Source organism: Malaclemys terrapin, chromosome 1, assembly GCF_027887155.1.
Source record: "Malaclemys terrapin pileata isolate rMalTer1 chromosome 1, rMalTer1.hap1, whole genome shotgun sequence".
Lineage (NCBI taxonomy): Eukaryota > Metazoa > Chordata > Testudines > Emydidae > Malaclemys > Malaclemys terrapin.
Window position 1 is genome coordinate 229,355,448 of NC_071505.1, and position 72,089 is coordinate 229,427,536.

General features: G+C 42.5%; 1 protein-coding gene across 1 annotated transcript; it reads left to right on the forward strand.

Annotated features, from left to right (window-relative positions):
• The first annotated feature begins 7,467 nt into the window (after positions 1 to 7,467).
• Positions 7,468 to 38,613, forward strand: LOC128825830 (interleukin-5 receptor subunit alpha-like). The gene is made up of 12 exons (XM_054008651.1): positions 7,468 to 7,734; positions 8,934 to 9,095; positions 18,913 to 19,061; positions 19,220 to 19,367; positions 20,256 to 20,364; positions 20,445 to 20,638; positions 21,959 to 22,095; positions 27,283 to 27,427; positions 33,294 to 33,393; positions 34,166 to 34,256; positions 35,452 to 35,521; positions 36,142 to 38,613. The coding sequence occupies exons 2-12, from the start codon at positions 9,023 to 9,025 to the stop codon at positions 36,228 to 36,230; spliced, it is 1,305 nt and encodes a 434-aa protein (XP_053864626.1). The 5' UTR covers positions 7,468 to 7,734; positions 8,934 to 9,022; the 3' UTR covers positions 36,231 to 38,613.
• Positions 38,614 to 72,089: the final 33,476 nt, after the last annotated feature.

Below are 72,089 nucleotides of genomic sequence, written 5' to 3' on the forward strand. Positions count from 1 at the left end.
GAGTTCTGTATCCAGTTTTGGGCACCATGTTTTAAAGAAGATGTGAACAAACTGGAAAAAGGTCAAAAGAGAGCAAACACAAATATAAGAAATGTTTAGAAAACATGACCGATGACTAAAGTTGAAAGAACTGTTCAAGTTTAACCCAGAGAAGAGAAGGTAGACAGAGAACGTGGTAACAATTTTCAAATCAGTTAAAGGTTATAAACAAGATGGTGATAAATTGTTCTCCACATCCACTAAGGACAAGAATTAACAGGCTTAGTTCACAGCAAGGGAGATTTAGGTTGGATATTAGGAAAATGTTCTAACTATAATGGGAAGTCTAAAGGTCAAAAGCTGCACGTTGCAGCTGCGCCGCTGTAGCACTTTAGTGAATGAAGACGCTACTACGTCGATGATAGAGCTTCTCCTCTCCCGTTAACATAGTTAAGCCTCCTCTGGGAGTGGTGGTAGCTATGTTGATAGGAGAAACTCTCGCGCCGACATAGCACTGTCTAAACTAGGAGTTAGAGCCGTATTACTATGTCTTTCAGGGGTTGTGGATTTTTCATTACATTAGTTATACCAATGTAAGTTTGTAGTGTAGACTTGGCTTTAGAATAGTTAAGCACTAGAGCAGTTATGTAGGGGAGGATGTGGAACAGGTTAGACAAACACCAGAGATGTTCTAGGTATGGTTGGTCCTGCAGCAAGATGGACTAGATGATCTCTTGAGGTCCCTTCCAGCTCGACATTTCTGATTGTATAACTATTCGATAATGTATGATTCTATAATGAATAAGGAAGTCTGGCGTCCCTTCGCTGAGCAGTAACGTGCTGCAGCAGAACAACTCAAATAGCCACACCCATGGAGTTCCTTTATACAAAACAAACACATAGCCAAACTTCCCCTACCCGGGGCTTTCCATTCCTAGTGCTGAAGCTAGCATAACTTCTTCCCAGAAGGTTTTACTTCGAAATCCTTTTTCAAATGGAAAAACCCAGTTCATAAAAACCAAGAAATAAAAGAAACAATGGGAAACTTACCCCTTCTTCTGGAAGATTCTCCTCAGCCTGTCTAGGTTGCTCCAAGCCTCTCTTTCTGGTGGAAGAAGGCAGAATGTATATGGCCCCTTTTTAAGTGTACCTTACCTTAACCCAGGACTCCCATGGGCTGCTAGGAAACTATATTTCTCAGCAATCTCTCATCACTGAGGCAAGAGAGGTTCTAGCCCACTTTACTCTGGGTATTCTAGTCTTAGGACTTTAATAGAGTTGGGTTTCTCTCCAAAATGACATACAGTCACTCCAAGGTGTCATCTTCTCTGTCAGGAATTGTGTTCTACTCCACAAGAATTAGTGACATTGTTGCTATGTTGTAACCTGGACTATGTAACTTGTACTAGCATAGCTGACCTGCTGTAACCCGTACTAGGATAGCTGACCTGCCTGGAGAAAAAGGCTAGATACTGCGGTTGAAAATTTGGGGAAGGAGGGTGCTGCATAATTTCCAAGAAATAGCTTTGTGTAGTATCTTGCCCTTTTCTAGCACATATACTCTCCAGGAAGCAGTTCAACAGTAAACCACAGAAAGGGTAAACAAATATGTTTTGAATTCCCATTAGATTCTTTCTAGAGACCCAGTATGTAACTTGGGAAACATGCCCAGGTTCCCGAAATCTCTACTGAGTGGAATGGAGAAATCGAAGAAACGGATGCCTGTCAGTGCCCTCTGCTTCTGTCCCAGCTCTGTCTGAATGGACTCAACCTGGGTTTCACAGTCCAACCCAATTCTCATTAAATCAATGGCAAAACTCCCACTGATTCAATTTGGAGAAGAATTGGACTCTATGGACCTGATCAAACTCTGCTATAAGCCATTGGGAGTCTTTCCATTGGCTTTACCGGGAATTGGATTGGGCTGTAAAACCCCCCACTTATTCTTGCTCACTCCTCTCCCCCACACTCACTCCGTAACTGTTTAAAGAAATTAATTCTTGTAGGCCTCTGGGGTTAGTGAGGAGTAGTTGGAGCAAGGGAGAGCCCACATCTGAGTTGCTGCACAACTAGCGATGCGCAGGAGAAAAAAGATTCCTGATTTAGGTTTCTAAACTGCTACCTTGTGAAAAATCAAGTTGTTATTTTTGGAGTGGGAAATGTATTCATATGTGATTATTTATTACTTTAATTTATTATTTTTCTGTCCACGATCACAGCATCTGATTGCATTGTGTGTATTAAATTACATGGCACAGAGAAGACAGCATAAACAGCACCACTCCTTCTATTGCCTCAGTCAGGAGAAAAATGTCCCCAGAGATGAGCCATAGTCAGGTGACTGGCCAAAATGATCTGTCTGGCCCCCAACCTTTGATGCCACCTGGGGAAGCTAATTCCCCAGTCATGGATGCTCCATCCAAAGGGTTCTTCCCTCAGTCTCCAAGAGTTCAAGTCTAGGATAAGAGGCTGCCTCAGCCATCACAGTGATGCATGCAGGAAAAAACTCTCTCTTAGTGGAGGTCTATCCTGCAGCCTTGGAGTGTGATTGCATTTCATGCTGACACGCCAGAGAGGGATTAGTTTAGCTCATTTGGGTACCAAAACAGTGAAGCTGCAGCAGCAAGTGCTTCAGCATTGGTCTTACCATTACTGGGTAATAACTGAGGTGGCCAGTCTGCACTGAACTGCACACTGTTATGGCGTCATTCCTTCGGTACTCCAGCTAGCTACATCTGCATGAGCTGCAGATACACCCTCTGATTGCAGTATAGACCTACCCTTGGGTAGTCAGGTCTGAGACAACGTAGATCAAGTCCAACTAGATCACTACTGGGAATGGAGAAGCCATGAAGTGTGGAGATCACCAGTGAATAATACCTAGCTCTTAATTTTTCATCCATAGACCTTTAAGCACTTTATAAAAGAGGTCAGAATCATTATTTCCTTTTTATAGATGGAGAAACTGATGCACGGAGAGATGAAATGATTTACCTGAGGTCACCCAGGAGGCCGATACCCAGCTCTTCTGAGTCTCACCCCAATTCCCTATCGACTAGGTCACACTGTAATAGGAGCTCACCCACCCAATTCACCAGGAAGGTGGATTTCTGCATTCCTCACTAGCGGCAGCTTCTGAGTTGTTTTTAAGGATAGCCCCAACCTGAACAAGTTGCAGCAGTCCAACCTAGAAGTGCTAGTATGGTATCGACCTAGCTGAATTCACACTGGGGATTTACTAAATGCTATCAATCTAATGGCTTCCAGGAACTCCCTGTCTTTGGAAGGCTGTCAATGTATTCATTGCAGCTTAGTAGTAAATGTGTTTATTTTTTAAAAAGTCAGAATTAATATTTCCCCCAAAAGTTTTGAAAATTAAGTTGAGGATCCAAATTCAACATGTTGTTGAGATAGACACAGAGAGCATTGTCTCCTAAAATCAGATGCTGTGTCAGTTTCTGTAAACATTTCAAATATGGGGTGTAGTGGAAAGGTTAAGTTAGGCTTAATTTAGATTCTACATGTATAGCAGTACAGTGAGTAATCACTATCCACTTCCTCTCTTATCTTTCCTGCACTGCTCGCTTTAGAGCTCAACTAGCAGACCCACAGCAGTGAAACATTTCATTTTCAATTGTTTGGACCACTGTCATTTCATTTTCACGCCAATAAAACTTTAAGGATGTGATTTTCCCATCTTACTCTGCTGACGTAAATAGAAGCGAAACAAAGAAAGACACTCCTTCTTCCACAAATGTACCTTAGGACAAGAAACAGATCCAGGAGAAAATGGAATGTCAGAAAAGTCATACCCAGTTTCTCTTTCTCCTACCAGAAGTGATGCGAACTGGAACTTTGCAGTGCTTAGGGTATGTCTACACTACAAGCACTACAGTGGCAGAGCTGCAGCACTGCAGCTACGTTATTGTAGTGTAGATGACTTGCTACAGTGACAGAAAGGGGTTTTCCATCGCTGTAATACATTCATCCCCTTTGGAGGAGGTGTCTATACTGGACCTTCGGTTGCCTTAATTACATCTCTTAAAGTGTGACTTTTTCACACCCCTGAGCAACATAGCTCAGTCGACCTAAATTTAGTTCTAAATCATTAGTTATACAAGTTCTGAATCAGCAAGGTACTTATGTGTCCACTTGAAGCACACGAGTAGTTCTACTGAAGTACCTAGCTGAACTGGATACATATTTCTGTTCAAAATGATGGTATATTAAGGATGGAAGACAGATAGAACAATGCCAAATTACTATGGCTCTTGTGTTGCTGGAAACATTGTCAGTTTGTGAACTCCTGGTCAAATACATCTACTATCTCCAGTAAACATAAGTTTCATTTCCTTTTTCTCTTATCTGAAAATATTTGAAGAAAAAGAAACCCCCTGGGAGAAAATTGTTTGAAACAGCTGTCGGGTGATCAGCAATGATAACATTGAGTGGTTGCAGAGCAGAAGACAGAAAGGAAAGCAATACAAACATTAATACACAGCTTTTAATTCAATGTACAATTAATGTACATTTTTCTTGGTCCAGCTTCCAGACTAGGGGGGTGTATGGGGATGCATGTGATCTGGACCTAGAAGCAGTCAGTCTGCACCCAAATATCCTAGAGTAAAGTTGTGCCTTGCTATTTGAAGGAGCAGTCTGCTTTGTCTCTCTCTGTTTTTGCATTCTTGTGTGCTATCAGTCTAAGAAATAAAGTAGTGTTAAGTTGCAACCTTCCAGCAAGAGTATTTAATGTTTTTATCAACCTACTCCATCTATGTGCTGTGAACATAACATGTTTAAATCCTACAAAATGGTTCATTTTTCCAATAAATGAAAGAGACTTATAAGAATATTTTGCTGTGCGTCTAATAGATAAAGCACTGAACCTATGCTTAAATTTACATTATTAGTACTTGATCTATGATTATGGGCCATATTCTCAGTTAAACACATGCAGTTCCATTGATCTAAATGGGGCTGCACAGGTGAAATAGAATTTACCTTTATGAGTCTGTTCTACTGAATATAACTGTTAAAAGATGCATACTGGAAAGAAATTATTTTTGAGTGTCTGGATCCATGCATCCTGCCTAAGTCCTATACGTCCTGCCTAAGTCCTAATCATATACATTACAATACTGGGTGTTACTCAGCCATTGTAGCACCCATCAGCACAAAAAACTAAATACAGTATTGTTCTTTTAAAAGTAAATCTGAAATACAGACGAAGAAGCAGTAGGTGCATGGAGCAAAATTGCTTCTGATCCTACATTCTAGTTAAGGTTGCAAAGTCAAGCACCCGAAAGACAGGAAATGCCAGAATTAAGCTTAATTTTGACCTTTTGTGCATATGCATTGTGTCACTGTCTTTTATTATGTGATCACATCATGTGTTTTCAACAGGCCTCCCTGCTTCATTCAGTGCACCACACGGACAGCATTCACTGAGCAGGTAGGATACTTTTTATCCTCATCACTCAATGTATAGCCGCATGTACTATTTATTTGACAATACCCACACCTTACATTGAATACAAAATTACTGAATTCCTCACAAATTTTTCTATGGGTCTCTTATTGTCATAACTTACTTTTTACATACATTAAGGAATTTACTACACAACACCCCTGTCAGGGGAAGAGACACTATCCCCATTTTAGAGATGGGGAACTCAGGCACAGAGAGATTAAGATCAAAAGTATACACTCATTTTGGGTTCCCAATTTGAAACACAGAGCACCTGAATTTTCAGAGTACTTCGCATTACATAGCACTTTATATAGTCAAGCATGGCTCCTATTGACTTCAGTTACAGCTGCGAGTGCTCAGCACTTCTGCATATTAGAGCCCCACAATACTAAGTTGGGCCCTCAGAAAAAGGAGGAAGACACAATTAGTGTCTACCTGTGAAAAGTTGGTTTAAGTGATTTGCTCAGCATCACACAGGGAGTCTGTGGCAGAGGCAGGGCTAGAATCCAGCTCTCCAGGGCAGCATTCAACTGCCTTAACCATGAGACCGTCCTTTCTCTTCCTTCATACCTCTGCCTCCTGCACTGCACACCTTCCAATGTCTTCAGCAAATGAAGCAGGGCTACTACAGACAACAGCCTCCTTCTCTGCAAAATCCAGATTCATCCTCAGAGGAGATGCAGCATCTGTACTGAATGAGGTAGGGGTCCTGTGGAAAAATACAATGTGATCATGTAATTAAAGACTGTGTCATAAGGAATGTGCAGAAGAGGGTGAATCAAGAATACACAGGCAACCTTAATTCTGGCATTTCCTAACGTTTCAGTACTTGACGTTGCAACCTTAACATTCTGTAAGGTAAATTTTAAATATAATTTCCTACATTTTCAAAAACTAAAAAGAAAAAAAAACTCAAAAATTTCCTTATGTGGAACTGTATAGATCTCTGACATGTTTCCTCAGCAGGGTTGAGATCTTTAGCTCGATAGCACAGTTCTCTACCACTGCAGCTAATGAAGTAACTAGCAGCAAGAGAAGGTTGTATTTGTGTATGTGGCCCTGCCACTAGCGGGGGATGGAGACACATACTTTGCCAGTAGTTTTCACAGCTATTTAGTAGACAACACAGGAATGTTGAGACCAGGTGAAAATGCACTTTCCCTCCTTGTTCCTATCTTCCCCCAGTCCCTGGCTCCTATCATCTTAAGCTGCCCTTTCTTCATAGCCCCACTCCTGTATTTTCAGCACCCATTTACTCCTGCACCTATGCCCACTCCCAGCTCCTGCTCCTAACCCTCGCTCCCCCACATGCTTCTATTTCCCCTTCCCCATCCTGCATCTCTTCATGCCAACCCCCCCACCCCCATTACTTACCCCTCCACATTTGAGTTGGACACTTTCCTCCTTTGCCTGCATGCTGGGCTCTGGCAGGGGAGCATTGAAAACACAGGGCAGGTTCCCTGCTCTCACTTCTGGCACCTGGCACCACAGTTGCTCCCCACCAATCAAATTTTAAATCCCTACTCCAAAATATGGAGGTGTTAAAGATTTTGTCATGAAACAGATGGAAGCACTTTTTAAACATGGGAAAACAATGTATTTTTCCTTAATCTGATATTCAGACACGTCCGAACCATTTTAGCTGAACCTTTCCCCCAGTATACCAGACACCCGGGATGGAAAATATCAGCTTGAACAGTTAAAATTTGACAAAGTTATAATAACTATCTACCCAGCCTATAACCAGGCCCCCGGAGAGGAAGTCCTGAACAATCACCAATCAAAGGTCAGTATTCTCACACAATTTAATAACAATTTTAAAAATATTTTTAAAAATATAATTAACAGAATAAACAAAATGAAAGCTGGACAATTCCAGGAACTAAGTTAGGTAGATCTGATATAAAAAGTGAAATTGGTAGCAAAAGTCAAGTTCCTTTTATCAAGAGGAGGCTGGTCATTCTTTCCCTTCAGTTAGGGCTGGAGCTCTTTTGCTGATCTGTTTCCTTTTTATTTGTGGCGTACAGCAAGACGCATGAGGCTGTAGTAAGTTCTGTACAATCTTTCCTAGAATCAGAGGTTTGTTTTTTTGAAACTACAGTTGGTGTTGATTCATTTAAGTCCTGGAAGTTTCTTTAAAGACAAGAGCTGATCGCAAGATACAGAGTAGTCTGAAAACTTTCTCTTCCAATGAAGTCAAGGGAAGAGATGGTAACAACTGTGACTGTTGGCGTCTCAAAGAAGATGAAACTCAAAGCAGTCTGAAGACGTAAGATAAAGTTCTGGTATGTATCCACACCCCCAAGTCTTTAAGGATTGGTTTTGAATTTGATCCCATGCAAGTAGTGAGAGGCTGCAATCACTGACATCTGCAGTTTTGTCTTGAGAAGATGGGACTCTCATACATTAATTCCTCAGGCTGTCAATACATAGCCTCAAAACATGACCTCTCTAGCATTGGGGCATTTTATGGAGGTGCTTGGGCCAAAGTGATAGGCAGGCTCCCAGGCTGGAAAATGTTCTGCCACAATGTCAAGTATAACTTTGAAAATACATGTGACTAAGAGTTGCTATTTTAAATCGTATGAGCCCACATCTTAAAAATGTAACGTTATCTATGTTGGTTATTTAATTGTTTCTAAATATTTCAGAACATTACATAGCATAATATAATATCACTACAAGTAGTGTTAGAAAAACCTTTGTCCTCAACCTTAAATACAGTGCAAGTGCGAGTCATGTTCTAATTATGCAGATGTTGTAGTGACTCCACAATTTAGGTTGCTTTGAGATTTGCATTTAAGAAGTAATAAAATCTCCATGTTTCACCTTTTTAGGATTGAATTTAGTTTCCAAATCTGACACTTGAAATGTCCAGGTTATTTCTGTACTGAAATGCTCACTTTTTTAGAGAAAACATTTATAAATGCTGCTTTTTAAAATGTTATCCTCTTTTCCTAAAGTCTGTGTGTCCTCTAGCAAAATAATCAGAGTTCCCACACAGAATAAACTGTCTCTCTATTTCACCCTCACATACACATAGTTTAAGAGAATATCTTATATATATAGGTCTCTTGAATAACTGCTTTAAACCATACAAAGATTAGCTGTCAGAATCCTGAGATTTGTTACTTTCATATTCCGACACAGACTGCCTGCTTCCTTGATTCACCAGATGTGCTCTGCACAAACCCTGCAAACCTCAGAGCTGAGGCACTGGTTCAGCCCATGGCAGCCCTGAGGATCGGCAGGTGTTGACCATGGGTGGCATACAATGGCTTGCCCCTCCCCACTACCGCCACCACTTGCACTAAATAGAGCTCAATCAGACCTGAGAATTGGGACTGTTATTTCTTTTACAACAAAGTCCAGAATGACATTTTGTATTCATGGTTTATGTCTTTTTAAGAAACCACTTAAAATGTTACAAGTTTTTTTTTCCCACAGCTTGAAACTAACTGTAATGTCCTAACTCTCTTTTCAGCCTCAAACAGAACTGAAGTATTTTAGTTTCAAATTCAACTGAAGTGCAAAGTATTTGTAAGGGCACATGCGACAATTACTCCTTCGATCATGCTTCTGCTTAGCCTTACCTGGTATGAGATGATTTCTGTTAGCCTGGCAAATGGAGAACCAGCAATAACTGGTAAGTTTTGTGACATTTAAAATGATACATTTAAAATGATACAAAGAAGATGAAACTCAAAACAGCCTGATAAAGTTCTGGTATGTAGCCACACTCCCAAGTCTTTAGGGACTGGTTTTGAATTTGATCCTATGCAAGTAGTCAAGTATCAGGGGGTAGCCGTGTTAGTCTGTATCTACAAAAACAACAAGGAGTCTGGTGGCACCTTAAAGACTAACAGATTTATTTGGGCATAAGCTTTCGTGAGTAAAAACCTCACTTCTTCGGATGCATCCGAAGAAGTGAGGTTTTTACTCACGAAAGCTTATGCCCAAATAAATCTGTTAGTCTTTAAGGTGCCACCAGACTCCTTGTTGTTTATGCAAGTAGTGAGAGGTTGCAACCACTGACATCTGCAGTTTTGTCTTGAGAAGACGGGACTCTCACACATTAATTCCTCAGGCTGTCAATACATAGGCTCAAAACATGACCTCTCTAGGATTGGGGTATCTTATGGAAGTGCTTGGGCCAAATCCCAAGTGATAGGCAGGCTCCCAGGCTGGAAAATGTCCTGCCACAATGTTAAGTATAACTTTGAAAATACGCGTGACTAAGAATTGTTCATTTAAATCGTGTGAGCCCACATCTTAAAAATGTAATGTTATCTATGTTGGTTACTTAATTGTTCCTAAATATTTCAGAACATTGAATAGTATAATATAATATCACTACAAGAAGTGTTCGAAAAACCTTTGTCCTCAACCTTAAATACAGTGCAAGTACTAGTCATGTTCTAATTATGCAGACGTTAATAGTGACTCCACAATTTAGGTTGCTTTGAAATTTGCATTTAAAGAAGTAATAAAATCTCCATGTTTCACCCTTTAAGGATTGAATTTAGTTTCCAAATCTGGCACTAGAAATGTCCACGTTATATCTGTAGTGAAATGCTCACTTTTTCAGAGAAAACATTTAAAAATGCTGTGGTTGGATAGGAAAGGTACACTGAAAGTGGCAGGGGTCCTATGGGAAAAATAATTTGTGATCATATAATTAAAGGTTGTATCACAATGCATACACACAATGTGTCTTAATATAGGCAACCTCAATTCTGCCATTTCCTAATTTCCCTTATGGGTCCCAGGACAGAATAGGCCCCCTGTCCTCTTGCATGGGTTGCGGAGGATTGCAAGGGAGAATAGAAATCAAGAGGACTTGCAGCCAGAGGGAACAGGGGATAGACCGGAGAATCGCACCATCACTGGGAAAAGGCAGGTCTATATGATTGGGGACTCCTTACTGAGAAGAATAGACAGGCCTGTAACCAGAGCTGATCCAGAGAACAGAAGGATGTGCTGTCTGCCGGGTACTAAGATATGGGATGTGGACCTGAGGCTGAAGAGGATCCTAACGGGAGCGGGAAAGAATACACTAATTGTCCTTCATGTGGGAACAAATGATACGGCTAGATTCTCACTGGAATGTATCAAGGGAGACTATGCCAGGCTGGGGAAGACGCTTAAGGAAATCGAGGCTCAAGTGATCTTCAGTGGGATTCTGCCTGTTCCTAGAGAAGGGCAACAAAGGTGTGACAAGATGACTTTGGGATGTAAGGCCACTGGGAGGCATTCATGGACAGAGGACAGTTCTCTCAGGATGGACTTCACCTGAGTAGAGAGGGAAATAGACTTCTAGGATGGAGGCTGGCACAACTGATTAAGAGAGCTTTAAACTAGGAATTGGGGGGAGATGGTTGGGAGATGTCCAGGTAATCTCCACACCGGATTTTAACATTAAGAGGGAAGGAAACGACGTAAGAAACAGCCGTGGGTAGGAGAATGGACATAAAGAGGAAGGGTAGTATAGATACCAGTCTAATAGGTGATACTGGCAGTAGAATGTCTGGACCTAATTGGGTAAAGAATGTGAGCGAAGCCAAACAGCAAAAATTAAGATGTTTGTACACCAATGTGAGGAGCCTACGTAACAAAATGGAGGAACTAGAGTTACTAGTGCAGGAAGTGAAACCAGATATTATGGGGATTAACAGAAACATGATGGACTAGTAGTCATGACTGGAGTACAGGTATTGAAGGGTATGTGCTGTTTAGGAAAGACAGAAATAAAGGCATAGGTGGTGGAGTAGCATTGTATATCAATGATGAGGTAGACTGTAAAGAAATAAGAAGGGATGGAATGTATAAGACAGAGTCTGTCTGGGCAAAAATCACATTGGGGAAGAAAGCTACTAGAGCCTCCCCTGGGATAGTGCTTGGGGTGTGCTATAGACCACCAGGATCTGATCTGGATATGGATAGAGACATCTTTAATGTTTTTAATGAAGTAAATACTAATGGGAATTGTGTGATCATGGGAGAGTTTAACTTCCCAGATATAGACTGGAGGACAAGTGCTAGTAATAATAATAGGGCTCAGATTTTCCTGGATGTGATAGCTGATGGATTCCTTCACCAAGTAGTTGCTGAACCAACAAGAGGGGATGCCATTTTAGATTTGGTTTTGGTGAGTAGTGAGGACCTCATAGAAGAAATGGTTGTAGGGGACAACCTTGGTTCGAGCGATCATGAGCTAATTCAGTGTAAACTGAGTGGAAGGATAAACAAAAATAGATCTGTGACTTGGGTTTTTGATTTCAAAAGGGCTAACTTAAAAAAATTAAGGAAATTAGTTAGGGAAGTGGATTGGACTGAAGAACTTGTGGATCTAAAGGCGGAAGAAACCTATTGCAGAAAAGTTGCAGAAACTATCAGAAGCCTGCATTCCAAGAAAGGGGAAAAAATTGGCAGGAATTGTAGACCAAGCTGGATGAGCAAGCATCTGAGAGAGGTGATTAAGAAAAAGCAGAAAGCCTACAAGGAGTGGAAGATGGGAGCAATCAGCAAGGAAAGCTACCTTATTGAGGTCAGAACATGTAGGGATAAAGTGAGAAAGGCCAAAAGCCATGTAGAGTTGGACCTTGCAAAGGGAATTAAAACCAATAGTAAAAAGTTCTATAGCCATATAAATAAGAAGAAAACAAAAAAAGAAGAAGGGGGACCGCTAAACACTGAGGCTAGAGTGAAGGTTAAGGATAATCTAGGCAAATACTTTGCTGCAGTCTTTAATGAGGCTAATGAGGAGCTTAGGGATAATGGTAGCATGACAAATGAGAATGAGGATATGGAGGTAGATATTATCACATCCGAGGAAGAAGTCAAACTCGAATAGCTTAATGGGACTAAATCGGGGGGCCGAGATAATCTTCATCCAAGAATATTAAAGGAACTGGCACATGAAATTGCAAGCCCATTAGCAAGAATTTTTAATGAATAAAGTTTAATGTAAACTCAGGGGTTGTACCACATGACTGGAGAATTGCTAACATAGTTCCTATTTTTAAGAAAGAGAAAAAAAGGTGATCCAGGCCTGTTAGTTTGACATCTGTAGTATGCAAGGTCTTGGACAAATTTTTGAAGAAGAAAGTAGTTAAGGACATTGAGGTAATTGGGACAAAATACAACATCGTTTTACAAAAGGTAGATCGTGCCAAACCAACCTGATCTCCTTCTTTGAGAAGGTAACAGATTTTTTAGACAAAGGAAATGCAGTTGATCTAATTTACTTTGATTTCAGTAAGGCATTTGATACAGTTCCACATGGGGAATTATTAGCTAAATTGGAAAAGATGGGGATCAATATGAAAGTTGAAAGTTGGATAAGGAACTGGTTAAAGGGGAGACTACAACGGGTCGTACTGAAAGGTGAACTGTCAGGCTGGAGGGAGGTTACTAGTGGAGTTCCTCAGGGATTAGTTTTGGGACCAATCTTATTTAATCTTTTTATTACTGACCTTGGCACAAAAAGTGGGAATGTGCTAATAAAGTTTGCGGATGACACAAAGCTGGGAGGTATTGCAAATACAGAGAAGGACTGGGTTATCATATAGGAAGATCTGGATGACCTTGTAAACTGGCGTAATAGTAATAGGATGAAATTTAATACTGAGAAGTGCAAGGTCAGGCATTTAGGAATTAATAACAAGAATTTTTGTTATAAGCTGGGGACGCATCAGTTGGAAGTAACAGAGGAGGAGAAGGACCTCGGAGTATTGGTTGATCACAGGATGACTATGAGTCGCCAGTGTGATATGGCCGTGAAAAAAGCTAATGCGATCTTGGGATGTATCAGGTGAGGTATTTCCAGTAGAGATAAGGAGGTGTTAGTACCATTATACAGGGCACTGGTGAGACCTCATCTGGAATATTGTGTGCAGTTCTGGTCTCCCATGTTTAAGAAGGATGAATTCAAACTGGAACAGGTACAGAGAAGGACTACTAGGATGTTCCAAGGAATGGAAAACCTGTCATATGAAAGGAGACTCAAAGAGCTTGGCTTGTTTAGCCTAACCAAAAGAAGGCTGAGGGGAGATATGATTGCTATCTACAAATATGTCAGAGGAATAAATACCAGGGAGAAAGAGGAATTATTTAAGCTCAGTACCAGTGTGGACACAAGAACAAATGGATATAAACTGGCCATCAGGAAGTTTAGACTTGAAATTAGACGAAGGTTTCTAACCATCAGAGGAGTGAAGTTCTGCAACAGCCTTCCAAGGGGAGCAGTGGGGGCAAAAGACATATCTGGCTTCAAGACTAAGCTTGATAAGTTTATGGAGGGGATGGTTTGATGGGATAGCCTAATTTTGGCAATTAATTGATCTTTGACTATTAGCAGGTAAATATGCCCAATGGTCTGTGATGGGATGTTAGTTGGGGTGCGATCTGAGTTACTACAGAGAATTGTTTCCTGGGTGTCTGGCTGGTGAGTTTTGCCCACATGCTCAGGGTTTAGCTGATCACCATATTTGGGGTCGGGAAGGAATTTTTCTCCAGCGCAGACTGGCAGAGGCCCTGGGGGGTTTTCGCCTTCCTCTGCAGCATGGGGCATGGGTCACTTGCTGGAGGATTCTCTGCACCTTGAAGTCTTTAAACCATGATTTGAGGACTTCAATAGCTCAGGCATAGGTTAGGGGTTTGTTACAGGAGTGGGTGGGTGAGATTCTGCGGCCTGAGTTGTGCAGGAGGTCAGACTAGATGATCATAATGGTCCCTTCTGACCTTAAAGTCTATGGTTCTATGTCCTGCAACTAAAAGGGGGCTGCCTGGAGAGGGATGGGCTCTGCCAGGTTAGAAATTTGCCCAAGACACACTGTATGATGAGCAAGTCAACAATGTCCATACCGGATTGATCGCAGCCCGGGTTAACCCGTCTCCCACTAGGGCGGACACGACAACTACTGGTGTAAATCCAACAAAGAGGATCCATGGAAGAGACAACATCACCAGAGCCATGTGGAATGTAAGGACATTGAGACAAATAGGGAAGTTGAAAGAACTTACATATTAATACAATACACCTGGCACCTCCTAGGAATCTCTGAGGTCAGATGAAAGAACTTTGGAGAGGTACTAATGGAAGAAGTCCATGTACTCTATTACAGTGGAGAGGACAAACATGTCAATGGCATAGGATTTCTTATGCATAAAGATATCAAGAATTCAGTATTAGGATGCTGCCCAATGTCCAGCAGGCTTATTTCCATCTGTGTAAAGGCAGCACCATTTTATATCACAGTGGTACAAGTCTACGCCCCTAGAACAGACTATGACGATGAGTAAATTGAAGATTTTTACAATCAGCTCCAAGACATCATTGATAAGGTAGACAAAAAAGATATCCTAATGTGCAGGGAGATCGGAATGCTAAAGTGGGTACTGATGCACAGGCAGATTGGTGAGATTATTGTGGCCCTTTCTGTAATGTGGTAACTAATGAGAGAGGATTGAGACTTTTGGAGTTTGCCAGCTATAACAATCTGGTTCTTGCAAACACATTAGGAGCACATAAAGCAGCCAGACGATAAATGTGGCATGCACCTCATGATCTACATCACAGCCAGATTGACTACATCATGGTGCACAACCGATTTCATTCTGGTATTAACAGAAGGAAAGCAAGGAGCTTCCCCAGTGTTGATAAGGGAAGTGATCACGACGTTGTGCTGCTAAATTTTTGGCTCTTGCTAAGGGAAATCATCAGGCCAAAGTTCACCAGAACCAAGTTTGACTTAGAAAGACTCAGAGACCAAAACATTGCAGAGTCATTCCAATCAGTGATCGGCGGAAAATTTGCCCCACTGCTTGCTCTAGAGGAAGATGTAGAAACAATGACCAACAATTTCAATGCTGTAACGAATGAGGCAGCAATGGACATCCTTGGGAAACATCGTAAGAAGACTAAACCATGAGTTACAAATGAAATACTACAAATGTGTGACATTAGAAGAGAACTTAAGAGAGACAAGAACAGCACCAAGGGAGTTGATAAATACAGAGCGATTGGCAGAAAGATCAAGAAAAGAATGAAGGTGGCCAAGGAGATATGGATCGTAAAACAATGCTCTAAAATTGAAGAGTGTATCAATAATAAAAATAGCAAACGAGCCTTCCAGGTTGTAAAAGATCTGACGAAGGAAAGATGGACCAAAACTCACGCAATTCAAGACAAAGAAGGGAACAGTTTTACAGAAGAAATGGACATCATCAATAGGTCGACAAACTAATGCTCTGATCTATTCAACCACCAGAGAAATGGAGATCCTAGTGTCTTGGACAGCCCAGTTCAACAGAGGAGGATGACATTCCAATACTACATGAAGAAGTGGAGACAGCTGTGAAATCACTCAAGAACAGAAAGGCTACAGGTATTGACAACATCCCAGCCAAATTGATGAAATTCGGAGGAGAAATAGTAACAGATGTACTCACCAAGATCTGCAACAAGATCTGGAAAACCAGTGAGTAGCCCTTCACATGGACACAGTCACTAATCCTCACTCTGCCAAAGAAAGGCAACCTGCAATTGTGTCAAAATTACCGAACTATAAGCTTAATTAGCCATCCCAGCAAAGTGATGTTGAAAGTCTTATTGAACAGATTGAAGCCACAAGCAGAGAGTATCATCACTGAAGAACAGGCTGGTTTTCATGCTGGAAGAAGTACCAAAGAACAGATTTTCAACCTTCATGTTCTGTGTGAGAAGTACTTACAACACCAGCAGGACATCTTCCATGTCTTTGTTGACTTCAAGAAGCCGTTTGACAGAGTATGGTTCAAAGCTCTCTGGGCAACCATGAAGTACAATATTGGTTGTAAGCTTATTCTTACCATTAAACAACTGTAGGCCAAGGCCAGCAGTGCAGTTCTTGTCAATGGCATAATAGGAGACTGATTTCACACCACTGTTGGAATCTAGCAAGGCTGCCTTCTTTTGCCCACACTGTTCAACATCTACTTGGAGCACATAATGACTGATTCCCTAGAAATTCACACATCCACAGTCAGAATTGCGGGGCGATCAATCTCAAACTTTTGGTTCGCTGGTGACATTGACGGCCTGGCAGGCAGCAAAGATGAACTTGCCAACCTTGTGAAATGATTGGATGAAACCTCTGCAAAATATGGCATAGAAATCAGTGCAGATAAAACCAAGCTGATGACAAACAAACATGATGGGATCAGCTCACATATCACTGTCAGTGGACAAGAGCTGGAGACAGTGAAACAGTTCAAGTGTTTGCGGGCAATCATCCCTGATGAAGGATCCAAGGCAGAAATTCTGGCAAGAACTGCGCAAACAACAGCAGCAGTGGCAACGCTAAAGCCAATTTGGAGGAATAAGAACATCTCCCTGGAATCCAAACTGAAACTGCTGCACCATTCGTCATCTCCATTTTTCTGTATGCGTGCGAGACATGGACCCTTACGTCAGAACTTGAATGGAAAATACAGGTAGTAGAGATGAGATACTTTTGTAAAATCCTATTTCGACCATGTCGCTAATGAAGAGGTCTGCAACATCATCACCCAATGCGCTGGGTCATATGGAGTCCTCCTGACGACTGTGAAAAAGCACAAACTGAAGTGGTTCGGCCATGTAACAAGGTCATCTGGCCTATCCAAGATCATCCTCCAAGGGACAGTACAGGAGAAGAGAAGAAGAGGTAGACAGAAGAAGAGATGGATTGACAACATAAAAGAATGGACAGGAATGGACTTCACAGAGACTCAAGCACTGACAAACAATCATCAGGGGTGGAGACAGTTTGTTGATTGCTCATCAGTGATGATGCCCCAATGACCAATGTGGTTATGGGAGTGATGATGATGATGATGAATTTTGGAGTGCTTTTCCTTGCATTCTTAATAATGTTCTTTTTATGTAGGTTTTTGTCTGTCATTAATATTGGTGGGGCTTATAACATTGCCTATTATTAAGATTGCCCCCCGCACATCCAGTTCCAATTTCCTCTCCCAACAGCTCCAAGAGCTAGTCTTCTTGCTCAGGAATCCCAGTCACCCCTCAACCCTAACTTCCAGTCCCAGTTTTCCTCTCCCCTGCCATGAGCCTTTAGTCTGAGTCTGCTGCCCCCTTACAAGATCCTTGTCCATATCTATTCTGCCCTGCCACCTCCCACCCACAGGTTTGGCTCTCATCCAGGGGAATAGCCCTGGGTGGGCCTGAGTGGCTGCAGTCCACACACTTACAATCCAGGCCCTCTCAAATTGGGGCCGGAGCCCCCCGAATCTACAGGCTGGGACTCCCGACCCTGGCTCAGTGTCTTTCAGCCTGGCCGCGTCTCCATCCTGCCGGCATTGCGCGCTGCTGCCCTGGTCTCTGGCCCCAGCACTAGCCCCGCGGGGGTTGCGCCTCAAGGGGCAGGTCTGGGTGGGGCTATCATTGAGCACTGGGACCAGAGACCAGGGCAGCAGCGCACGGCACAGGCAGGAGGGGCACAAGGCTGGGCTGACAGACACTGAGACAGGTTTGGGAGGGGTGGCCAGAGCTTAAGCCCCATTGGTACTCCTGTCTACCCCATGGGCACTCCTCACAACCTGCCTGCCCCGGGAACCTGCTAAGCAGTAAGTGGGGGTGGGGGGAAGTGGGCCTCCATCCCTCCTTCCTCCCTCACCCCATTCCCCAGGACACCTGCACTCCCGATCCTTCTTGACTCACCCCTCATCAGGGCCTCCAGCTGTCCTGTCTCCCTCCCCTCATCCCCCATCATTGCCCGCCCACCTGAAAGCTGGGGCCACCCAGTTTTCCTGTCCTAGCTACACCTCTGCTCTCATCCCATCTGAATTTGAATCAGGCAGCTTCCTCCTCCAGGCTGCTTGGGCCCAGCAGACGGGGCATTGAGAGCACAGGAGAGACAAGCTCTCTGCTCTCCGTTTCAGTGTCCAGACCTTGCACAGCCTGCAGTAGTCTAGAGCTGCAATTGCACAGGGCTGGAGCTTGCTCAGTGTGGAAAGAATCTTTGGGGACTTTAGCTGCTAAAATCTAAGAACTCTCAACTGAACCTGTGCAAACTGCAGTTTTTCAAAAGGCTTATAAATTGGCCAAATTTGAGTGGATTTTCATGAGGACAGCAAAAGGCAAATCTGACACAAAGGCCACCCCACCTGCCAAATGTCAGGTCCCTGCACTAAAGCATCGGTGCTCTATAGTATTTCAAATAAAAGGTCTCAATACTTTTTTAAGCAGCTCAAAAAATGAATTCTTTGCTAGCCTTGTTCTCAGAAATGGCACAACACTTCAGCTTTAGGTAAACATTGGACATGAAAAATTTCAACATAAACAGTTAAAGTCTGGTAAAGTTAGAAGCAACTGAAAACAGGGTCTTAGAATAAGAAGTGTTGGGCAACCTCAAGAATGGGCTGTACCATCAGCCCCACCTATAATATAATAATAATTATCATTCATCTTACTGTATTTACAGCTTCTATTATGGCACCTAGTGATCTGCACGTTGCTAAGCATGACTTTGGAGTTATTCTATCCTGGAACAGTAACATTACAGAAGAAATGATGACATATTATGTGAAGTATGTTTTGATTTATAAGTTCGATACAGCTCAGGAAAAAATAGTAAGTCACAACACACTTTACACATAGTTTTACTAAAATAAGAAAATGCCTTATTTAATGTCTGTAGTTTGCAGAGCTTTCCTTTAATAATAATAATATTAATTGGCTATTGCATAGAACTCTTCATTATAATGCAATTCTATGTTTTCTTCTTCCAGGAAAGACTTCAAAAAAAGGAAAAGATGATAAGACTTGGGTTACACTCTGGTTTCCATGCTAAAGTTAAAACACAGCTTCTTTCAAAAGAAACAGAAGACCTTATAAAGGAGAGTAACTGGACTGAATTTACTTACAAGGCACCTCCAGGTCAGCTAGTTTTCTGCATATTGATAGGATATTAAAAATGTCTGATTAAAAAGTTAGAGATGCACCAGTTCTGAAGTCCTGACTAATAGCTCTTTATTGTGCTGGCTATTTTTTGGTATGCATTTCTGTAAAACACTAAGGGAGGATAATGATAGAGTTCTATAAAATCATGACTGGTGTAAATAAGGAAGTGTTATTCACCCCTTCACATATCATAAGAACCAGCAGTCACTGGTTCAATGAAATGAATAGGCAGCAGGTTTAAAACAAACAAAAGGAATCACTTCATACGACACAGTCAACCTGTGGAATTCATTGCCAGGGGATGTTGTGAAGGCCAAAAATATAACTGGGTTAATAAAAAATTAGATAAGGTCATAGAGGATAGGTCCATCAATGGCTAATAGCCAAGATACTCAGGGACACAACTCCATGCTATCGGCATAATGGGAGAGATGGGTGGAAGCATGCTACAGTTACAAAATTACCACCTCTACTCTATTGACTCAGACACAGAAGCACCCCATGATCCTCTTGGACTTCCCTAGCAACTGAATGGATTATGGAAGTCCCATAGCACATGGGTGCTGGGGAATCCCAGGAGGGCTCCTTAAGATACGTACTGGAATAGGAATTATTGAGTGTTTCTGCAAATGTCTCAAAAGGGACCTCTGGCAATAGGAATAGGAATGTTCCCAATGCCCTATAAGGCAAAGGCAGACACATCCTTTAACTCAATTCTAGAGACTTGGATCCCTCTCTCCCTCTCCTGTCTCTCTCCTGGATTTGTACTGGCACCAATCACTTCAAGAATCAATGTAAAACAAGCAACATGCTAATATCCGTCTCTTTTCTTTCTTTCTTCCTTTCTTTATTTTTTGGTTGCAGTATATATCCAAAATTTCTCATGCATCATATATAACATTTCCAATTTAAATTGTACCTGGGACATTAAAACAGAAGCTCCTGAGGATGCTCAGTATTTTCTTTCCTACAGGTAAGGATCCTGTTAAAACAAGCACAAAATAATATTAAAAATCATCTGAGTTTTACATTACTTCTATTTGCGTCCTACAGGCACAGTAGAGAAGAGTTCCAATGCCAACTATATTTAACAAATGCAAAGAACAAAAACATTGGATGTCACATGAAAGAAGTATATTTTAATCACACTAATACTAATAAAATCAGATTTAATATAACGGTAAAGGAACTAAGCAACAGTTCAGAAAACCATTCCTATTACAAAAAATTTACTCCTCAAAGACTAGGTAGGTGTTTTCATTATTGGCTAGCATTGTGAAATGTTCAATTGCTTGTGATTTCCTGCAGGGGAGGGGAGGGGGGAAAGGATGACTCACTAAATTCAAAGGGGTATATTCTGCTTTTATAATTCATTGACATTTGTAGGAGTTTGACATAAAGATCAAAAATCAAAGAATCTCTTATATAAATCACTTTGTAATTAGGGCTGTTCAAAAAATGGTAATGATTGTTTTGTGAAAAAAAATTCAAATGTTTCAAAATCATTTCTGTCCTGCACAATTTGAAAAGTAATGATTTTTAGTTTATTTAGAACATTTCATGAACATTTTTATAGAACATTTTTGTTTTTGAAGTTTCATTTCTACTAATTTCTTCCCCTATCCCCGCTTTCTCCCCATTTCAATCCTCTTTATTTCTTTTCCCCCCTTTTTACCACCACAAAAGGGGAAATAAAAACAAAAACTTAAAACCAAATCCACAAAATTTTCGTGTTGGGGTTTAATTAAAAAAGGAAGATTTTAAATTATACTTATTGGCAATATTCATTTTTAAAAATGAATTTTCATTGAAACCTTTTGATGCAAAATGTTTTAGTTGAAGAGTTTCAGTGAGTGCTATTTGTAACTCTGTTGATAATTATGGCTGATCCAATAAGTTTCTTATTCATTTACTTCTCTGGATTAAACCCAGGGAAGAGGGGGGAAAGCTTCTCATAAAAGGTCTGGGTAGTTTCCTGGTTGGTTCTAGTTCACATCTCAGTTACAATAAATACGTAGCCACCTTTTACATTATGAATCTAATGGGTTGTATTCAAACCTCAGTTACACTGCCATACATCTGGAATTATTCTAGATGATCTGATGGTCCCTCTAGAGGCCTTAAACTCTATGAATTTATTAATTCAATTGATAACCGAGCAATAGAATTATTGGTACAGGCACTCCAGATTTATACCACTGTAACTTATTTCAGAAGATGGCCCACCATGTTTACTCTCATCTACACTCTGATCTAGATTCTGAATTCATTTACACTGATTTACATCACTGGGATTTACTGGCATCACCTCAGATTTACACTGTAACTGAGATCATTATGTGGACCTTTGAACTTATTTCAGGTGTGAATTCTTTGTTCAGACCCTAGGAAAACTTGTGCTTTAAGCTACACTAGACTATTGTGATTACTTAACCAAAATGTGAACAGCATACTTTACTTTGACTGAAACTGCCAAACAGAAGCTGCAGTCTGCCGATATGCTGCATTCCATTCACATGCCTGCTTGCCGAAAGAACGTGAAATATTCTGTTTTTGTTTATTGCCAGAGAAACTGAACCCTCCAATCAATGTGTCTATATCACTTGAAAAGAGAAGCATTAAAATTAACTGGAAACCACCACCTACTATTGGTTCATCAAAAAAAAATTGCTTTACATACCAAGTGAAAATTACAGATCTAGAGGTAATATATGGTAATATTTCGTAACCAATATAACCTCAGCTCTATACCAACTAATTCCCCGCTCAGGTTAAACAGAATCAAGTCTTGGTTGAACTGAGAAATCCCAAGCCCTGCAGCAAATGACCTAGTATTTATCATTCTTTCTTCTCAGTGGAGCTGGTCAAAAAGTGAAAACCTATTTTCATGAAGATGTAGAAAGTTTTCTTCATTTTGAAAGGAACCAGGTTTTCATTTGTTTTGTTTTCTTTTTTACTGAAAACAATATAAAATGATTACTGACATTTTTTGTTTACTAAACAGCAGATTTTTTGGTAAAAGAAAAATGTTGATAACCATCTCAATATTTTCAATTTAAAAAATATAGGCATTCGTTATTTTGTGAAAAATGAAAAAAAAAATCAACAATACTGACAAATTTCCATGAGAAATGTTGATTGAAAAGACCAGTTTGATTTTGAATCTTTGTGTTGAAAAATGTTGAGCAGTTCTACTTCTGAGTCATTGCTGATCAAAACTTCCTTAGCAAATACTGGGGTGCTAGAGAGGCTGTCTTTGAGATGAGATATTAAAATGAAGACTCACTTGTCATTTAAGAGCTTGTGATATGTTTTGCAAGAGGATGGGTATGTCCTGGTCAAATTAAAGATTTGCTATTGTACTATACTCCTTTCCTAAATTTCTTCTACAGTTTCAGTATCTCTGAAACTGGTGAATAGAAGTAACTGATCTCCATAGGCATTGGCATAGGCATTTTGAGTGCTTGAGTGTATGAGGGGTGTTATATGCATGCAAATGTTGTCATAATTGCAGTATTTAGTTGAAATTGTGAAAGAGTATATATCCTAAGCTCTAGGCCTTATGCATATCTTCCCTTAAGAATGTCTGTAAATGTGTTTTTGTAGTTCTTGCTACAGTTTTAAATTCATATACATATAGATATGCTTTGAAACAAAAGACACTGGAAGCTAAAAGCAGAGAAAGGACTCCACAATTCATGCTTGCAAAGCTAAGTGTAGACAGAACTCCAGGTGCACAGGAAGCAAGTTGTGGGAATTCTGAATCTTATCTGTGCTCAGAATAGAGAGAGCACCCTGCACTGAGCTACTGGTGAGCTGGGTCCAATCTAAGCTAAAACCTAGGACTACAATAACATTGGAAAACTCTGGACAATGGACTGGAGTATTTTTGCACACCAAGAAGGAAACATCCCTACTCAGAAAAGCACTTAAAGATGTGTTTAGGTGCTTTCTTGAATCGGGGCCTTAAAGCACAATGTTGCATTTTAACAGGAAATTAATTGAACATAAAAATTTCAGCATGAATTTAATTAAGACTTGCCAACTTTCCATCAGATATTTTTCTCCCCTCAAAATAAAAATGTATTGGAAAAATAAAACTGATATGCAGTTCACTCTCAAAATATAGATTTAGGCCCCAGTCCTGCAAAGATTTACCTGTGCACTTAATGTTACACATATTGAACTCAATGGCAGTATTCACCTGCATCAAATACATATGTAGGTCTTTGCAGGACTGAGATTGTAACCTGTGTATTTCAAATGCCATAATTTGTACGTGATGGCAAAAATCCTACAATAAAACATCCAGTCTTGGTTTTTTATGAGTGCTGTGAAGAGCTGAAAAAGCTTCCCTATATAGCTCAAGCATCTAAATTAGTTTTACTAATGAATACAGTGTAATATTAATATTTTGTAATACACCTCTACCCCGATATAACGCTGTCCTCGGGAGCCTAAAAATCTTACCGCGTTATAGGTGAAACCGCGTTATATCGAACTTGCTTTGATCCGCTGGAGCGCGCAGCCCCCCCCACCGGAGCACTTTACCATGTTATATCCAAATTCGTGTTATATCGGGTCGTGTTATATCGGGGTAGAGGTGTATTTACTTTAGAGAGGGATCTCATCTGCTTTAGTTTTTTTTAAAGCACCTGACACTATAAAATGTAAGCAGCTGAGCTGAAAAGTTATGTTCAAATTTATTTGGACAGCTAAATTTGTAGGGCTGTCAATTAATCTCAGTTAACTCAAAAAAATTAATCACATTTATTAATCGCACTTATATCAATAGAATACCAATTGAAATTTATTAAATATTTTTGGATGTTTTTCTACATTTTCCATATTGATTTCCATCACAACACAGAATACAAAGTGCACGGTGCTCACTTTATATTGTTATTTTTGATTATAAATATATTCACTGTAAAAATGAAATAGTAGTTTTCAATTCACCTCATACAAGTACTGAAGTGCAATCTCTTTATCGTGAAAGTGTAACTTACAAATGCAGATTTTTGTTGGTTACATAACTGCACTCAAAAACAAAACAGCGTAAAACTTTAGAGCCTACAAGTCCACTCAGTTCTATGTCTTATTCTGCCAATAACTAAGACAAACAAATTTGTTTACATTGACAGGAGATACTGTTGCCTGCTTCTTATTTACAATGTCACCTGAAAATGAGGACAGGTATTCGCATGGCACTTTTGTAAGTGGTGTTGCAAGATATTTACATGTCAGATATGCTAAACATTTGTATGGCCCTTCATGCTTCAGCCACCATTCCAGAGGACATGCTTCCATGCTTATGATGCTTGTTAAAAAAATAATGCGTCAATTAAATTTGTGTCTGTACTCCTTGGGGGTGGGGGGGAGAACTGTATGTCTCCTGCTCTATTTTACCTGCATTCTGCCATATATTTCATGTTATAGTAGTCTCAGATGATGACCCAGCACATGTTCATTTTAAGAACACTTTCACAGTAGATTTGACAAAATGCAAAGAAGCTACCAATGTGAGATTTCTAAAAATAACTACAGCACCCAACCCAAGGTTTAAGAATCTCAGTTGCCTTCCAAAATCTGAGAGAGACGAGGTGTGGAGCATGCTTTTAGAAATCTTAAAAGAGCAACACTCTGATGCGGAAACTACAGAACCCAAACCACCAAAAAAGAAAATCAACCTTCTGCTGGTGGCATCTGACTCAGATGATGAAAATGAACATGCATCAGTCCACACTGCTTTGGATCGTTATCAAGCAGAACCCATTATCAGCATGGACGCATGTCTTCTGGAATAGTGGTTGAAGCATGAAGGGACATATGAATCTTTAGCATATCTGGCACATAAATATCTTGCAATGCCAGCTACAACAGTGCCATGCAAACGCCCCTCTCACTTTCAGGTGACAAGAAGCAGGCAGCATTATCTCCTGCAAATTGTAACCAATCTTGTTTCTCTGAGTGATTGGCTGACCAAGAAATAGGACTGAGTGGACTTGTAGGCTCTAAAGTTTTACATTGTTTTGTTTTTGAATGCAGTTTTTTTGTACATAATTCTACATTTGTAAGTTCAAATTTCATGATAAAGAGATTGCACTACAGTACTTGTATGAGATGAATTGAATTTTTTGGTTTTTTTTTTACAGTGCAAATATTTGTAATCAAAAATAAATATAAAGTGAGCACTGCACACTTTGTAATCTGGGTTGTAATTGAAATAAATAGATATGAAAATGTAGAAAACATCAAAAATATTTAAATAGTATTCTATTATTGTTTAACTGTGATTAATCACGATTAATTTTTTTAATCGCTTGACAGCCCTACTAAATTGATATATGCCCATTCTTTGAAAATCACAATATAAAGTGGAAGTGTGCTAGTTGCATATTGTTGCCTTTGTAACCCACATGCACTATTAGAACTGTACTTTTCTTCTTCAAAATAGACACGTGCATTGCTCAGCATTTTCAAATTCGGTGCAAAAAGTTAGGTTTTAGCCAAGTCTGTATTTAGACTCTTAAACACAAGTACACTGAGTGTGTGAGGTACTGAGCACTTGTAGCCTTCGCTGAAGTCAACATGTGATTATCTCTGTGCATAAGGAGGGCTCACATGAAGCACATTGTCAGGATCTAATCTAAGTATCATAAAACAAAGGACAACAGTGAATAAAGCCTGGAGGTGGGGGCAGAGAAGGATGAAGGTTATATCAGTGAAAGGTTGTTACCCAGGCTAAGTTTGGTATTTTAGAGGAAGATTTGTCAAAGCCCAAAGGACAGTTAGGTGCTTAACTTCCATTTTAAGTCAGTGGGAGTTGGTCACCTAACTGCCATGCGTGCCTTGGAACATCCTTCCTCCCTCCGAGATGTTTTAGTTGCTTTTATAGAAAGTAGCATATTAACGTTTGTGGCATTTCTGGAGCGAAGGCTGAGATGGAGGTCAGGAAGGATTTGCAGGAGGAGAGTAAAGTCACATGGTACATAGGGTCACAACTATGCTGTGCACCAGCCCATGCTGAGAAGACAGCATGCTAAATCTTTTTAAAGGTGTGGTGTAGCCAGCACCTTACATGCTTCCCCAACGCCACTGGAGTCATTCTGCCTTGCAAAATTATAATGATTCCAGATCTTATTGCTTAGGTTATCGCAACCTCCCTGCACAGCTCTCTGCCTCTTAGTTTTTTCCTTTGTATCTTTCTTCCACTATTGCTTCTCCTTGTCAGTAACAGTCCCCTCCCCTCCTTTTTTTCCTGCCTCTTGTAAGGCATGTATTATTGCACATGTATGATAGTTGGCCTGAATTGTCATAAATAACTCATTATTTTAGGTGCCTCAATTTTTCAGTGTCCAACTTAAGAGATCTTAATGGGCTCTGACTTTCACAAATGCTGAACAGTCACTCTGAGGTCCCTTTTAAGGTTAGTTACCCCAAAATTGTGGCACCTAGAATTGCTAGTTATTTTTGAAAATGTAGGCTATTCTTTAGCGAAACAAATACAAATCTGTGACAAAACCAAGCCAAAACAAACAGAACCCTAAACAAACAAAACCAAAACCTAATAAAAACAAAAGAGCTTGGCCTTAATATGTTTTTCAGGCTCACGCTAATAGAAAATTAAAAAGGAATCATTGCTCTTTGTATATCAAAATTCTCCTATTCTGTAGCTTCCCATCTTATCAGCTCCCAGGCTTTGCCCTTTTGTTTTGGAATCTGATTTTTCATATACCCCAGCTAGTAATCAGACTATGATTTACCATAAACACTGTAACTAAAAATACATCTTTATTAGGTTTGAAAGAGAGACAATGATATTTGAGGTCTCTAGTATTATATGTTTCTGAGTTGTATTGTTAAATCACTAAAACAAAAACTGTGTTAGCTCGTAGATGTTTCTGAAGAGGAATATGTGCATCCAATTCATGATCCCGCAAAACAATATGTTATTCAAGTCAGAGCAAAGAAAACAACATGTATACATAACAAGATTTGGAGTGAATGGAGTGAACCAGTTTTTATTAATAATGGTAAGTTACCAGACTTCTATGACTCGTAATATATAAAGGGAAGAACTTTAGCTGCCAAAAGGCAATGCCAGAATAAATAGGAAAAGCAGGCCAAGTCTTGGGGGCCTGCCAGACTACATGCAGTGCAGGTTGGGAGAAGGGGTGCAAAGATGGAGTGAAGTGCTGAGGAGCCCTAGTCATGGACAGGACCACTTTGTGCTAGGCGCTGTACAAACACAGGACAGAAAGACAGTCCTTGCCCCCAAAGATCACACTCCCCTGATCCTGGGGCCACTGTGTGCAGGGCTGTTCCCTTGGCTGGCTGCTAATTGTTCCAAGAGGGAAAACTTCGACTGGGAGTTAGCACAGTGTAGGACCATCCCAGACCTGACTCCTTTCCTCCAGCCACTTCCCTTACCCTAAAGCACAGAGCTAGTTTAGTGGCCTCTGCATTACTGGAGAACATCCCCCTGAACTGGAGTGATCCTTCTGAGAGCAGAAACACTGGCTCTATGAACAAAATCCATCAATGGCCCAAATGCAAAGCAGCTATGTTGCCCTCAAAGGAGTTGGCCTAATATATTCAGCCCTGTTAATAGATCATGAGAACAATTTTTCATTCTGGCAGAGCTAGGAATTGGAGGGAGTAGGAGGTTAGGTTTATACCACCTTTTCATCTCTCCACATTCTGGAGCTGTCCAATTTATACCTCCTTGCCCATGGTCCCAAGGGGACATTGCAACAACCAAGCAGAACTGGAGCACATGGACACTTGGCTACACCCACTATGCAAGGGTTATGCCACCTCTTTGCTATCCAGGGAAACCCCTATGTTGGGGTATTCCCGATGAGAGAACCTGCTGCCTTTCTGGCATCTTGATGGTGTCAGACTGGTGTAAAGAGGCCACAGAGCAACAGAGCACTCAGCCCTATATGCATGTATATGGAAATATATATTTGTGTGTGTATGTGTGTGCATGCGCCTGCGCACAAAATCCTACACATATCTAATCATTCGTTCAGTGTGTCCTTTAGAGGATCCTCCTCATCTGCCATCCAGCTTTCTGTGGGTCTCCTACAGGGCTCCGCCCTTGGTCCCCTTTTCTTCTCCATCTTTCCACCTTATCTCTGCCCAATCTCATCCACAAACACAAATTCAACTACCATCTCTATGCTGGTGACTTGCAGATCTACCTGTCTGCTTCAGACCTGACTCTTGTCCAAATGAAAATCTTTGCCTGTCTTTCTGACATCTTCTTGTGAACACCGAGCCATCACCTAAGCTTACCGTGGCTAAAAGAGAGCTTTTAATCTTTCCTCCCAAACCTTCCTGCTGCCTCCTTCCTTTATCACTATGAACAATACCACCATCCTGCCAGTCACTCAGCCCTGTAACCCAGGCATCATCTTCAGCTTGGACATGAATCAGGGATGGCTCAGGGGGTGTAAAATATGTAAACAAGACTTGATCCTTTGAGAAGAGAAAATGGGTTTATTTACCCTCCACCCATAGCTGCTAAGAAAAAAAGAAACAAAATTGAATAGCAGAGTTCCCTCATATGAGTAGCAGTTGGTTTCCTGATCTTCAGATATGAGCAAATCTAAAACAAATTGCAAAGGTGATCATGTTAAAAACAGACATGGCTTACTGTAAACTCATGCTAAACCCCGGGAATGAGCACAGGATCTGAGAATTAACCATATCCAATAACAGCATCCTTGGATATTTGGGGAATATGTTCCACTGCTTCCTCCCTCTCAAAAGCCAGGTTGCCAGGTCCTCCTTCCTGCATTCCACCCTACAAGTACTCCTGGTCCTCTTTTTCCCTTCCTTCCATCAGGAGTTTGTCTGGTTTGTGTGCTAGGGTGGGGAGATTGCTAGCCAGGAGCAACATCTTCCTTTACCCATCCCTAGATCCCTATTGAACAATGTACTTAAACACATGCCTAACCTGAAGCATGCGAGCAGTCCCTGACTGATACCTTCCCGAACCAGAGCCCCAGAGGACAGGGAAAAGTGTACTGTTTTTTCTTCCTCGGTCCCCAAAGAGTGTGGTCAGAAGGAGAGTAGACCTGGTGTTTTGGCTGGGGTAAGGAGTGCTCCGAGTTCCTTTCTTTCTGGTCTGTCTAAGGAGACCTAGAGTTAGCTGAGTCGTTCACTCAGTATAAAACCAGCTGCTAAAATGGAAAACAGCAGACCCTGCTCTGAATTTATCTCCGGAACACACATTTGAGAAAAATACCTAGTTCATCTTAAGGTGTATAAAGATTTGTTAAAGGCCCTTCTTACATACAACTCTGCCTACCAGTTTGTAAATTGCTTAGTTTCTCCTGATTTCACAATAGAACCATGTGAAATATATGTAGTTACACTCAAACTGAAAGCCCATATTCAAGCCCTACACGCTCTGAAATTGCTCTGGGTTGGATCTAAAACCAGTTACACATCTAGCCTGACTATAGCACAAAATGATGAAAAACCTGAGTACTAACCTTACCTGGTTTCTGCCATTTTGAGTTACATTCTGTGAAGTGTGTTGTTCAAAGGAATCTGAACCTAAGCTTTGGTTCAGTTTTGAGCCCCAACCCTAATTTAAAACAAATCCACATTCAAATATGGCCTCCTCAGCAAGGGCCGGCTCTAGGCACCAGTGCTCTAAGCATGTGCTTGGGGCGGCACTTTCCAAGGGGCGGCACTCTGCCCCCCCCTCTTTTTTTTTGCTTGGGGCAGCAAAAAGCCGGGAGCCAGCCCTGGCCAGAGCCCTGCCGCTGGAGAGCCAGATCATCATCCCCTGGAGCCGAGCCTGGGCTGCGGCGGCAAGAGGGGCTCGTGGAGTGTGTGAGGAGCCGGGGAGGGAGGGAAGTGGGGCCCGGGATGCAGGGAGGGAGGAGGGGTCCTGCTGCCGTCACCGCTGCTGCCACCGCTGCTGCTGCTGCTCTGAGTCTCCCCAGGGCGGCGCGGCATTTCCCCGCTCGAGTGGGCTGTGCAGGGTGACACCGGACTGGGCAGGGGGCGCGGATCCCGGCTCGCGCACTGACAGGGCGAGTGGCTGGGCAGCCCAAGCTGCCAGGGAACTGTCGCCACCCCCTCCTGCCCCCGGACCCAGCCCGTCACACACGTCCCCGCCTCAGCCCAGCGCTGCCTGCCCTGGGTGGGGAGAGGCAGAGCCCGGCTTTGAGCGGGGCAGCAGATACTGCCCCGTCAGGGGACCCCCGCAGCTCAGGCACCTGGGGTCAGTGTCTGTCCTCTCGGCTCTGTCTCCACGAGACTGGGGAAGCAGCTGTCAGCGCCTGCCCCTTTCAGCCCTTGCACCCCCCCACCCCCCTCGCAGCCCCTCCTCTTGTACCTCCCCCCATCGCTCTTTCACCGCACCCCTTCCCCTTGTACTCTCCCTTCACCCGCACCTCTCCCCTTGTACCCTCCCCCAGCCCTCTCCTCCAGCACCTCTTCTCTGCACCTCTTCTCCCGCAACCCTCCTGATACCCCCTCTCCTCCTCCACCCTCCTCCGCGAGTACATCACACCCCGCTTCTCTGCCAGTGTAGAGCCCCCAAGCACCCCCACACCCACTCCTCTGCCTGAACCCTCTTTACTAGATCCCCATCCCTTTCCAGGTACAAAGTTTGAGGGTTAGTCCCTATGCCTTCCATGTGCATTTGTAGCACTAAAGATGAGATTGCAGGGGACGGAGGGTGGGGGCGAGATTTATACTAAAGTGAAATAAAAATAGGAGAAACGGTTTGATCCCCACTGCAAGTGTAAACGGGGATTGCTGTGGTGAACGAGGAGGTCACGTTTGGAGGGGGGAGTCCTAGGCTGGGGTGGCAGGGGGTGCGGATGTGGGGGGAAGAGAGAGCCCAGGGCTGGGGCGGCAGGGGGTGTGGGTGGGGGAGGGCACTGGTGGAGTGGGGGGAAAGCCCAGGGCTGGGGTAGGGGACAGCCAAAAATTTTTTTGCTTGGGGCGGCAAAAAACCTAGAGCCAGCCCTGTCCTCAGCCCACATCCAGTCTGAGCTGAAATCACGAAATCAGCTAGGCTTCACTCAAAGATGGTTATTATTATTTGTATTGTAGTACTGCTTAGCGCAGGGGTTGGCAACCTCTGGCATGCAGCTCGCCAGGGTAAGCACCCTGGCGTGCTGGGCCAGTTTGTTTACCTGCCGCGTCGGCAGGTTTGGCCGATCGCAGTCCCCACTGGCCGCGGTTTGCTGCTCCAGGCCAATGGGTACTGCAGGAAGCGGCGTGGGCCGAGGAATGTGCTGGCCGTGGCTTCCCGCCCCTGGCTTAGCGCAATAGGTCTTGTATAAACACACATGAAGACAATTCCTGCCCTAAAGATTTTACTATCTAATCAGAAATGTAATGACATTTTTTTTCTGAATCTGGGACTCAGTTTTGAAGACACAAGGAACCTTGATTCAGGCACGTTTTGCATGGTTTCAGCTTTGAGTGCAAAGAATTGGAACAACTTTAGTCACAAGGTTAAAATGTACCCAATATAAACCACATTGAATGAACTACATAATGTATGAGCAAGTACTGAGCTATAAAACCTGAACCTATAGAACATTTACATCAAAAGCAGATGTCCCTACAACAATTCTATTGTGCATAGAATAGCAGCATAACAGTAATACTGCTGGAAGCTATAATAAATAGTAATAATAATAATTAATAATTAATAAATAATAAATGAACATCCACCTTATATATAGCACATTTCATCAGCAGATCTCAAAATGCTTTACAAAAGAGTTCGGTATCATTATCCCCATTTTGCAGATGGAAAACACTAAGGCACAGTGTGGCAAAGTGACTTATGCAAGGTCACCCAGCCAGTAGGTGGCAGAGCTAGGAATACACCCAAGGTTTCCCTCATTCCACTCCAATGCTCTATCCACTACCTCTCATAAAATCTCAAAGAAGTGTTATCTTTGGATTTATAGCATTGCAAAAAGGAGCATATTATCATTTGATTCAATAATTCATAGAAAAGAGGCCCTAGGCAAACTACATCCTGCGGGTCACATCCGGCCTGCCAGCCATTTTAATCCAGCCCTTGAGCTTCTGCTGGGGAGCAGGGTCTGGGGCTTGCCCCACTCCAGGGCTCCAGCCAGGGAGCAGGACTCGGGCTGCTCTGGGTGGCTCCCGGAAGCAGCAGCATGTCCCCACTCCGGCTCCTATGCGTATGGGCAGTCAGGGGGCTCCGCATGCTGCCCCCGCCCAAAGCACTGCCCCCACAGCTCCCATTGGCCAGGAGCTGCGACCAATGGGAGATGCAGGTGAGTCACCTGCGGATGGAGCAGTGTGCAGCAGAGCCGCCTGGCCGCACCTCCGTGTAAGAGCCAGAGGGGGACAGGCCGCTGCTTCCCCAAGCTGTTTGAGGTAAGCGCCGCCCAGAGCCTGCACCCCTGAGCCACCCCCCTGTGCCCCAACCCTCTGCCCCAGCCCTGATCTCCCTCTCATCCTCCGAACCCCTCAGTCCCAGCCTGGAGCACCCTCCTGCACCCCAAACCCCTCATCCCCAGCCCCACCCCAGAGCCTGCACCCCCAGCTGGAGCCCTCACCCCAGCCCTGATCCCCCTCTCACTCTCCGAACCCCTAAGTCCCAGCCCAGAGCACCCTCCTGCACCCCAAACCCCTCATCCCCAGCCTCACCCCAGAGCCCGCACCCCAAGCCGGAGCCCTCACCCCCTCCTGACTCCTAACCCCAATTTTGTGAGCATTCATGGTCTGCCATACAATTTCCATTCCAGATGTGGCCCTTGGGCCAAACAGTTTGCTCACCCCTGCCTTAGAGTATATAATGCAACCATTTATGGTTGAACCTTTTGAGGATTCTATATTCTCTTCACTTTACTAAAACTAACTTTCCCTCTTCTTTTTAAGAATATAAGGATAATAAAATGAACACCTGGAAGCTGCTCATACCAATTTTGTTTTCCTCCATGATCTTCACTGGAGGATTGCTGATATTTCTTCATAGAAGGTAATATACATTTTTGGGGAGGGGCAGATGGGGAGGGAAAGGGGGAGTTGTCTTTCTGAGGATAAACAAACACTTTGATGAATCAATGTTCAATCAAAAACAAATCTTCCTTTTCATAGGGGGTTCATTATATTTAGAATAATCAGGTCATTGTGAATTAGGGGGCTATAATTCTGAAGACTAATCTGATGAGAGGCTGAGTGCCTATAACAGCTGCTGACTTCACTAGGGATACTGGGAGCATATGTGTACTGTTCCTTAAAAGCTGTAGCAGGAAGCCTGGTTGGATGGGAACCTGGGAAAGTGCTAGGTAGAAGTTCTACAGTGAAGTAGAGAGAGGCAGGTAGACAAGCTTTTGGGACAATGTTGTTTTTCCTTTGCTAACAGTCACTTGATCAGTGCTAGAAGAAGCTGACCTTTTTCTGTGATCCTTTATACTCTTGTCAGATAACAGACAACGCTCAGCATCTTTCAGCAGGCACAGCTGGTAGGATCAAGCCTCCAGTGACTTGCCCAAGGCCACACAGCAGGGCAAGCCAGGGACAGAGCCAGGGTTAGAACTTATACATTCCTGATACATTGTCCTAGCTTCAGACCGATAGACCTTGTTGCCTTTAGACTGATGCTTCCTCTCTGTGTATACTGCTGGTTTACTTAACATGTTATTTTACATGTGCTCACAAACAAGATAAAAATACCCTGGCATGAACAATCTGCTCCTGCAGAAATTTAACAACAATAACAACCCTGTGTTTTCATCTCTCTCTTATAGGTATAAATGCTTTGATCCTATACTCACACCTATCCCACACCCTTCAGACAGAATCAGAATCTGGTTAGCTTCTGATGCTGCTCCGTGTCAGGTACAGTACATTTGATCTTTTCCTCCCGTACAGTGCTATGTATGTTGTACATACAGGGTTAGGATGGTATGGCTGAAGAAATTTAGTCAGCTGGGCAAATAATAACAAAGAAATATTCCACAGTATTCTTCTGTCTCTAGCCCATGGAGCCGCTGGGATGGAATTTTCCACACCTTTGATTCAGTGTTTGTGAATGCTTGAGCTGGAGAAAAATTTGGGGCAGTCATTTGCATTGGTGCCAGTTCAAAACCCCAGTGCTCCAGAGACGCTCGGAGAGTGATTGTGCCTCCGGGACAATCATGGCCATCTAGCTGGGTGGCCAGGTGTATGTGGTGTATGGGAGTGTGTGTGCCCCTGCCGTTCCCCTTTTGAGACACTGTTGAAAGAAGCTGTTAATATGTAGATCTCCTCCTCCCTATCCACTAATAACTCCTGTCCTTGAAAACTCCACAGGATCCTCATTCTCCTATTGGATTCCATTTCATTCCAGATAGATTCTTATGCCACGCTCATCACTGTAGTGTCTGAGCCCCTTTCAGTAGTGCATTAAGCAAGATGACTAAGATCTGTCACATGTTTGTTTTCTCATCCTCTCCCCAGAGGGAGCAGTGTGTGGAGTGGAGCGCTTCCTTTGGGATTTTTTTATAAGGTCAAAGAAATGCACCTTGCGCTTAGAGCATAAGGTGGTGAGATTTGTGATGGTCCTTAGTTTCTGTGGGATTTTGTTCCATAGTCTCGGGCAGCCTCTCAGAAAGTTCTGTCCATTTCTTGCTTCTGAGGAGTAACTGGGGAAAAGATCACACCACCATCTCTTTCAGGAGACAAAAACTCAGCCAGAACTCAGGGGAAGATGAGCCTTCTCTCCGCAAGATACAATATCTGTCTCTACTTCCTTCTGTGATTGGCCAAACTCGTTTGCACCTTTTCTCAGCTAAAAGGGCATTGCCTTGTTGCTTTCCTCAATAAAGCAGTGCAAATTAAACTGATATTTCTATATAGCAATTTGCTGTGGCTTGTCAAACTGTAAGGACCAAGCCATGGTGGTTGTGTCTATGTTACGCGTGTCCTCTAGCATCTGCAAGAGGTTTTTTTCAGAAGGCACAGAGCCTCTTTTTACTTTGGCAGCCTTGTTTATTCATTATGTGAATGGAAGATCAGAACAAACAGTTACTAATGTTGTATATTATTAACACAGCAGGAGTATGGCCTGGTTCCCCAAATTCCCGACATGCTGGTTATCAGCGATCTGAGCACACCTGTCACAGGTAGGTCCAAGGAAACACATGCGTCTACTGACTTGCTGGTGACAACAAATGGCACGAGTGAATGTTGATGGCGCTGACAGAAGAGGGAGATTGGTATATGGAATAAGGAGTATTTGGCAGATCCTTTATATGAAATAATGGTTCTGCATAGAGATGGGAGTGGGACACAGAAAAATGGCTATTAATGTCAAGATGCCTGGAGAGACTTGCCCAGACCCAATCTGTCTTATCCACAAATGACCCTAACCCCTGAAATAAGATACTATTTATTATCTGGGGGCTAGCGTGTGACTGTGCCACAAGCCCATGTTGCATAGTTACACTGCCCCAGGAGCAGACCACAGACCATATTGAGATTCAGAGAGTAAGTTGGCTGGGTCCAAGAGTAAATTTGTTAGTCTCTAAGGTGCCACAAGAACTCCTTGTTGTTTTTGCTGATACAGACTAACACCGCTACCACTCTGAAAATGTAGTCTCTGTTTCCCACTTTGTTCCAGTAATCTATCCCAACCGTGTACATGACACATGGTTTGCACACATGTAACAGAACTCAGAATCTGATCTTGTTTGCTACACCACTGAGTGAATGCATTTGTGTGTAATACAATTTTACTCAACAGAACTAAGTTTCAACACAAGTGAAGTGAACATGCACTCCGAGATCATGTTGGTCCCTCTGGAAAAGAACCAACACAAGGGGATTAACTAATGAAGATTCTTAAGCATCTGGAAAACAGCCTACATGTACTAGCATATGTATCCTGAGGGATGACAATCCTCATTGCTGTGTGAGTGGGTTATCTTTTCTGTGCTGAATTATCTTGTGGAGATACTCCAGCTGAATCCAAATAGGCCTGAGCCAAGAACCAGTCTGAGCCCAGCAATTTGACAGATCTCAAAAACGTTTTACTAGGGACATTATGAGATTCCTGAAATGTGTATTTGGGTCACAAGAGCAGACACCAGAGACAGCTTGCAGTTTGTCTTTTACTACTACTACTACTCTTAACCACAGCACTATTATAGCTAAAGCCTATTCATGAGATGGTTTTTGGATGCAAATTAATCTGGGATTTGGGACTAGAGTTGAAGGTCAAATCAAGGATAGTGTTTGGGTTTTCATTTCATAGCACTGTTATCACATGAGATTGTGGTCAGAAGAACAAGATCAGCTGTTTTTACAAGATCAGTGGATTGTTGTTAAATACCTGACTGATTTATGGGCAAGCTGAATTGTGGGCAATGACTGTTTTTCATAACATTCCTAGAGGTAACGGCTCCTAAAGGCTGTATAGAACTTTGAGACATGTATAATCTGAAAACATTGTATCATATTGTTGATAAGCAGACATCAGCAAAGAAATAATAGTCTTGTATAAAGATGTAAGATCTTTAATGCTAATGAAGAGATGGGTTTTGGACATTGTAACGGGGTGGTCTGCCCCTTTAGGAGCCAAAGACCTGGAGCTGGCCAGTCCCAGCTAGTTAGTTTATGGGCCACACATGAGAGAGGGGAAAAAATGGAGTTCTACCAAGCCTATCTATAAAAGAGCAGCAGGAAGCCATGAGGTCAGAGAGACTCGGAACAAACAAAAAGTTGGGACTTCAAAGCTCTCCAGGCAGGGAGAGACCCTGAGCAAGCAGGAGAAGGAATGCAGGGCTCTCCAGGCAGGGGAGAAGCCTGAGGCCTTTCAGCAGAAGAATCTGTTGCTGGAATCCGGAAACTTTTGTGTGGGGACTCTTATGTTTTGTCTGGACTCAGAGGGTAGAGCCTTTAACTCATTTCAACTGTTCCTTTCAGATTACTTTATTAAATGGAGGTACGCTGACATTAATTAGAGAGTTTGGCTTCTTTTTGATGGGGCTGTTAAAGTGACCTCATTGTTACCTCATCAAAAGGGCAAACCGAGGCAGGCTGCAGCAGAGACTTATGAAAGCAGGGTCTGAATGAGCTTTCCACTGACAGGTAGCTGGAGAGGGGAAAGGACTTCAGGAGCAGACTTTATTTACATGAACATATCCACTCCGCCTAAGTATCCAGCGGACAGGAGTTATGTAGCTTCAAGTGATCAACTTTGGCTGGTGTTGGGTTACAAATCACTTTAGTACTTAATTCAGGGGTAGTGAAATGTTGTTATCAATGTTGTTATCTTTATTGTATGAGTAAAGGACAGCAGAACTGTACTAAGCCTGTCCTGATTGAAGGGTCACCCTCAACTGAAACAAACTCACTAAGTCAGGGGCTCAAATGCCAGACCAGTGTGAAAGTAGGAGGGGGTGGGGATAGGTGTCCCTGCCAGAAGGTGTGGACTCTATTTTAAAGCCCCAGGCACAGTTTAATCTGCCCCTCCCCACTGTTCAACAATAGAGCTAAGTAAGGCTCCATTAGGAGTCTTTTGTTTTGTTAAATGATCACTAGAGCTTAAATCACTTGTTGTGGGACAGCATTTCTGCCAGCTTGCTTCAGCAGCCAAGCTCCCCCATTAAGAGATGACACTCATTGAGGCGAACCTCAAGAGACTGACCCACAGAGATCACAACAGAGAAGTAGGTGGCAGCAGAAGGTGACTGTGTGTAGTTCAGCAGCTGGCAAGGTGTTCAGTGGAGTAGAACGGCGTCTTGCAGGAAGATGGCCGGCAGAGCAGTGACTGGTGGAGTGGAATAGCAGCTGGTGGGGCGACTGGCGGAGCGACAGCCGGCCAGTGAAGTGGCGGCTGGTGGAGCAGCCAGCATTACAGAGAGCGGCTGGCGGGGCGGCCAGTGGAGCAGTGGTTGGCCGGCAGGGCAGTGAAACCAGAGCAAATGCTCAGACAGTGGAACAAGCAAGGTGCCTTTCACCCCTCACCCCCGGTGGGAGGTGACCTCACACAGATGCACCTCTGTACTCTGGGTCCACACTGATCAAGGACAACCATTATGAGTGGGGTGTCATGAGGGAGCAGAGAGGGGCATGGAAAGGGAACTTTTGGTTGTAGAACTTAAGAACCTGTGACAGAAGACACTGCCCCACGCACTCTGGGGTGGATGTTTTGCTCACAGATTTATGTTTATTAATCCTCCTTGTGGCATGTTCCCTAATTATTGTCGGGTGTCTTCCCTCCTTTCATTAAAAGTTTATCTTCTATACTCATGCTCTGTGCTTGCATGTGGGGAAGTATTGCCTCTTAGAGGCACCGAGGGATGGTGTGTACTTGTACCAGGTTACTGGGTGGGGGCTCGAGCCATTTCTGTGTTATATTGTTGAAAAGGAACCCATAGATATTGAACCCGGCACTGGTTGCTGCCAACTCCACCTGGCAGAAGAGTTATATTTACTTAACCAGAAAGGGGCACTACAGAACAGGCATATCCTTTTACAGACATCTGTAAGCAAAGTCTGAATGAACTATGACCTGACAACTAGTTCAGGAGGGGGAGAGACTTCAGGAACAAACTGTATTTACATGAACACACCTACTCTGTGTAGGTATCTAGAAGACAGGAGTTGTGTAGCTCTGAATGATCACCTTTGGCTGGTGTTGGGTTACAAATCACTTTAGCACTGAATGCAGGGGTAGTGAAATGTTGTTATCTTCATTGTATGACTAAAGGGGAGCAGAACTGTGCTAAATTTGTCCTGACTGAGTGGTCACCCTCAGCTGAAAGGACCTCACTAAGCCAGGGGCTTGAATGCCAGACCTCTGGAAAAGTAAAAGGGGCAGGAACAGGTATCCCAACTAGGAGGAGTGGAGAGTCCCCAGTCTGGTTTAATCTGTTCTTTCCTACTGTTCAAAGACAGAGCTGAATAGGCTTCATTAGGAGCCTTTTGTTATATTAACAAGCTCAGATGAGAGCTGAAACAACTTATGGTGGGGCAGAGTTTCTTCACAGCCTGCAAAGAGCTGAAAATCACTAAGAGACTGATGTTCAGAGGTCACAACAGAGAGGCAGGTGGCAGCAGAAGGTGACTGACAGTCAGCTGGCAAGGTGGCGAGCTGAAGAAGCGGCTGGCTAGGCCGCCAGCAGTGAGGAACAATGGCTGGCAGAGCAGCCAACCAGAGCAAGTGCTCAGATGGTGGAGTAAGCAAGGTTCCTTCTTCCCCGGGTGGGAGGTGAACTCACACAGATGCACCTCTGAACCCTGGGTCCTTACGGAGTAAGTGGGGCATGGTGAGGGAGCAGAGGGGCACAGAAAAGGAACTGCTGGATTTAGAACTCAGGAACATGAAGCAGATGACTCTGCCCCACACACAGTGGGGTGGGTGTCCAGCTCATAGTTTTATGATTAAGAATCCTGCTTGTGGCATTTTCCCTAATTAAAATTGGGTGACTTCTGTCCTTTCATTAAAAGTTTGTTTTCTACACTCAGACTCTGTGCTTGGGAGTGGGGAAGTATTGAATCTCAGAGGCGCCCGGGGTGGTGTGTAATTGTCCCAAGTTACTCGATTGGTTCTGTGTTGTATCGTTGAAAAGGAACCCCTAGATATTGAACCCAGCCCTGGTTGCTGCCGGCTCCACCCGGCAGAAGGTTATACATCAAAGCTGAGCAAATTTTGGAGCAAAGAGTTTCTAGTTATACAATTTTCTGAGGGCATTGCCAGAACAAAGCACTAGCAAAGGGAGATGGCTTTAGGGAGTAAGAGGAGAAAGCAGGATATTTTCTGCTATCCTGTAGGTTATTTTTCAATATTTTTATAACTGAGTGGCAGTTCTGTACTGTTTTTTCCTATCTTTTTAAGAGATTTTTCTCTCCATTTCCATACAATTGGCAGCAGTAAGAGTTTATTCTGAGGAAGACATAGTGAGTTGGCTCTCTGAACTACTAGCTGGGGCAGTCACTGGCTGATCCTTGAGAGGGAACAAAGTACCCTGGACTTGCAAAGTCAGGTAATAGCTTGTGTGAACAGTCTTCGAGAAGCCTGCAGTCTTTCTCCACAAAGAATACTAAGAATGGGCGCTGACAATCATAAAGCTTGATCCAGTGCCCAATGAAGTCAATAAAAGGCTCCCATTGACCTCAGTAAGGATCAGGCCCATAGTGACTGCTGGGAGAGCCAAATGATCTATAGCATCCTGGCTATTGTTACTTGTCTTTGTGGCATGGAGTTTTTATGTCTGGTAAGCATGCCAGTGCTCCCCCACCTGAAACTACGATCCTGCACCCTATTACACTCTCAAGGGGGGAAATGCTCGTTAGTTATACTACACATCAAATCCTGTTTCAGACCGTCATTGCAACTCCTTTTGTTTCTTAATTGTAAATTAAAGGTACCATTACCAACACATTTATCTTTCACTCAGAAGGTCAGACACCCAAAGTACTCTACTGGCTGTAGTTCTAGTGATAGCTCGGGAATGTGGCTAACTCTGTGGATGGACATGGCAGCCATTCTACACTCGCAGTGCTACATGGCACCACAGGAGGCATTTTAGAAACAAGAGACCTTAATTCACAGCCTTTCTCTGCAATTGAAGATATAGAGTTCATAAGGTGGAAGTATTAAAATAGCAGGAGTGCAGCTGAAGTAAACAACTACGAAACAATAGCGAAGGACTTCTGGAGTCCAGACTTCAAATGGTGAATCAGGCAACAGTGAACATGGAATAATATTTTTTGGCCTGAAGGACTCTTAGCTCACAACTGGTGCCAGGATTTAAAGTGACACCTGATGCCTACACAGGTGACAATAATGTGTCGTCATTACCGGACAATAAACTGAATGACCAGTTTGTAAAATCAAAGTTACTCTGTCTTTCATGGACTCATTTTAGGCCTATTTTGTTCACCTCACACAGTCACACACAGTTCAGCCCCAGTGGCAGTTTCCATTCTAAAGAAGCCTGGGACTGTACTGTCAGGTATACTGCCAATAAAGATTAAGGTGCAAAAAGCTTTGTGAGGGAAACTTATAGAGCACCAGCCCGCACCCTGCGAGACATTTACTTAATAAAAACATAGTCACATCAGCACTCTCTATGGCATTCTCAGCCAAAAGCCCAGGCCAGGGCTGAGGGACATTGGCAGGACTGTGTGAGGGCTATTTTCCTGCTGCTGTTTCTATGCTCATTGTACCTTAATTAAGACAGAGAATTTCAATTTCTAGGTAGCACATTTAACACATCTTTAAATAGCTTTTTCTTAGACGGTTATAAAACAGTATAATTTATTTTGAAAACTAGAAGGCCAATGTATACGTGTATAGTTTAAAAATGTCCATTATATACTCGATAATTTTTTTGTATCTGAAAGTAGTGGTTCTGCTGTACATTAAATAGGTGTTAATTAGAGATAAGTGAATAATATTTTTTTTTCAGATTGTTTCCCATTTCAAAAAGTAAACAAAATCATTTTGGTTTAGATCAAAAACATCAAAACATATAATTTTAATTTATTTATGTATTTATTTATAGTAAATAATACGTAATTAATCTATTATTTTATTTTAATTTAATTTTTTTTTAAATGAACAATTCTACAAAATTTACAGGAGTTTGCAAACTGTTTTGGTGTCACCAAAACTCAACATTTTGCCAAAAAATGTATCGACTAAATAATTGCAACCAGTTCTAGTATTAATACTCTCTGAGCCTAGAAAGTTTCTTCAGAGCTATTGCTATGTTGCAGGGATGTATTAGTTGTCCACATTATTATAACACATAATTTACTTACAGCCTGTACAACCTTTATTCACGTGACGAGAACTTAGGTACTTGTTTAGTCTCGGTCAAGTCAGTGAGGATGTTCCTGTGAGTAAAGAGCTCACCAGCATGAGTAAGGATTCCAAAATTTAGCCCTCAAGTGGCAGGGACTTCTTAAAAGCTTCTTAAGAGCACATAGCATATGAGGATTTATGTTTTCCTCCATTTATTCAGAGACATCAATCCCATTAATGATATTGGGCATTGGATGCAAAAATTATCTTTAACATTATAAAGTCCTATGAAATATTAGGAATTGTCATATTCAGTCTTTCATCTCCTGTGTCCTGATTCAGGAAGACACTTAAGTATGTGTCTTAACTTAGAGTTAATACATAGCTTATGTGCCGTGCTGAATGGGGGCAGTACCGATATATACCCACCCAGAAAAGCATGGTGCTTGGGGGTACCATGTAGCACAGTGAAGCTTCACGAGGCACAACAGTTACATCCTTGTGCTCTGATGACTACACAATTGCCTGAAAAGACCGTCTTAGGCACTGCCAGTAAAGCAATCCCCAAACCTGAGCATGTACAGATCTGAACTAGAGTGCTTGCAGACTACACTAGTGATTCACTGCTGCCACCTACTGGACACATGCCATGCTCTAAGTGATTCAGCTATTTTTAAAGCTTTCATGTTGGCTTAATCAAGGGTCTGCTTACACACAAAAGTTATACACTATTGCAATATACCAGTATAGTTAAAGTGCTACAGCCCCCATCCCCATGTGGATGCATGATATACTGGTATAAATGTATCTTATACTGGGATAGCTTATTCTCCTTTCTGAAAGGGAATAAACAATTCCAGTATAAGGAACCTTAATGGCTAGGTCTACACTACCCGCCTGAATTGGCGCGTAGAAATCAATCTCTCAGGGATCGAATTATCGCGTCTCGTCGGAACGTGACAATCGATCCCCGAATCGACGCTCTTACTCCACCAGTGGAGGTGGGAGTAAGCGCCGTCGATGGAGAGCCATGGAGGTCAATTTTGCCGCCGTCGTCACGGTGGGGTAAGTCGGCTCTGATAGGTCGAATTCAGCTACGCTATTTGCGTAGCTGAATTTGCGTATCTTAAATCGACTCCCCCCCCCCCGTAGTGAAGACCTGCCCAATGTCAGTATAACTATGCGCACTAGGCCCTGGTCTACACTACGAGTTTAGGTTGACTTTAGCAGGGTTAAATCGACTTAAGCCTGGACACGTCCACACGATGAAGCCCTTTCTTTCGACTTAAAGGGCCCTTTAAACCAGTTTCTTTACTCCATCTCCGACGAGGGGATTAGCGCTAAAATTGGCCTTTGCGGGTCGGATTTGGGGTAGTGTGGATGGAATTCGACGTTATTGGCCTCCGGGAGCTATCCCACAGTGCTTCATTGTGACCGCTCTGGACAGCACTATCAACTCAGATGCACTGACCAGGTAGACAGGAAAAGACCCGCAAACTTTTGAATTTCATTTCCTGTTTGCCCAGCGTGGAGAGCACAGGTGACCACGCAGAGCTCATCAGCACAGGTAACCATGATGGAGTCCCAGGATTGCAAAAGAGCTCCAACATGGACAGAACGGGAGGTGCGGGATCTGCTCGCCATATGGGGAGATGAATCAGTGCTAGCTGAACTCCGTAGCAGTAAACCAAATGGCAAAATATTAGAAAAGGTCTCAAAGGCCATGAAGGACAGAGGCCATAACAGGGACGCACAGCAGTGCCACGTGAAAGTTAAGGAGCTAAGGCAAGCCTACCACAAAGCCAGAGAGGCAAACGGAAGGTCTGGGGCAGAGCCGCAAACATGCCGCTTCTACGCGGAGCTGCATGCCATTCTAGGGGGTGCAGCCACCACTCCCCCAACCGTGTGCTTTGACTCCGTCAATGGAGAAACATGCAACAGGGAAACGGGTTCGGGGTACGCGGAAGATGATGATGATGATGAAGACAATGAAGATAGGTCAAAGCAAGGAAGCGGAGAAATCGATTTCCCCAACAGCCAGGATATATTTATCACCCTGGACCTGGAACCAGTAACCCCCGAACTCACCCAAGGCGTGCTCCCAGACCCTGAGGGCACACAAGGGACCTCTGGTGAGTGTACCTTTGTAAATATCACACATGGTTTAAAAGCAAGCGTGTTTAATGATTAATGATTAATTTGCCCTGGCAATCGCGGCCAGTACAGCTACTGGAAAAGTCTGTTAACGTGTAGGGGGATGGAGCGGAAATCCTCCAGGGACATCTCCAGAAAGCTCTCCTTCATGTACTCCCAAAGCCTTTGCAAAAGGTTTCTGGGGAGGGCTGCCTTATCCCGTCCGCCATGGTAGGACACTTTACCACGCCAAGCCAGTAGTACGTAGTCTGGAATAATTGCATAACAAAGCATGGCAGCGTATGGTCCCGGTGTTTGCTGGCATGCAGACAACATCCATTCCTTATCTCTCTTTGTTATTCTCAGGGGAGTGATATCATTCACAGTCACCTGGTTGAAATGGGGTGATTTTATTAAGGGGGCATTCAAAGGTGCCCGTTCCTGCTTGGCTGAACAGAAATGTTCCCCGCTGTTAGCCATGTGGTGGGGAGAGGGGTGAAGGGATCATGCCAGAGAATTGTGTGTGTGTGTGTGGCGGGGGGTAGTTGGGTTTGTGCTGCATGTTAACCTGGAAATCCCAGCCCCTCCTTTTACATTGCAAACCCATTTTAAATGGCCAACCCAACGGGTCCTTGGTATGGGAAATGAGGGCGCTACTGTTTGAAACCATTCCCACATGTTATGAGGGTTAAAAAAAGCCAAAAGACAGTGATTTACCATGGCTGCCTGCAAGCCGAATTCTGTTGCCTGGCACCGCGTGAGTGATCTCTCACACCAAACCGGCAGGCCCTCAATATAAGAGGAAAAATGCGACCTTGTAACGAAAGCACATGTGCTGTGTAATGTGAACAGCAAAATTTAACGTGAAAGAGTGTACCCATTGTTCTCTAAAATGTGTCTTTTTTAACCACCTCTACCTTGTCCTCCACCAGCTGCAAATGTTTCTCCTTCGCAGAGGCTAGCAAAGATTAGAAGGAGAAAGCAGCGGACTCGGGATGATATGTTCACGGAGCTCCAGATGTCCTCCCATGCTGAAAGAGCACAGCAGAATGCATGGAGGCAGTCAATGTCAGACTACAGAAAAGCACAATATGAACGAGAGGAGAGGTGGCGGGCTGAATTGCGGGATGAACAGAGCAAGTGGCGGGCTGAAAATGATAGGTGGCGTCAGCTTGCAGACAGAAGGCAAGAGTCAATGCTCCGGCTGCTGGAGCATCAAACTGATATGCTCCAGCGTATGGTTGAGCTGCAGGAAAGGCAGCAGCAGCAGAGACTGCCGCTACAGCCCCTGTGTAACCAACAGCCCTCCTCCCCAAGTCCCATTGCCTCCTCACCCATATGCCCAAGAACATGGTGGGGGGCCCTCCGGCCACCCAGTCACTCCGCCCCACATGATTGCCTAAGCATCGGAAGGCTGGCCTTCAATAAGTGTTAAAGTTTTAAAGTTTTAAACTGCAGTGTGTCCTTTTCCTTCCCTCCTCCCCCACCCCTCTCGGGCTACCTTGGCAATTATCCCCCTAGTTGTGTGATGAATTAATAAAGAATGCATGAATGTGAAGTAACAATGACTTTATTGCCTCTGCAAGCGGTGCTCGAAGCGGGGAGGGGAGGGTGGGGTGGTTGGTTTACAGGGAAGTAGAGTGAACTGGGTGGGGGGGCGGAGGGTTCATCAAGGAGAAACAAACAGAAGTTTCACACTGTAGCCTGGCCAGTCACAAAACTCGTTTTCAAAGCTTCTCTGATGCGCACCGCGCCCTGCTGTACTCTTCTAATTGCCCTGGTGTCTGGCTGCGTGTAATCAGCGGCCAGGCAATTTGCCTCAACCTCCCACCCCTCCATAAATGTCTCCCCCTTACTCTCATAGATATTGTGGAGCGCACAGCAAGCAGCAATAATAATGGGGATATTCCTTTCGCTGAGGTCTGAGCGAGTCAGTAAGCTGCGCAAGTGCGCTTTTAAACGTCCAAATGCACATTCCACCACCATTCGGCACTTGCTCAGCCTGTAGTTGAACAGGTCCTGACTACTGTCCAGGCTGCCTGTGTACGGCTTCATGAGCCATGGCATTAAGGGGTAGGCTGGGTCCCCAAGGATCATGATAGGCATTTCAACATCCCCAATGGTTATTTTCTGGTCCGGGAAGAAAGTCCCTTCCTCCAGCTTTCGAAACAGACCAGAGTGCCTGAAGACGCGAGCATCATGTACCTTTCCCGGCCATCCCACGTTGATGTTGGTGAAACGTCCCTTGTGATCCACCAGGGCTTGCAGCAGCATTGAAAAGTACCCCTTGCAGTTTATGTACTCTGTGGCTTGGTGCTCCGGTGCCAAGATAGGGGTATGGGTTCCGTCTCTCACCCCACCACAGTTTGGGAATCCCATTGCAGCAAAGCCATCCACTATGGCCTGCATGTTTCCCAGAGTCACTACCCTTGATATCAGCAGGTCTTTGATTGCGTTGGCTACTTGGATCACAGCAGCCCCCACAGTAGATTTGCCCACTCCAAATTGATTCCTGACTGACCAGTAGCTGTCTGGCGTTGCAAGCTTCCACAGGGCTATCGCCACTCGCTTCTCAATTGTGAGGGCTGCTCTCATCATGGTATTCTGGCGCTTCAGGGCAGGGGAAAGCAAGTCACAAAGTTCCATGAAAGTGCCCTTACGCATGCGAAAATTTCGCAGCCACTGGGAATCGTCCCAGACCTGCAACACGATGCGGTCCCACCAGTCTGTGCTTGTTTCCCGGGCCCAGAATCGGCGTTCCACGCCATGAACCTGCCCCAGTAACACCATGATTTGCACATTGCTGGGGCCCATACCTTGTGTGAGGGCTGTGTCCATGTCAATTTCCTCATCACTCTCGTCGCCGCGCTGCAATCGCCTCCTCGGCTGGTCCTGGTTTTGCTTTGGCATGTCCTGGCTCTGCATATACTCCAGGACAATGCGGGTGGTGTTCATAGTGCTCATAATTGCCGCGGTGATCTGAGCGGGCTCCATGATCCCAGTGCTATGGCGTCTGGTCTGAAAAAAGGCGCGAAACTGACGGAGGGAGGGAGGGGCGACTGACGACATAGCGTACAGGTACAGGGAATTAAAATCAACAAAGGTGGCTGTGCATCAGGGAGAAACACGAACAGCTGTCACACAGTATGGCCCCCCCAAAGATTGAACTCAAAACCCTGGGTTTAGTAGGCCATTGATTTCACGGAGGGAGGGGGAAGCAAATGAATACAGAACAAATCTATTTTTTACATCTTAAGCTGGCAGCAGACGGTGCAGCATGACTGATAGCCCTCGGCATCTTCTGGGTGCTTGGCAGAAGATACTGTACTACGATTGCTAGCCATCATCGTCAAGATGGTTCAATAGGAGTGCCGGAAGCACTGAGTCTCCAGGAGACAAAGCATGTCTGCCCAGGTGCCTCTGATTGAACTGGAATATGACGATGACGGATATCAATCTTAATACACCATCTACTGCCAAAAGGCAAGGGGCTGCTGCTGTGTAGCAATGCAGTACCACGTCTGCCGGCACCCAGATGACATATGGTGATGGTGAGTTGAGCTGAGCTGAGCGGGCTCCATGCTTGCCATGGTATGTTGTCTGCACAGGTAACCCAGGTAAAAAGGCGCAAATCGATTGTCTGCCGTTGCTCTGACGGAGGGGGAAGGGCCTGACGGCATGTACCCAGAACCCCCCACGACACTGTTTTGCATCATCAGGCATTGGGATCTCAACCCAGAATTCCAATGGGTGGCGGATACTGCGGGATCTATGGGATAGCTACCCACAGTGTAACGCTCCGGAAGTCAATGCTAGCCTCGGTACTGTGGACGCGGTCCACCGGACTTCATGCACTTAGAGCATTTTATGTGGGGACACACACAATCGACTGTATAAAACCGATATCTATAAAACCAGCTTCTATAAATTCGATCTAATTTCGTAGTATAGACATACCCTAGTAGGGGTAGTACAAGTACGACTATATCAGTACAGAATAACATAGTTATCCCAATATAAAAACAGTGTGTAGGCCAGGACTAAATGTACTTATAAAACTAAATTCATTTTCAGAGTACTTAATCAATTTCTGTGGATTTTTACATTTGTAATGTTTGATAGGCTGGCTGTTCAGAAATTGTAGGCTAGCATATTTAGTTGCAGCTAACAATATTGTAGTCACCGTTGTCAAGATACTCTCCTTGAGCAGAGATGGGCTTGAATCACAATATTTGGGTCCAAAGTTTGACTCTTCCACCAGCAAAGTATACTGGTATTTAGATTCAAGGTTCTGGTTCAGGCCCATCTTAACTTTATTTCCTGTGCTAAGTTAGTGACTCCAACAAGCAGAGATTTTCAGCAAACTGAAGTACAGCAGATATAATGTGACTTCATAATTTCAAATGAACGAAAATACATATTTAGTGATATCTAAATTAAAAAGAGATGTGTGTGCATGGCATGTTGGTGGGGAAAACACCATTGAAGTCAAAGGCAAAACCCCATAAGACCAGGTTTAAATGCATACACACAGTCCTTTTTTTCTCCATTATTATCATGTGTGATTCCACTCATACCTTTAATTACCCATTGCTAAGCTGAAATCTTGTGTTTAGTAAAACTAGCTCTGCTTTCCACTGAAAGCCAAAAAGGGACAGGTTGCTTGTCATAAAAATGCATAATATTGCAGGTAAATATGAAGTTACAAAAAAGTGTTGTGAGGAAAATTTGTAGAGCACTAGCCTGCACTATGACAGATACCATTTTTGGCAATCTTAGCAGAAAAGCCAAGGCCAGGAATTTCAAGGCAAAACTTTTCTAAAGCCTGCAGACTTAGTTTCAGTTCTTACAACACCTGACAGTTTGCTGATCACTAGGTCCTAGTGTTGTGCAAACCTAATTATGCCCTTGGGTCACAAGTATGAGAGCCTGTGATTTCAGTTAAGTTTTACTTTTAATTAGGGGGTTCACTTAGAGCAAAATTAAATAAAACCAGAACAATGGTAAATACCAGTAAATCAAAGCTAACCAAGTTTACAAAGCTCTACAGTTATGTCCACCATATACTCTTAAAATAGCTTCCATGTCCCATTCTGTCTATCATTTTTACCTAGACACAGCACATCCAAAATACACAATCTTAACAAAAATAATTTGTAAAATGACTACCTTAGAGAAAAGAGGACGTGTGCTATGAAAAACTTGAGTCTATCAAGATGCATAGATTTTAAATCCAACAGGGACTATTCTGATCATCTAGTCCAAAGCAAAGAACTTCACCCAAAATTTCACCCAACACGTTTTCCAATAATTTCTGCATCAAGCCCATAACATCCATCTGAGCTAACACGTATCTTTTAGAGAGTCATTCAGCATTGATTTAAAGACTGCAAGCGATGGAGAATCCAGGTGAGACTGGACCATCCTGCCAATGGAATTAGTGTTAGCATAAAAGAATGAAAAAATATTACAAGATGCTAAACACATGTCTGAGGCTGAAGAAAAATATATGCTATTATATAGTATTATTCAAGAAAGAACATATGATTAAAACTATTGTGCGCACAAGTGAAATAGTGTTAACTCTCACATTCCCCTTGTCTCATATCCTGGGACCAACATGGCTACAATACTGTAAATAGCAATGCAACTGTAAGTGTTTAAATAAAGCATTTTCACTGGTTTGTTTTTTCAGTTACAGTTTATTAGCCTTTGGTTTCTTGGAGTGTAGAGATTCTCCTCTGTCTAGTTACTCCTTCAGTGTATTGGGCAGTTTCTGCCCTACCACATTCCTTGTGCACAGACCTGTGGTAAGGGTGAGGTGGAACCACGCTGCTCCAGCAAGAGCACAAGGCATTACTGTGCCTCATCGGGACACATAAAATGCTTTTAGGAGCTCCCCAGTGTACAGCGAGAGCACCCACTGCACCATTACTTAGGAGATACTTGGTCCTAGTGCCTCTGGGGTTACTAACCAGCCTAAAAGGGGCAGGGAGGAATGGGATGGTGGCAGGGACAAATCCTCTGTATGGCACTGTCCACCTCACCACTGTCCAGCAGCGTTAACCAACCTACAGATGGAAGCTTGGTGCACTCCTGAGGCACAATTTTTTCTAAGGTTTCCCTGCGGCATCTCCGCACTTCCCTTAGGGCAGCAATGTGCTTTACTGGGGCAACGGAGACTTTCTTCTTCTACTCCATGGTTCAAGAAGACTTTTCTGGCTGTTTTTAAAAAGCATTTTTATCCATGTGAATTGATTTCAAACACTAGGTGTCAGTCAGTCACCTCACAAATGCCTTTCACAGCTCTGCCTATTTCTCCGTATTAGTTAACACTGTTTTATGAGGCACCAAAGACACAGTCAACGACATATAAATTAATGCCAACTAGTCAAGCTAAGTTATGTCATTAGTAAATACAGTAATCCCAAACATGGCCCCAGCAGCTTCCGCAGTGCAGACTCCTTCAGAGGTTGCAGGCTACCTGTGTTCTGCAGTCATAGGGGACACACTAGGTTCTGAAGGAAGGGGCATGGAGGAACCTCTTCCTAAGGGAACCTTGTATAGGCTATTTAGCTTCCCAACTCCTTTTCAGGGACCGAGTCTGACTCAATTAGCCAGATACAGCAGTCAGGCTCAGGGTAAAGACATCAGGGTGCATTGGCTATGAGCCGTGCACCCCAGCGCCCCAGCAAGGGAGTAAATTCTTCCTTGGATGACTTTCAGTCATGCAGACAAGACACTTTAAGGGATGGTACATTCTAAAGGCATCCCTCATGGATGACTCATGCATGGAACAGAGATGGTGGGACACCTGCAATTAGCCCCATAAAGTGTGTGAATGTTATGTATGTACAGCAGCCTCAAAAGGATAGGAACATCCATCCCTCTCTAGAAACATTATGAGGACTATTGGAACTCCTTCTCTGTATACTTCCCCATGAGGGTAACTAGAGAGGGACAATCTCAGTAATGCTAGTCAGGTGTATGTGAGTGAAGACTCCTGGTTTGGTGAGGTTTTACACCCATTGTGCACAAATGTAAATGACTACACATAATGTTTAAACTGAACCTTTTCCCAGCACCTTATATATACATTTTTTCTCATTCTCTTCAGCTACATTTTGATTCAGAAATCCCAATAAACCTTAAAGAATCTCAGTTATATACTTCTGGCATATGTTTGGACTACACATTTTCCTAGACGCATACATGTACATTTCAATTTCACTGCATATGCTACTAACATGATGTGACCATTTATATCCAAGGTTACTTTAAGTGACTCAAATGTGTGAACACAATTTATAATTAAATTGTGCACTCATTTCTCACAGATGTGCATTTCATATCATATGATCTGTGATTATGCAATGAAACACCCTATTACAATCCATCACATCTGTAGGAACAATCACACTACGTTTTCTGGGCCCACTCTTTAGGTCTGGACAAGCTGTGCTTATCACCTGGTGATTCCCTGATTCTCAACGGTGCCATGAGATGACTGGTTCCTGCTATAAATTAGAGCAGCCTGAGATATCACTGCAGTAATTGGGGATTTCCAAAATACAGAGTGCTGCAACCACAACCTTCCAGCTGACACTGCCCAAATGGCCTTTGCACGAGGGGCTGACAGTGGAGGTAGCATAGGCCTGGCTGTATCAGCCCTACATTACTTGAGGATTTTCCTACAATAGGGAAATCCTCAGCTGTTTGTATAAACTGGCTCTAGAGGTATGTCTACACTGTCATTAGACATCCGCGGCTGGCTTATGCTAGCTGACTTGGGCTGGCAGGGCTGGTGCTGTGGGACCGTTTCATTGCAGTGGAGACTTCTGGGCTTGGGCTGCAGTCTGAGCTCTGAGACCCTCCCACCTCGCAGGGTCCTAGAGCTTGAGCTCCATCACAGTCCATCCCAGAAGTATACACTGCAATTAAATGATCTCGCCAGCCCGAATCAGCTGGTACAGGTCAGCCGTGGGTGTCTAATTGCAGTGTAGACATACCCTAAGTCTGTTCTGTGGCATCAGAGCTGCACAAAGCAATCTAGGACTGGAGTGCACTTTTCACCCACTAACTTCCATGCGCATTGTCCAGGTGTATATGACTACACAAAGAGCAGAGTAATGGGAATGGGTCTTCTAGTTGGGCTACAATTTGGCCCCCTGACATTTGTGAAATTACACTCTCAACTGTATTGCTACATGAACACATTTTTTGTATTATTTTGCTTCCTCTCATTGCTGAGTTTTAATACTTTTACCCTTCTGGTGGGAGGAAATAGGATTGACTCAGTTTCCTGTCCCTGCCCACGTCTCTCTAAAGCAATCTTTCCCTTCCTCCTCCTTATTATTCAGAATTCTTACTCCTCTGGTTATGTACCACTATATTTGCATTGAAACCCCTTTAGATTAATCAAAACTCTGCCTTATTATTGTTTATATTGTGGCAGTATCTACAGGCCCTAACCCAAGATCAAGGCTCCCTTGTGCTAGGGACTGCACAAACACATGGTGAGAGACACGTCCTACTCCAAAATCTTATAATCTAACAGAAAAGTCAAACAAAAGGCATGAATGGTTTCAGAGTAACAGCCGTGTTAGTCTGTATCCGCAAAAAGAAGAACAGGAGTACTTGTGGCACCTTAGAGACTAACAAATTTATTAGAGCATAAGCTTTCGTGGACTACAGCCCACTTCTTCAGATGCATCCGAAGAAGTGGGCTGTAGTCCACGAAAGCTTATGCTCTAATAAATTTGTTAGTCTCTAAGGTGCCACAAGTACTCCTGTTCTTCTTTTAAAAGGCATGAAGTAAAACAGACACACAGAGAGGTGAAATGACTTGCCCAGTGTCACAGAGCAGGAGAGACAGAGGAGGCAGCTCTGACTGGACCCTACTGCCTCTTGGCCTTCTGTAGTATCTTTCTATTTTACAAGTATATCTCACTCTCATTTGATTGAAAGGGGCCTTGAACAAACATTAGCAAGATGCTGCTAGCTGCTATTGAAAACTCTCCATTACCGGCTTAAAACAAATGCCATTTATGACTTCAGCTAAGCTGAATACAGAAAAGAAGAAGGCATTTTGCAACAAAAGAATTCGCAATCACTGAAAATCTGCTTTTTACAAATGAAAGCATCTTCAATTTAAATCTAAACTGAAACATTCTCTGTACAGTGTGACAGATGTGGCAATCTTCTGGACAAGTCTTACTGAATTAAGGTAACCCTTATTGAATTAAGTATCTTAGGAGCTCACTGTTTTGAAAATGCAAATGTTTATGTGGGATTATATGTAACTTTTCTAAGAGACATGACTAATATAAAGCTTGAGTAATATTATTAGCTTCAAAGGACTCTTTTAAACAAGAATGGACTGTTTGTTGAATAAGTTTCCTAGGAAATATTTAGGAGGAGGGGAATGCAAAGGCACTCCTCTTGATCTGATCTTTTAAAGCTTTTCCATGGAGCAGGAACCTTTGTCTATGAATGATCTGTTCCTAGTATCAAAAGGCCCAAGTGGCATAAAGGAGTAATGTGATGCTGGCAGACCAAGTGCCAGTTCATGCCAAAGCCCCAGATCAATTCACTTGTGTATCAGTATAGATCAAAGTGATTGTTAAATATATAAGCGAGTATTTGGTGTTTAAACTTCACTTTCACTTATATGTAGCCCATTATAATATAATAACAAACTATTACTTGTAAATACCCCTGTAACTAAAGAACCCATCAAGAAGAAAGAAGCCATATGGAATGCAAATGAAGATCTTTACCAGAAAAGTGGTAATTTCAAAGCAAGTAGTCATTGTGTTTGATGATCGGAGGTCAAAGACTCTAAATGCATTCCTCACTCCTGGCCATCAAAGGAAAAGCCCACATGGGTAGTGATACTGTCAGCTTGTTTTCTGTGAGACGAAGCTACAAGAATGGATTCAGGAAAGATCCTTCATCTCTGGACTGTTTGGATTCTAACAGAGCAGAACAACTGAATGAGAAGACAGAGATCCCCAGGATTATTCTGGATAGCCCCGAGAGACACTTTTTGGAAATTGGCAGTTTATTACATCTCTGCTACCATTTGGAATTACAAACTGTGACTCAGCTGTACATACAGTTTACCTGCTTTAACCTCTCAATAGCTCTCACTTCCTTTTCTTAGCTAATAAACCTTTAATTAGTTTACTATAGAATTGGCTCCCAGCGTTGTCTTTGGTGTAATATGCAGAGTACCAATTGATCTGGGTTAAGTGACTGGTCTCTTGGGACTGGGAGAAACCCTATGTACTGTGATTTTTGGTTTGAGGGACCTTTTATCATGAAGTCCAGTTGTCGGTGTGGCAAGATAGACTGGAGAATCTAAGGGGACTGTCTGTGACTCCATGGTAAGATTGGTACAGTGATCCTGGAGTTCCCATTTGTTACTGGGTTGGTGAAATCTAATTATAGGACATACCAGCAGTTTGGGATATCTGCCCTCTTTCTGACAGCCTGCCCTGAGGTAGTCACTCATAGATGTGAGCCACTCCAGACATCCTAACAAGTAACTCAGAGAATCACAAGGGTGTTTGTTCTGAGCTAAGAAGGTTATAAACATGTAACCCCAGGAAAACCTCTTGAGTGGGGGTCTTGAAGGGAACTGCAGCCTGGAAATACAGTGATCAGGAGGGAGAGAGATACAGGTCTCTGCCCAAGAGAAGATGACTAAGGAGGCAGAAGCCAAGAGTAGATGACCTTGCTGGACCATGGAGGATAAATACAGATGAAGTTGCCTTGAATTGTGACATACAGTACCTAACTCATTCAGGCATGGAATTTTGAAAGTGAAGCACTCTAGCACAGGCCAGCCTTGTTCTAATGGTGGAAATCAAACTTTAGAACTAACCAAACAGTTCTCAAATGCACAAATATAAAATGGGGAATAACTGGCTAAGTGATAGTACTGCTGAAAAGGATCTGGGGGTTATAGTAGATCACAAATTGAATATGAGCTAAAAATGTGGTGTAGTTGCAAAAAGGCTAATATCATTCTGGGATATATTAACAAAAGTGTTATATCAAGATATGGGACGTAATAGTTCTGCTTTCTTTGGCAGTGGAAGGGCCTCAGCTGGAGTATTGTGTCCAGTTTGGGGCATCACACTATAAAAAAAATAGGGACAAACTGGGGAATCCAGAGGTGATCAACAAAAATAATAAAAGGTTTAGAAATGTGAAGTTAAAAAAAACTGGGTATGGTTAGCCTTGAGAAAAGAAGACTGATAGTCTTCAAATATGTTAAAGACTACTATAAAGAGGATGGTGATTAATGGTTCTCTGTGTCCAGTGAAGGTAGGAGAAGAAGTAATGGGCTTAATCTGCAGCAAGAGAGTTTGAAGTTAGATATTAGGAAAAACTTTCTGACTCTAAGGACAGTTAAGTACTAGAACAGGTTACCAAGGGAAGTTGTAGAATCTCTGTTTGGAGGTTTTTCAGAACAGGTTAGACAAACACCTCTCAGGGATGGCCTCAGCACAGGGAGATGGACTAAATGACCTTGAAGGCCCTTTCAACCTTACATTTCTATGATTCAGTTCTCAGAATCATCCGGCAGATACAACTAAAGGCAAAAGATTTATCCTTCCAAATGAGCTTGGAGGACCTGTTGTATGAAACTGAGGATTTAAAGCTGAATTTGGCATCTGACCAGCAAAGAAAAAAAAATCTCCAGAAGATGCAGTATGTGGGTTGAATTCAAGTTGCGGTTTCTGAGCCTAGCTCTGACTATATAAATATGTGCACTGCTGGGGATAGGCCAGTTATAACAATCAGCGGAAATTTTCTTTCCTTAAGATATTTGTGCAAATTTTACAAGGAGAACATTTTGGTGACTGAACTGATTAGTAGGGTTCCTACTTAGAAGCACTGTGGAAAGTGATGCTGATATTTGAGTCACTAACACGATGACTAAAAGACCTCAGTGACTCACAAACCAGCTCTTAAACCCCCATGAAAAAAGAAATTATACTTTTCTTCATGTGGTGCTAAGGGCTATATAAATAGCATAAATGAGAGAATATTTTACAGGGAAAGTAAAGATGTGACATGACTTATCTAAGAAGAAACCCAAGTGAGAAAAACACAAACAGTTTGTAACCAATATGTGTTTATTGCACATGATTTCAAAAGAGTTCTGTTAGCATGCAGCTCATTCTTGTGGTTACACAGATGCTAAAGGATGTGTGCAGTTCTCCCCGTCACTGAAAAATGACATTGGAACTTGTCCTAATCAGGGCCAGTGCAAGGATATTTTGCACCCTAAGCGAAACTTCCACCTTGCGCCCTCCCTCCCCGAAATTGTGCCCCAGACAATTTTTCTATATCTGCCATGAGGCTGCATCAACTGAAAATGAAAAAAATGAAATTTTATTCCTATCAGTTCTTTTTCTTGTTCATTATTAAAAGTAAAGGATAGAGAATACATGTCACTTACTAACTATGAGTCAAGCTTTGAATTTCATCAACTGTTTGACGTAAACATTGATTAAGAGATCAAGATGACTTTTCCTTAAAATTAAGCAATGTTCATTGTAATCGGAAATACACCCTTTTTAGTCACGTATACTTCCTTCCTTCCTTCTTTCACATCAAAATCTACTACATTTTATTTGTAATATCGAATTATTGTTATTAATAAAATATATACAATTAGAATGGCAGATACTCTGTCATACTGGGGGATCGGGTTTGGTGGGGAAGGGAAGCAGACTGGGTTCGGTCAGTGGGGGTTCGGGTTTGGCTGGGGAGTGCAAGGGGAGCAGACCGGGTTTGGTCACTGGGAGAATCGGGTTTGGCTGGGTAGGGGAAGGGAAGCAGACCAGATTTGGTCATTGGGTATCAGGTTAGGTGGGGACGGGAAGCGGATTGTGTTCAATCAGAGGGGGAATCGGGTTTGATAGAGAAGGGAAGCAGACTGGGTTCGGTCAGTGAGGGAATTGGGCTTGATGGGGAGTGGAAGGGAAGCAGACCAGGTTTGGGTGTGGAGGGGGGAGAGGGCGCAATCTGGGTTTCGCTGGGCTGCGGGGTAGGATTCAAAGAGCCGCAGGGTGAAATGGGCACTCTCCTCTCCAGCCCTGGCATGCAGCAGTGGGCCAAGTGCAATTGCAACAGGGCAATGGGAGCATGTTTCCTGCTTTGCCTTCATGAGTCTGTCCTGCGCCCGGGCTGGGGAGTTGAATGCTGGGCTTTCGCTCTGGCAGAGGGCTTGGGGAAGGCAGGACTGTGAGGCAGAGAGTGCGTGGCCCTTACACCAAAGCAGGGTTGGGAGGGTAGAAAGCTGGGGCGCAAGGAGGTGGGTTAAAGTGGCTTAGCCCCTCCATGCGAGAGAGCCCGCAGAGCTGCCAGCCGCAGCCTCCCTCCCTTCTCTCCCCAGGAAGCAGAGCCTCTGCCTGGAAAACCTGCAGCCTGCTCTCCAAGCATGCCATGTGCAAGCCGGCCCTGGCCTGCACCGCACTGACAGCACAGCTCAGCCCTAGAGGGGGGTCTTACACTTCCTGCTGCAAGCTGCTCCACTTTCCTTCTGGCTGCTGTGCAGGCTACAAGACAGAGGAGCTATTACTGTAATGTACCTACCAACACAGCAATATCTGTACAATTATCGATTCATAATCAAAGGACTTCGCTGGCTTTCTAAATGACAGGAGAGCAATTCATTGGAAGCGTGGGTGGTTCTTATCGTATACGTCCTCCCTACAGTCTGCGATCTAATCAAAGGACTTCGCTGGCTTTCTAAATGGCAGGAGAGCAATTTATTGGGAGCGTGGTTCTTATCACGTCCTCCTTACAGTCTGCGATCTAATCAAAGGACTTCACTGGCTTTCTAAATGGCAGGAGAGCAATTCATTGGAAGCGTGGGTGGTTCTTATCGTATACGTCCTCCCTACAGTCTGCGATCTAATCAAAGGACTTTGCTGGCTTTCTAAATGGCAGGAGAGCAATTCATTGGGAGTGTGGGTGGTTCTTATCATATATGTCCTCCCTACAGTCTGCGATCTGCGGCCAGCATCTTGATTGCTATCTGGTCCTATTTTTGGGCACTGCTTTTTGGCGCCCCAAATCTTGGTGCCCTTTGCCTAGTGGTTGCACTGGCCCTGGGCCTAATACATTCAATATAAAAGACAGTGTTAACATTTCAATGTAAGGGCCCATGCAGTCTTGCTCCCATTGAAATCAATGGCAAAGCTCTGACTATCTACCCTTAATCTTTCTCCTCATTGGGACATGGGAAATTAATGATCTCCTGGCAACATTACCCAAAGTCTGGCTGCTGTACATAGCTGGGCAGAGTCAGGCTCCAGCTAGGGTGACCAGATGTCCCGATTTTATAGGGACAGTCCCGATTTTTGGGTCTTTTTCTTATATAGGATCCTATTACCCCCACCTCCTGTCCCGATTTTTCACACTTGCTGTCTGGTCACCCTAGCTCCAGCCATGGGTGGGAGGAGTAGTTTGGCAACCACATTACCTATTCCGGGCCACCTCAGGATCCAGAGTATCCTCTATGCCTGTAAAGCCCAGGCAGGGTACAAGCTCTTATGAGCACCTATTAACTTCCATTAACTTCCCGCAGCCCCCATTGGCTTGGGACGGCGAACTGCGGCCAGTGGGAGCTGCGATCGGCCAAACCTGCAGACGCGGCAGGTAAACAAACCAGCCTGGCCCACCAGGGTGCTTACCCTGGCGGGCCGCGTACCAAAGGTTGCCGATCCTTGCTATAGTTGAAGCTTTTTTTTTTAATGTTGATTCTGTCTTGTAAACATCACTCGGAAACAATATTTAAAAAAGAAAGATTTATTTTTTACCAGAGATAGATGGTGCCTGGTGTAAATAGCTCAAATAGTCGGTTGGATTCTGTTAGGAATCATCATGTCAGAAACGGTCCATCTAGCGTCTCAGTCGCTTAGAATACTGTTGACTAAATAATTTAGAGGAAGGCTGGGATCTGTGGGGCTTGGGGTTAGACTCCCTGCTTTCTCTGCATGTGAGAAGATGGGTGTTAGGAGGGCAAATCTAACTGGAAGAATATCAAACAATTCTACAAGTTGAACATTGGCATTTTCTTCCTTCTTTACTCCATTTGTGGAGAAGTATGAGCTAAGTCATATAGAATATCAGTGCCTGCTCTTGCATGTTTGACAAAAGCAGTGAAAGTGAAGGCTGTGAAATGAATACAACTAGCTCATGACTATTTATTTCACTGTCCATGAAGGGGATCTAGTGCCTGTTTACAACAAATCTATGTAGAGTCTCTTAGACTGTGAACCAAATCAGATATACATATACTGGCAAATTTATCACCACTGTAAGACTCCTCAATGACCAAATGACTGCCTTCATCCTGTGCAGTAGCTCTACTTCTGAACCTTTTGTCATCTGAACTGGATGTGCACTGGTACTCACCCTTTTCTCCATATTCTTAGCAGCTATGAAAGCATTAATCCAAGACCATCTACTGCAGGCATTGGCATCCAATATCAGACTGACGACAACCTCTTCAACCTTTCTCGTCTCCGTGCCAGAACTAAAGTAATATCGACAACAATAACCGAACTCCAATATGCAGATGATTGTGCTGTAGTTGCACACTCAAAGAAGGGTCTACAAACAGCCCTTAATTGCTTCTCTGAAGCTTACAAAAGCCTAGGGCTAATTCTGAACATCGGCAAAACAAAAGTTCTCCACTAGCCAGTCCCCTGTCAATCATCAGACCCAGCAAGGAAGATCTATATTGACAAAGAAGAACTGGAAAATGTAGAATACTTTGCCTATCTTGACAGCCATCTCTCTCAGAGGGCAGACATAGATGTTGAGATTCAGAACAGAATCTGCTGCGCCAGCCTTGCCTTTGGCAGACTGTCTTGCCAGGTGTTCAACAATCACAACACCAGAATACATACTAGACTTTTAGCTTATAAAGTGGTGGTAATCCCAACTCTCCTCTACAGCTCTGAGACTTGGGTGACCTAAAGAAAACACTTGAAAAACCTGGAATGCCAGCCCCAGCACTTTCTTCGGAAGATCCTCAACATAAAGTGGGAGGACCAGCGCACTAATGTCAGTGTCCTCAGAGAGGCCAACATCTTCAGTGTTGAGGCCCTGATTATCCAGCACCAGCAGAGGCACTGTGTGTCCATGCCTGATATATGCTTATCAAAACAACTGCTGTATGCCCAATTCACCAAAGGAGAAAGGAAATGGGGAGGCCAAAAGAAACACTTTATACACACCCTCAAGATAAACATCAAGAGATGTGGCATTGAGACCACACAGTGGGAGACAGCAGTCCAGGATAGGGATAACTGGTGAAGACTTGTCAGAGAGGGAACATACACTTTTTGTGGCTCAAGGATCAGACTCCTCAGTCATCAGAGGACTCATGAAAAATAAAATCAGTTAAAGAGATTATCCTCAACCTCGAGGAATCACCGATGACATATATAATGGCACGGTAATGGTGTCTCATTCCACAAACATCCATGATTCAGGGCAAAGCAGGTAAAATATTTGCCTAAAAGGTCCTCTCTGAATATGCAGTGAGGTTGAAATAATCTATTTAATCAGTAAGCCTAGATAATACATCTGAGTGTGACTTTCATGTTCTTAGTGTTATCTGCACCATACCCACTTGATGGAAGAGATTATGGGCCAAGAGATAAGAGAATAGAGAAAAATACATCTTGTTCTGTTATTTTTCTTTCTATAAATGCACTGTGTCAGGTGACACTGAACTGTGTATTTTCATGGCACCCTTCTAAATTAACTCCATCAGAAGCAACTAGCACCATTTGTCAGTTGCTGCTGGGCACTTGGCTTCCAGATGGACTGACACCACCAAACTGAGAGCATGCAGAATTAACTTCCCTACTGCTTCTTATACCCCATCTAGGAGTGGTGATAGGGTACAGGAGTAATAGCCAATGGCATGGCAGCCCTAGCTGTGATGCTAGAGAAGAGAGGGATGCAAGGCAAGGATGGAGAAGGGTCTGCTCTTTGTGCGACTAGTCCATCATTGGCAGGATGTCCATGCTACACCCCTTTCTCCAGTGTAAGGGTAACTATTTAACTATTTCCTTTGAGGGGAGAATGAGAAGAGAGGGAGAACTTGCCCATCGTGGTAGCATTTTACACCCACGTTGCACAGATGTAATTGACCGTGTGAGGTGCAAGGCAGGTGGAGAATCAGACCCATTATTTCCATATTTGCTAATGCAGCATCTGGTGGCTCATGTAGATTCTATCCCCAAACCAGTGAGCCAAGTGAGGTTCTATGCTGAAAACAACTCTGTAAATAGGACATCATGGGGGCTTCCATGCTCATTGTCTCTCCTTTATTTTAAGTTCAAATGTGCTCACTTTACACGTAAAAAATGATTTTTCTAACTATCAGCCCTGCAAACACTATCTAGGAGCTGAAGTGCCAAATCTATTTTTGTCACCAGAGCAAGAGGCTTTGACTCTCACTCTTTGATTCACATGGGGCTAGTTATCCTGGCTAAGGAATCTCCCAGTATGAGGGAGTGCAAGGGGTGGGGCAGCATGGCCAGAATTCTGCTTCACTTTGGTGATCCAGGTTTTCTGGAGTTCTCTTTGATACCATGGTATCTAGGTTCAAGTTAGAGCAGCCTGAGTCTTAGGCAGTCACAGAATAGGGAAGGTGTAAAGGCAGTATCAAAAACCTTCAGCCTATATCCATGGGTGCTGGAGCACAGCCAGACCAAAGTATCTAGCCCAGGGAGCATATCTGCTGAGAGAGCAGGTGCCATTTTTCAGGCTCACTTTTCAGATCAGAACTACAGTGAGCTGTAAGGTGAGGTGGAGAGAAATGAATACATCTTGAAAAGATGTTCCTTTAACAAAAAGCAAAGAACAAACAGCCCCCTCCTGCCTCCAAGTAATGTGATCTTTCCATCCACCCCCATCCCCGATCCCTCCCAGTCTCTACTCTCCTTTCTAGGTTATTTGCTGCAAAAACAGCAGGACCCCTCCCCCCCCAAATCCTTTCTTCCCCTTTAGCTCTAATTTGATAAAAGCCACCATCTTCTGTTCCCCATATGCCTCCTGGTCATGGCTGTCACAAATTTAATACTGTTACCAGAAATGGACTAAGTTTAATTCAAAACATGTGTCTGAATGTACTGTTGTATATTAGCGAATATTGCATATATTTCCCCATGTTCAAGATTTCTATGGTTTGTTGAAAAACAAAATTTGAAATTCAATTAACTGTAGTGTAGTTTTGAGGTGGGCCCTGTTTCCTTTTTCAATCAACTTGCAAAAGATGACATGCCATAGATACCAAGGCTGTAACATAATGAGGATTGTCAAGCAAATGAATAGTGCTGGTGCTGGCACAAGTAGAGGTGTGTAGGTATTTTTTCCCTCCATTCAGTAGAGTTTCCCTTTAAGTACTGTATTATCTAATCTTGCACATTACCTCGCCTTCAGTCAGTCTTGCATGGGTGCAAGCCTTGCCACCCTTTTCAGAAGATGTGTCCTTATAATGTACAACCTGGCAATGAACCACAAATGTTGGGCCCAATTCATCTTTGTTCTGGAGTCATTTTGGGCTACCTCACTCAGGAAATATCCACTGAGCAGGAGACTGCCAATGTTGAACCACCCCTTACAGCAGCTCCAGGTTCAGGGGGTGTTAAAGGCCAGGTAGGGAGCAGAATGGGCCTGGGCAGGCAAGAGGAAGGAGAGGGTGGATCAAGGGTAGGTAGGAAAAGGCATGGCCAAGGGAGGACTTTCCTCAGAGATCAGCCCCACAGAGGTCACTGAAACAGGTGTACAATATAGGGCAGCTCTCAGAGCTGCTCCAACACCTACCAAGGGTTGCACTGGCTCCTTGCTGTGACCTGAATAAGGGAGGTCTAAGCTATCTCCACTCCAATGGCTGTGCCAGAACTTGAGCTAGTACAGGGATAAATCTGCCCCACAGTCTCTGTGGGATTCTCTTCACTGCAGAATCAACCCAAGTCCCCTCCACACACAAAAATCTCTTGCTCGAATGGTGGTGACGGGGTTTTACAGCTGAGCTGGCTGGCCTGTCAGTGGGTATAGGCAATGCCCACCTGCTACTAATACTCCAGCTTCTAACACAGATACTATGAAGACTGGAGGCCAACCTACGTGTCTCCAATGCTAGTAGCCCTCCAATGCCTTCCAACAATTCCTCTTGGCCATAATTTCTTGCCAGCTATGTATTCCTCTTCTTACCTTAATACATGAGCTCCATTTTATGATCTGAAGTGTGGAATTTCATTCCTTTAGACAGTTGCAGGTAGACTGTGTGGTGGTGAGGAAGAGGGAATCGAGGAGCAGAGGATATGAAATGAAGTTGTCAAACACAGAGCTCAGGTCACGGTGATTTTTGTGTGAAAAATCTGAAAGAAGTGTAGAAGTAAAAGACACATGAACAACACTTAAACTCATACTGGTACAATATACTGTGCAGTCTCAGTTACTGAAACTTCTTGGGAGACGTAGAATAATTTCACGTAATTGTGGTTTTAGATAATCAAGGGAATTTTCAGTTTAATTAATAGCCATCACAGGACATAAGGCAATTTGGTTAGTAAAGGTTCAGATAATCGAAGCTGAACTATTTACACTGGTTATTTGTGGGTAATCCTAAATCCTCAGGACTCAAGTTACCACCACGGATGTCTGGTCATGATTATAGGAATAATCTCTTTTTGCCAGTGCCTGTCTATATAGAAATAGACAAATAAGCCTTCCCCGAATCCAATTCTCCTCCTCACCAAGTTTATATTTAACCAAACTTTCAGCCTGGTACAGCCTCTTTTTATAGCCTCACTTCTATTAGGACACAAAGGGCAGAACACAGATCGAGCATTCTTTCTTAGGCTACCTCTACTCAGACCCAATAAAAGGCAGAGCAGACATCCTCAGTCTCCAGAAATCTCAATCCCTATCTGCACTGCTACAGTGTCATCACAGATCGTTAATGAAGGAAGCCTGGATTAGTTTTATTTTCCATTGTTCTTGGTCTCCACTCATCTCAGAAGCAACAAAATAACTATATTGTCAACTTCAATGTATGTAAAATTATTTTCCTGAAATATTGTCAGCATGTGGGGGGGGGGGGGGGGGGAGGGGAGCAGAAATGTGTTGAGTTAGTTGCAGTGAGGGCAGTCATTGGTCAGCATCATCATGACATAATGGCAAATAGCTAAAATGTCCTGGTCCTTCTCCAGCCACTGAAGGCCCAAAAGGAGGGACAGCAGGGGGCCCAGAATGTATAAAATTATTCACATGTGTTTGCAGGGTTGGAGCTTAAGTTTAAAAACAGTGAGAATTTAGCATTATGTCATTACAAATTTATGTCAAGTTTAGAAGTTCTTATTCAGGCAAAAAGAGCTGGTCGAAATTTGAAATCTGTTCGATGGGAAATTTTGATATTTAAATTCCAAATTGGAACAAAACCAAAACCATTCAAAGTTTCCCGTGACAGTTTGTTGTTTCAGGTCAGTTCAGATGTTCCATTTTGATAAAACTGAAGCATTTCATTCCAGATTTTGACTTTTAAAATGATAATTTATCATATTTATCATATAGATAAATGTTTATCTGGGATGGTCTAGACAGTATTTGGTCCTGCCATGAGGGCAGGAGACTGGACTCGATGACCTTTCGAGGTCCCTTCCAGTCCTAGAATCTATGAATGTATGAATCTATGAATATAATCAATTTCAAAATAAAAATTCATTTTGAAGTGAAAAATCAAAATGTTCCATTTCAAGCTTATCCAAATTATTTTTTTAAGTTCTTTCAAAATGAAATTTCACTGAAGGTGACACATTCCCTTGGAAAGTTTTGATTTTGATGAAATGAACATTTTCTGATGGGAAATTTCAAACATCTCCATGGGCAAAACTCTCATTGAAATCAGATGGAGTTCAATCTGAGTCAAAACTGAATAAGTTCTTCAGACTATTACCTTTCTTGAATAAAGTATACTGCAATTTTTTGTGACTTTCAGAATTCTCAGAGTTAAATCCTGGCCCCACTGAATTTGGTGACAAAACTCCCAGTGACCTCATTGGAGCCAGGATTTCATCCTCAATCAGGATGTGTATAATTAGTGGCTAAATATTAGAGCTGAATTTTCTGATACAACATTTTCTTTCTTGGTATAGAAGTGACATTTTACAACCATGGATTGAAGCAAAATGGATAAATGGGGTCAGATCAAATTCAACTTCTCAGCCCAAGTCTCAAACTAGATCTGAACTGAATCAATTTGAACGAGTGAATACATTTAGATTTTTTTTCCCTGCAGTTTTTACTTTCACAGAAGGAAGTGATAAAATATCACAAGATGGACTTTACTCTTATAATATTTCTGCTTTAACCAGAAGCACAGAAGAGGGAGTTTGGGGTTTTGCAAAACCTCTAGAACTTGCAAAAAAAAAGAGAAGTTTCCTAAGCTTTTTGAGTTTCATAAAATATTTGTTTCCATTATTTAGACCATTATATTTTAATAACATTTAAATAATAAAATATGTATCTGTTCAAATAGGAACAAATACTATGCAAAAAAATTGTAAGATTCTTATTGAGAATAATTCTTACCCCAAAGTAATTCTTACCCTCCTTCTAGGGCTACCAGAGAACAAAGTAAAAACCAAACCAAACCAAAATGCTCAAATTCACATTTTACCAGAGACAAGATACAGTTCAAGCCTCAAATTTTGAGTTCTTTCTAAACCTAGAATCTATGATCTACCTCTTCTTAGCAGCAGTCTCTCGTCTAGGCCCTGATCTTGCAAAGCCTACGCAGGAATATGTGAACATGTGTGTAGTACATTGTACTCAATAGGACTATTCATGTGCTTAAAGATAAGCATATGAATAAATCCTTGAAGGATTAGGGCTTCAGACTGTAAGATTTTTGGGAAAGGGAGTGTCTCTTTCTCTGTGTTTGTACAAGACAAAGCACAATGGGCCTTGATCCTATCTGAGTGAGACCTTGGGGCACTACCATAATAATAATTGGAACCCCCATCACATTTGTTACTACGTTTGGTTAAATCCTGCCAAAGAACAGTGTTCAAACATTTGTTCAAATCCTGAATGGCTGTTCAGCTTGAACCCATTCATATCCTTTTTATTTTCTGTTTGCAAAACAGGTTTTTGTTTAAATGAATGGATAGCTTTTCTTAATCCAAATACCTCTTTAAAAAGTCAACCATTTAGGGAGCAGAAACAATACCATGAGAATTAGGTGACCAAATATGCAAAATGAATGGCAAAGAGTGAATACTCAAAGTAAACAGTTTGTGATCATCCCATAGGCTCAACATCTTGTCCAAACTATCTAGCTAATACTTATGTATTGCTAATATAGTCACAGAAATCAGGGTTGGTTTTCAAATGATTTGCTAACCGAAAAAATAAAGGCTAAATTCAAGAGATGATTTGCTCATGAGGAATAGTTCAACCTTTTCTGCTGATTATATTGAGAGAAGCACAGTGTAAACTTCTCAAAAAGTAAGCACTTAAATTTGTAGTCTGTGAACAACTGAAAAAAATATGCCTGTCCAAATCTAATAGACCTATGGAACACCATCCTCTTGTAATGTTCAGAAACATTCTGTTGAACCAAAGTCTGCTATCTACTATTTTCATGGAAGCCACTGACGTAGAATGTAAGGCCCTGAAGATATTTACTAAGAAAATAACTCCCATTCTCATCTCATTTTATCTCCTTATCTCTTTTGGTTATATAAGTTCAGTTTATTTCATTGTTTTACCAGGTAGAAATGATTAAAATGCAAAAAGTCTTCAGCCAAGGTTCCAGCCAGCAAAGATAAGATTGGTTGAAAGTAGCTTTCTTAAATACGGTGCAAGATAATAATTTCATGTCACATGATTTTTTACAATGTCATGCAGGGTGTTTACCATCACTCTTGCTGCACATCCTAATCTTTTGTCATTTTAAGCTGTGTTAGTGATACTCTGCTCAGAGCACCCAGGATGGTAAACCACTGTGTTATCTCTCTGCATCAGCATGGGAGAGTTCTGCTGGAGCTTAAACTGTGTGTCAGCTCCCTGACACACCAGTCTGTGCACCTCACCAGCAAATTCCATGCAGCTCTGCCAGTCTTAACCTTGCCTTGCAGGCAACATTCAGTGAACCCCAGTTCCTGAGTTCCCCAGAGATCTCTCTCTGCAGTGTCCAGTCCCTCTCACTGGACACTCATAGACATTATTAAGTTTGTTGCCTCCAAAGAGATAATATCCAAAGACACATTATCCTGCTGGCTCTCTGAGGACACTCTGTACTTTAAACACAACACTGAGATGGCTTATAGTAAAACTAAGAATAAGTTTATTAATAAAAAACAGAGATTTAAGTCTTACTAAGCAGAGATAACAGAAACAGAAAAAGGTTACAAATAATACAAAATAAAACATGCTTCCTAATGTTTAAGACATAGCTTTAGCAAGTTACAATCTTTGGCTAAACACCTTTCTTATTTGCATCAAGCTACCAGCATCTCCATCCCTTCCAGTAGGAGGATCCAATATTCACAGAAGCAGAGGGTGCTATCCCCTAAGTGATGGATAAAAAGAATGTCTTTGTGCTCCTCTTGTATTCCCAAAGTCCATTCTCTTTGTGTCAAGAGCCAGGAAGACCTCCTGGAGGTGAGGTCCCCTGATGTGCTCACCAGGTGTTTCCTCCATAGCTTGTTAGCTTGATGGCTTTGTTTACAGTATATGTATATATTATTTCATTGTCCATTGCCCGGACAGGCAGATGGGTAAATCCACATTCCTTTGACTAAAGCATGCTTGTTTATTCATTGCCTCCAAAACACAGTATATTTCCAGCACACATATAACTCTCCATACACAACCCATACATACATCACGGAGTGACATTCATGACCAGTGTGTCACCAGTTTTTGTATGATACCTTAAGACATTGCTTGGCTAAATATACTGACAACAGTGTGTTGAGTGTGCCAGTTGGCATAAAGGAGCTCTTTGGGTCACAGTTATGTATCCTCATTAGATATTCCAGTGAAAGATAAGTAACCCCTTTTCCCCCAGGCAGGGTTTGCCTTGCATATGGTGAGCATGTGTTTTGGCCAAGGTGATGTTGACCTTATGGTTCATCTGCTTACTGGCATGGAACTAATGCCACCAGTTAGTAGTGTTTTCTTTCTCCACCTCTCATTAGGATATTTATACAATGTACTCTGCTTCAGAGAATACGTTCAGCATACAGTGTAGATTACACGGTGCTCTAAGTGGTCAATGAACCAGCCTCCCCTTCCACCAGTCTCATCCAAAAGACAGCAGGCTTGATTGTCTCTTGCCCGGCACCTTGCGTTATCATTTATACCCATGCAAAGCAAAGTGTAAATCACTACCTTTCGGGTTTGCTAGCAGTGTACACCCACTTTCAACTCACTGTGCACTGGTATAAATGACTACTCAGGGCAAGAGAGCAGCAGGCCTAGAAACTCTGACAGCAGAATATTTACTCTGCTAGGGTAATTACTACTTAGGACTTGATCCAAAGCCTACTGAAGTCAGTGATTCAGTGAAAAGAATGCTGCCTACTGACTCACAGGCACCATTATTCCTGCAGCAGGTAGATTTCCCCTCCAAGTGAGTACTGGGCAAGCCCCAAACCCTGCACACTTCTTGAGATCCAGTATTATCACAGTCCAGTATGGTGAAGCTGCAGGCAGCATTTTATATGTAGGATTGAAAGGATTTAATTTGTATCAGTAAACGTTGATTTCACAGTTCAGACACAAAATGATAAAAAAATATTTCCGTCGATAATCAAAACAGACAGGCAAAGAAAAAAAAAAAAAAGAATGCTGCTTGAGAACCTACCTGAGAGTTTGATTTAAGGATATCTACTTTGTATATTTGTCATGTGTGTTTGACAATTTGAGTTGTAACAGTTATAAAGTTTAAACTTTTTGAATCTCAACATCTACTGTCATTAAATAATTAGGCTAGCCCCCTTATAATTTCCCACAACTGTTGGAATTTAAATCAATAAAAATAAAAAAGCTTAAAAATAAACATTGATATTATCTATTGAAATTATAAATACACAAAAATCAAATTCTGTCAAACCTACTTATATGTTTAGCTTTCATGCAGACATTTTTTTTAAAAGTCAGAATTTATTTCCCCTTTATGCTGTTTGATACTTTATCACACCTGTAGCAAGACAATACAAAATTAACAGACAGCCGCTGTATCATCCTAAAAATCATGAAAAGACAATGTAATAGAGCTTGTTGAAAAATGAGAAAACAATTTCCACATAAAATTTCAAATTTTTGAATTTGTTTCCATTTTGTAGGGTTCAAAATGGAATAGTATTTAATTTATTTAATCTCCCCCAATAATTTTAGAAAAAATGAATTTTGAAATTTCCCTTTTTTACTCTTTCCCTGCCTCCTCCTTTTTTATTATCATTTTTGTCTCTGAATGCAAAAAAAAAAAAAAAAAAAAAAAAAAAAGACTAATGTCCAATGTAGGGTTTTTTTGGTTTTGTTTTTTCTTTTTCCAATCTAACTTTCCAAACCTTCCCCAACTTTGGAAAATTTACAGAGTAGCAAAAAGAAAAAAGGAATCTGTAACTCTGCTAATCTGTAACTTTTCAAAACTTCCTCAGCTTCTGAAAATGTACAGAATGGCAACATTAGTGTTTCATTTTTCCTTTCATTGCTTCATAGCTTTTTCAAAAATTGGGCTCTGATCTTGACAATGCACACAGGAGTAATTTTATTACTACAAATAGTCCCATTGAAACCAATAAAACTAAAAATCGCAGTAGTAAAGGTAAGAACCTGTGTATGTTTTTGCAGGATTGAGACTGTAGAAATTATTCACCCTATTGAATTCAGTGGGAAAAGATGGGAGAAACAGGGACAAATCAGATATTTTAAATTTCCAAAATCATAATGTTTTTGTAAACCAAACCAAATATTTAACATTTAAATGAAATGGATATTTGTTTAATTTCATTTAATAATCCTCTCTAGAAAAATTTAATTGAAAATGACATTTTCCTGTGGAAAATTACATTTTCAAAAAAACCCCTTTTTTTGTCAGGAATATTTTTCTGTTGAAAAATTTTCAATCAGCTCTACACTGTAATATATAATGACAGTGTGAATTTCTTAGTTCGACTTATAAAATACGTTGGCCACTAAAAGCACTCAGAGTGAGCTGTGTTGTCTTTGTCTGAAAAGACGGTAACAAGGATGACTCATTGTTTCCTTCAGCTTTACTCACAGCTGAAGTTAGGCTTTAGGATAATTAGAACCAAGGTGGGATTTTTTTTTTAAAAGAGAGAGAATTAGATTGCTTCCACATCTTTGGGACTCCACCAGTGTTCCAAATACAATTATACAGTTTGAAAACAACGCTTCAGCTTTCATCAGTTAAATATTGAAACAGTTCAGAACATATGCTACCAACACCTGGGGAAAAATTGAAGACAGCTTAAATAACATACTTTAGCTCTCCTAAACTCAGCATTGCATGGGAGCTGAAGAATCAAGCCAAAAACTATTCAAAAATCCCTCCATCCTTTCATCCTCAGGTTTCATTCCTTACAGTTAAGAAATTCCATAGAATTATTTCTTACCACTTTATAGTCCTGGTTTCACAAATATGAAAAATATAACTTTTTCAAAAGGCTCAATGCTTTGGTTCTGATTAACCCCTCCAGACATTTTCCAATGTGCCTGATCCTGCTAATACTTACTGGCATTAGTAATCCTCATCCAATGACACCAATGACATTTTTTGCTTGTGTGAGTAAGGATTTGTAGGATCAGGCTCTTTAAAAATAAGGGCATCATGGAAAAATTAATATGTCATTTTGCAAGTAATTTCTTGTACTCCTTTTGTTGGCTCTGTGACCTTCAGCTGATGAATCCTTAAATGACACTAACTTCTCCTTTATACAAGTTTTAAACACCTAGAAAATTAGAGGTTATTTTGGATCTTTTATTTATATGAATTTAATATATATATATACATACATACACATGCAAAGTACTTCACTTAGGAAGGAAAAAGCAAATACACAACTACAAAATGGGAAATACCTGGCTAGGTCTGATGCAGTTGTGAAAAAATCTGGTATCATTCTGGGTGTATTAAAATGAGTGTCATATGTAAGACATGGGAGGTAATTGTCCCACTCTACTCGGCATTGGTGAAGCCTCAATTGGAGTATTGTGTGCAATTCTGAGTGCCATGGTTTAGGAAAGATGTGGATGAATTGGAAAGAGTCCAGAGGAGAGCAATAAAAATGAGAAAAGATTTAGAAAGCTTGCACTATAAGAAAAGGTTAAAAAAACTGCATGTTTAGTCTTGAGAAAAGGACACTGAGTGGGAACCTCATAACAATCTTCACATTTGTTGATGGCTGTTACAAAGAGGACAGTGATCAATTGTTTTCCACTTCGACTAAAGACAGGATAAGAAGTAATGGACTTAATCTGCAGCAAGGGAGATTTAGGTTAGATATTAGGAAAAACTTTCTAATTATAAGGGTAGTTAAGCTCTGGAATAGGCTTCCAAGGGAGATTGTGGAATCCCCATCACTGGAGGTTTTTAAGAACAGGTTGGACAAACACCTGTGGGAAATGGTCAAGGTTTACTTGGTCCTACCTCAATGCAGGAGGCTAAACTTTATGACCTTGTGAGGTTCCTTGTAGTCCTGATTCTATGGTTTTTCACTTCC

What these genes read in the sequence shown, in the direction of transcription:
- LOC128825830 (XM_054008651.1), top strand. Translation starts at nt 9,023, where the DNA reads ATGCTTCTGCTTAGCCTTACCTGGTATGAGATGATTTCTGTTAGCCTG. An exon ending in CAGTATTTTCTTTCCTACAG is followed by an intron (nt 20,365 to 20,444) that starts GTAAGGATCCTG and finishes TGCGTCCTACAG; the next exon opens with GCACAGTAGAGAAGAGTTCC. An exon ending in ATTTACTCCTCAAAGACTAG is followed by an intron (nt 20,639 to 21,958) that starts GTAGGTGTTTTC and finishes GTTTATTGCCAG; the next exon opens with AGAAACTGAACCCTCCAATC.